The sequence below is a fragment of the Typopeltis vanoorti genome, chromosome 14 (assembly GCF_054136105.1).
Source record: "Typopeltis vanoorti isolate ZY-2024b chromosome 14, IOZ_Tvanoo_1.0, whole genome shotgun sequence".
In the NCBI taxonomy this organism is placed as follows: Eukaryota; Metazoa; Arthropoda; class Arachnida; order Uropygi; family Thelyphonidae; genus Typopeltis; species Typopeltis vanoorti.
The window spans coordinates 8,773,542-8,845,630 of record NC_143562.1 but is presented as its reverse complement, the minus strand read 5'-3'; the positions used below and the strand labels follow the sequence as shown (position 1 = coordinate 8,845,630).

The 72,089-nt window shown below is 35.5% G+C and overlaps 2 protein-coding genes across 3 annotated transcripts; one reads left to right on the top strand and one right to left on the bottom strand.

Annotated features, from left to right (window-relative positions):
• Positions 1-17,821: 17,821 nt before the first annotated feature.
• Positions 17,822-29,611, top strand: LOC150099176 (uncharacterized). Of its 2 annotated transcripts, none has more exons than XM_090403895.1 (2): positions 17,822-18,288; positions 26,694-29,611. In XM_090403895.1, exon 2 carries the CDS (start codon positions 26,779-26,781, stop codon positions 27,982-27,984), a length of 1,206 nt encoding a protein of 401 aa, XP_090260021.1. In that variant the 5' UTR covers positions 17,822-18,288; positions 26,694-26,778; the 3' UTR covers positions 27,985-29,611. The 2 variants fall into 2 exon arrangements, with proteins under 2 accessions (XP_090260021.1, XP_090260020.1); XM_090403894.1 differs by having other exon boundaries at positions 26,691-29,611.
• Positions 29,612-57,485: 27,874 nt separating this feature from the next.
• Positions 57,486-71,455, bottom strand: LOC150099175 (uncharacterized). The gene is made up of 2 exons (XM_090404196.1): positions 71,344-71,455; positions 57,486-59,212 (listed from the first exon to the last, which is right to left on the bottom strand). The coding sequence occupies exon 2, from the start codon at positions 59,079-59,081 to the stop codon at positions 57,612-57,614; it is 1,470 nt and encodes a 489-aa protein (XP_090260322.1). The 5' UTR covers positions 59,082-59,212; positions 71,344-71,455; the 3' UTR covers positions 57,486-57,611.
• Between the last annotated feature and the right edge of the window lie 634 nt (positions 71,456-72,089).

Here is a 72,089-nt window from a genome sequence, read left to right as displayed (position 1 = left end):
CAACTTATTTAAAACTTCAAAACTAACGTGCCACTCTCTCTCTATTTATATATATAAATGGAACAATTTTAAGCTATTCTGCTAAATATATCAATTCGAAATTATAATTCATATATTTGAGGGTAGCAATTATGTACTGTTCGTGAGTACTGGAAGGAAAAATTTAGTGAAAGAAAACCCACAAACTCTCACATGAAATAAAAGAGAGTCGGGGATTAGAAACAAGAAATAACTGGGAGATAAACGAATGGATTATAAACGATTTAAAATCAAAGATAACAGATAAAGCAAGATGAAAGCTGATACTAGTAAAGAGGAAAGCTGGAAATAGGTGTGTAGCTTGTTGCTATAGTCTAGGTAGCTGCATGGATGATCTGGAAGATATTCATCCAAATTAGTCCAGGGAGTACAGGTTGAGAGATTATTATGGGAGACTTCAACTATGTAGATTAGACTGGAACGAAGAAATATCACATGGCAAGAAGCAATTGGAATTTATACACCTACCAAGAGATGATTACTTGAGGCAGCATGTGATGGAGAGGAATAGGGCTGGAAGAATATCAGACCTGGTCATAGAATCAGAAGAGCTATCCACAACTAAGGTGGCCATATCGCCTCCGATTGACAAACGTTACCACACTATCTTGACTTGGGAGATTGTAAAACATGAGAAATATTCATTCAAGAAGGATGGATATGTGGAGCAAGAAGGCAGGCGATTTTGACAATCTTAGGAAGAAGCTTTAATCTGCCATTTCATAAAACACTGCAGGTAAGGATGTTAGTAGTGCATGGGAGATGATTAAGATTCTAGAGGAAGCAGTATTAAATTGTATACCTAAGGTAAGGATGGTTAATCAGGTATAACTTAGATGAGTGATATCATTATGCACGAGCTGCAAAAGAAGAAAATGCTATGGAGGTATATAAAGAAAGTTGTCCAGCATGGAAAAGGAAGGCAAACAGATTAGGAGAAGAATCCCACTTTTGTTCTTTCATTATGTGGCAAGTAAGAGGAAAAATGTCTAAGGAAGATTATCCTTAATCAATGATGATGGTCAGGAGGTGACTGAAGCAGTAAAATAGTCATACTGAATGACAATTTTGCAAAGGTGTATCATATTAGTGCGTCTATTGCTTAACATGTGCAAGAGATACTAATGCGGAAACACAAGGAGATGAATTGTAGGTTCTTAGGATATTGCAGAATCTTCATGTAAATACAGTTGAGGGATAAGATGGGATATCAGCAAGAGTTTTGTATGTGCAAGGGAACTGCAATGTCTTTCACTTGGTTCTTTAACTTAAATCTCAAATCTATTCGAGTTCCATTGGAGTAAAAATAGGTCAAAATAATTCCCTTTTGTAAGAGTTGTTCAAATACTGCAGTAGCAAATTATAGACCAATCAGTATCTCAGGCGTGCTGGTAAAAATACTAGAGAATTGGTCAAAAGAGAATTCAAGAATGGGTAGATAAAAAAATATGGTACTGTAATGTCACCAAGCCTCAGACAAAGCCATTTGGTCGGAAAGTGCCGGATTCGCTTCTTGTCGGAGACCACGAGGAACCTTTATCTGGTCTTTTTCGACGAAAGGTCATTAGCCGGTCTCATCTGGAGGTAGGTTTTTTTTTTTTTTTGTCACCCAAGAATGCAAACCAGCCCTGTGAACACACGGAATACGGTAAAGAATGCAGCAGAAAAGTGACAAACCTGCAAAAATAATTAGTCATAAGACGTTTGTTAGATGGGAACTCAACCCATCCCAAAGGATGGATGAATTTGTAACAAGCCTCTAGGCCTATACGAAAAAAGGAAGATTACAGTCAACATGGCTTTGTGAAAGGTTGCTCATGCCTTAGTAATTTACTAGCTTCTTTATAATAGACTAACAGCTGAGTTAGTAGATAAAGTATAATTATTTTGCAAAAGCATTTGACAGAATATGGCATGGAACTTACAGAAATTAGAACAAGCGTGGATGGATAAGACTGGATAAGAGGATGGCTGCTGGTTAAATGTCAAAAATGGTATATGGGGGGGAAGAATTCAGGTGAAATGGTGTGCCACAAGGTTCACTGCTGGGACCATTGCTGTTTATTTTGTGCATAAATGATATTGGGAATACCCGAAAGGAAATATTCAGTTTGCTGATTATGCAAAATTAGGTACATTAATAATTGATCAAGGTGGTGTGAGGAGCTTGCAAGATGATTTGAGTAGGATGTCATTATGGGCAAAAAATAATTGGTGTCTGTTCAGTGTGGAGAAACGTAAAATTATGCATTTTGGAATAAACATTACAAGCTGTGTATCTTATTGAGGACAATACTTCACGAAGTAGAAGAGGTCAGTGATTTAGGAGTGGTGGTGAAGAAAGAGTTAAAATTTAGATGATATATTCTAAGTTAGTCCATAAGATTTCGTGGCTATTGAAGAACACACAAGTAGAGATATGGAAGTTGTTATTCCTCTTTAAGGATTTGATATGTCCACATCTGGATTTCTGTGCTCAAGGCTGATGTCCTGGTTTTTTTTTTTTTTTGGGCATGTGAAAGTGGTGATTCATTCAGGGGTGAGAGACCAAAATGGTGAGTGGTTTGAAGTTAGATGTCGGGTGTGTGGATTGCAGAAGTTATTTGATAGGAGAAAAAGAGGAAATGTGATGGACACCTTTAAATTGCTTAAAGGGTTTTATTGAATTGATGCAGGGGAAATGTTTCAGCACTTGCTTAGAAAGGCCAGAACAAGGTGTCACTCTTGGATGTTGAATAAACGTGTGGTCAGTAGGGATGTGAAGACGTGATTTTTTGCTTGGACAGTTGTGAATAAGTGGAATGGGTTGCCAAATCTAGTTGTGTGTGCTTTGTTAATGGGATTCAAGGAGACATGTTATAGATTGTGTGGATAGTTTAGTCTTCAGGGTTGATGGAGTCCTTCAGGGATGTATTTATGCACAGGCACACAAGGCTCTAGTTAGGCATCCCAAAAAATTAGAGGCAATTTAAGGGCCCAAACGATAGAGTGACCCTGGAGCATTAGACCCTCGGGAACAGTGTAAGTATTGCCCTGGAGGTGCCTGTGCAATAATAATTTTAATAATAACCTGACACCTTTTATTTCGTTATAGGGAGTAGCAAAGGCATTTTCACCCTGTCTGGCTTTTGGAGAGTGAATGGAAAGATCACTCTCCACCAGTAGCAATCAAAGATAGCTGGCCCATTATTATCACTAATTACAGGTGGCCACAGATGAAGAGATGGACAAACAAGTGCTGCCATACCGTGGTATCTGAACCTAACAGGAAGTGTTATTGTCTGATATGATGTGGGTTCTTCATTCGACTTCATTGAGTTTCCGGGACATACAACCCAAGTTTCTAGGACTAGGGTGCTCATACTTAGAAGACAGATGCAAGCCCCTTAAAATGGATTAGATTTAGTCCTAATATACCGTGCAAACAAAATGGCAAGATAACCACAGATATTATGTTAGAATGCTGAGCACCTTGCTTCTTATTCGTGAGCTGTTTAACACACCCAAGAGTTGAATTCCTCTGAAAGAACAAAGTTTATGTAGTGTACTTACCACAAAATTGTACATTCCTTATCCAAGAATAATGGAATGTTGTGTTCTCTAACGGTTACGAAAAGTGATTTTCATAACCAACAGTCTTTATATTTACTTTCAATGCCATTCAGTGTCAGTGCTGGCAAAATACCAGGCTCAGTACAAATGGAGCTGCTTGAACTCCAAAACAAGTCTTCTTTGAGTGAAAAATTATTCAATGTGCCTTTGCTTACATTTAACAAAGACTATATTTCTGAGGACGCATTCCCTAATCTTCGCCGGAATGCTTTGAAGATGTGCGCTTTGTTAGGAAGCACATTCTTATGCAAGCAGTTCTCCAGAATGAAGTCCAAGACAAAAACTCAGATTACGGACCAGCATCTTGAGAATACTCTGCGCATAGCGACTTCCTACATTGATGCCAATGTCTCAAGCTAGTCAAGGTAAATTGCCAAGTTGCCCGTTGATATTGTAAAAAATGAATGTTTTTTTTTCATTAAATTATCTTTTTCAAGTATTGATTGCATTTACTTATCATGAACCTGACTCCTACCTACTCTCTTAAAGCTGAGTTTGTTTATTTGTATAGGATTTTATATAAAGGTATCAAATGCACAGCGTTCCTTGTGAATCTGGAAAGCATCTTACAATTCTAAATACCGCAGTATAGCTTAGCGGCCCTGCGGACTTCATTGAAATTTTTAATGCGGCCTGCACTGTGTGAAAGGTTGATGACCCCTGATTTATACTAATCACCAGCAAATAAAACTTACAACCAGATCCATTTCACACAACATGTATATTGTGTCAAAGACCACAAGATGATGGCGCTTGTCAGTTGTCGCCTCATCAGTTGCTGTTTATTCCTGAGTTCTGTTGGCTAGTGGTGCAGAATGAACAACCCTGTAAGTCTTCGAAAAGTTAGATAAGGCTAAAATGGCCTGCTTGCTCCCTATACAGGAATAAAAGGCAGCTAATTTTTTTTTTTTTTTAGTTTTGATTTTTTCATTTATATTAATGCATATCATGCAATCACTCAAATCACGTTTAAATTATTTTAAAGTTTCTAGGTCAGTGTTGCCCATAGTATTGTACGTGTACCCTCAGGAGTACGCATATAATACTGAGGCTGTACCATTATTCCAGCTGATTATTTGAACACTCTTCAGAAAATTCTCTAATCTATGTGAAGCATTTTGTTTCTTGCCTAATACTTGATTTTTGATTTCAGTTTTCTGTGCTGCAAGTCCTAATGTATTTTATTCGGTTCTTGACAGAACGGAAGAAAACACCAATTGATGTGTTTAGAGTGGCGAAACGACCTGCCTGTCTATCCTGTACAGTGCACACCGCAGCTACTGCTGATCTCGTAGACACCTGGTAGTTTAAGTGAAGGAGAGGATTCAGGAAATTCATTATCTTGCTGATGGGGCAGAATTTAACGTTTATATTCCCTTGACACAATGTCCTTGCAATTTTATCTGTGAGGGATTGTATGTGGGGGATAATCAACGTCTTCTAAAGTTTAGACATACATGAAAACCAAGTTTTCATGTTCGTCTAGCAGCGTTAGAGTCAACATAGAATTTTGACTAATGTTCTTTTGTAATCATTTTAATATCTTTACTTTTTTAATTTTATATTAGTGGAAATTCTGAGCTCTACTATATACAGAACGAATAATGCTATTTTCTGAGCCTCGGTAGCTCAGTCAGTATAGGTGGCCAGTATAGCCCTTCGGTCGAAAAGCCCTGGGTTAGATTCCTGTCTAAGCAGTAAGGAACCTTTATCTGGTTTCTTTCGACTAAAGTGGATTTTGCTCATACGAAGATAGCAGGGTTTCTTCACCTGGAAACTCGGATTTTTTCATTGAAGCAATCTGTACCATGAAAATTCCCGTTGAAAAGAAATGTAAACAAACTTTGAGTTGATCTGAGAAACATAGAGCGTCTTAAGGAAGTACGGGGGAAAATAATAGCATGAAAAACAAACTCATAACTAGATATTATTTGGTAAAGAAAACAGTTATTCAAGTTACTGAGTAACTAAAGCAAAGAATTATTGTGACTGCATAAAAAATTAAACTATACGAAGGAAGAATCGACCAATATGTACAAAATACTCAATGGCGGTCGAACTAACTCCAGTTCTTACAATCTCTGTAGGGAAATACAAATGCAAACGATCATTCGCTGGAAAAAGGAAGAAACTTGAATTTTGGCCGTGAAGCTGGGATAATCCTATGGAACATAATAAAAAACCACATAGATTCCTCTTATTATTATTCCCTCCTTCCATCATCTTTTACTTTGCAATGTGGAGGATTTCTATTCACTTAACCTGTAAGGTATCGAGGATAGGGTGGTTAACCCTATGCCTCATGGTGTGTCCTATGTCTGTAGATGAGTGTGTTCAGGGGCCGGTTTGCCTGTTCCGGCGTACAAAAAAACTAGCGTTTCCGACTGAAAACTCTCCACATCCGTATAACATCGGCTAACTCACATTTAGTCGAAAGAGAGATAAAGGTTCCTCATATTTTGGACAGGAATCGAACCCAGGTCTTTCCGACCAAACGACTTCGTCTATCCTGCCGGAGCTCTGGAGGTGCACACATAGATTCAGAAATGAAACAAAAACAAATGCAAAACATAATTATCACTAAAGAAATAGTCAGTTCACAAGCTAGAAAATTGAAAAACTGAACGAACTACATGGAATTTGCATGGGTAAATCGTGCAACCAATCTACATGATCGAATGGCAGAAGAATTTAATTATTTGTTGCAGTCAGACTCAGTGGAAGTCCGGATGATAGCTGGGCGTGCATTTCTCTTTATGGGCTAATAACTACAGTTAAGATGTTCACTGCAATCATAGCAAATTCCGTATAGCAGTACTTATAAGATAATCCTATTTATCCGATTGAACAAAAAGGCAATTTTCAAAAATCCAGAGGAACAAAACACCAGATCCTTATTGATAATATGATCCTCAGAAATTCAAAAATGAAAATTAAAGATTATATAGATAGACTGCCAGATAGCATTTGGTTCCTTCCCACACTCCTGGATACTGAAATCACTAGAAATATTTGAAATCTGCAAAAACTTATGTTTACTAATTCCAAATAGTCATGGGTGCTGCTATGAAATCAGAGAAAACAACTTTAATAGTGAATAATGAACGATTCGAAGATATCAGCATTAAACATGGAATTTTTGAAGGAGATTCCTTGTCACCCTTACACTTCAACATTTCTTTCATACCTCTTTCTATGATTTTGAAGAAAACAAAACGTGGATATGAAATTCATAATTATAATATTCAAATTCCTTTCTGTTTTATAAGGATGACTTGAAATTAAATGGAAAATAGCATAGTAAATAGATTCATAACAAAATCTAATCTAATCATGTGGCCTCCTCGTTTGCAAGAGTTGTAGCTGATGAACATCCATTGTCTTCCATTCTTCTCTATCTCTTGCTTCTATAAGACTTTTGCCCGTCCAGTCTTTGATGTTGTCTTTTCATTACAATCAGGATCGTCCTCTTCCTTTCCTTCCCTCCACCGTTCCCTGCAATACTATTTTTGGTGCTCTCCAAAAGAATCCCTCATCAAACGTCATGCAAATGCTATTTTTCTTCTTTTAATACTAGCCATATTATCTCTTTTACCTTGAATTTTTTAAGAACCTCTTCATTACTCACTATTTCAGTCCAACTGATACAATCCATTTTTATCAAGCACCACATTTCAAACGCATTGAATCGGTTAGTCATCTTCTCCTTATTGATCGTCCAGGACTCTCATCCATATGTTCCCAAGCTCCAGATCATTGTCATGAGGATTCTTACTTTTAACTTTTTGTTCAGATTTCCGTTGCCTAATATGTGGTATATTTGGAAAAATGTTACTTTTGCTCTTTTAATTCTGTTCTTAATTTCATAGATATATTGTCATCTGTTATCCAGCTCGCAAGATATTCAAATACGGTTCCTATTTTCAGAACATCAAACTGGAATTTCACATGGACTAAATGTGAAATTTTATTTATTCAAAGAGGAGTAATTAATGATGCTAGCAATTTTAATATTGATCAGTAGAAATATATCGAAGTGATTTCATTTCAGCTAACGAACTCTATAAATACCTAGGAATATTTGAAGCCAGTGAGATTCTGCATTCGAAAGTTGAACAACAGGCAGCAGCAGAACACATCAAGTGTTATAGATATTCTAAAAACAAAAATGAATGGATTAAACACAATCAGACCCATGAACTCTTGGGCTATACCACCGATCTAATACTACAGGTTCTCTTATAATAGACTGAACAAAAGAAGTCCTTTAGAATTTGGACCGCAAAACTCGAAATTTAATAATTATGCATCACGCATGTCATCCACCAAGTGATATTGACCAGATGTATCTACCGAGAAGAAAAGATAGACAAGATCTACTGCAAGTGAGACAGGGTCTAGAAGAAGAAGAAAAATTTAGTTTGAAAAATTACATCCACCATAGCACTGAGCAAATTCTTCGAGCCATATCACAAGAATACTTTTAAAAAGCAATGTAAAATAAATCTGATTACAAAAAGGGTACAACAAAATAACCGATATTTGCGCTGGAAAAATAAACCCTTGCAAGGTAAGTTTCTATTTCTTCGAGATACTGAGGGAAAAATTGCCATGAACGAGACATAGTAATGACTACAATATGGATATATTACAAAAGATACACAAGGATTTATTCCAGCTTCAAGAACAGGTATTACAAAACTAATGGAATCAAAGCAAAAATTGTGAACGTCAGTCATAATATGCATTTGCTATTATGAAAGATGAGACTGTTAAACATATGATCAGATGTCCCACATCAGATAGCCCAACTGATTAAATTCCGCTATGATCAAGTTGCCAAAATAATTCATTGCATGTCTGAAAAAAATATAGCTTTCCTACTTCTGATAATTGATGGTAGCATAAAATAGAGACAGTACTTGAAAACGAAACAGCAAAAATTCTCTGGAACTATAGAATACAAACTGATCGGCCTTTGGGACATCACATTTGTTGAGCATCGACAAGTTTGGAGTATTCACATCGCAGGACCCACTGATAACAACATCAATAAGAAAGAACTGGAAAAAATTTCTAACACCGAAGTCATCACAGTCGTTCTGAGTGCACTTGGTATAATTTCAAAGAAGCTATCCAACTATTTACAAGAATTAAACATCAAGGAAGTGACCACATATGAACAAAAAATATGGCACTACTCGGAATAATTCATGTTTTACTATGCTACTATTCTTAGATTCTTGGGCAGAATCCGAATTGATTTCTATCAATGATCAAATTGTTGTGAGGTCTGTGTAGTTCGCTGGAAGTGGCTCTTGTTACTCTTTGCTGGGCTGCCCGAAGGTAGATTTAAGCTCAAGTTTAGTCCACAACTGGAGGAAAACCTTTTTCTAAGCCTATCGTCGACTGATTTCCGAGTTAGTCGATTTCTGTTATAGGCAAGCGGGTGTTTTCTCCTGGGTTCAAATCGACCATTAAACCCACTTTATTTCAAGCGGTTACATATCCTGGTTAGGATTAGTTACGAAGTGATAGAAGAACTTGTTCGTCTGTCATTTCATCGGTTGTAGCTTATAATTAGTGATAGACATGGGCCAGCTATCGGTGGAGAATGAACTGCTCACTCAATCTCTGAAACCCAGATAGGGTTTTAGGCCTCTCCTACTCCCTTTCAGGAAATAAAAGGTGTTAGTTGGTTATTATTTTTTATTATTACCAAATTGTTCGAATGATATCTTGTTCTGGCTGTGTAATAAAAGTTTTATTACTCGCTTTATTCATTCTATTCTTGATTACATATCGGGAGAAAGATGCTTGTTACTGATCCACGCAATAACTTGAAAGAATATTTTGCTATTCTTTTTATCTATTTTTATAGATAAAACAGGTCGGTAAAAGTGCTCTGGAAATGGCGTTTGTGGGCATAATGCTAGTTTCATAATGCAAACTGAACATTACACCATGAAACTGAGATTTTTAATCCTTAAAAATCATGACTGACTGGATAACTGCATTTGACTGGATAACTTACTATTTCAGACAAATAATACCTTACGTTACGGTTAAATACCAGGAAATGGCGACATTGTATGTTCTATTTAATTCCCTAGGTGCAATTCAAAGAGTAGTATTCTTGTGCAAGATATTCTCTGATAGACTAAGATGGCTTGGACTAAATAGCCACGAATACATCCTGTCAGAATTTACGGTGTTAGATTTTTTTAATTTATTTATTTTTTCGTTCTTCTATTTGAGATAATAATTTAGAGCCAGGAGTTACTGCTGCATGGATATACCAGCAAAATATATTTACTCAATAATAAATTTAGTTTTATTCTTTATCCAAGTGTAAGCAAACAAAGTTTGCACCTGAAAAGATCTTCAGGACTGAGATAAGGTGGTACATCCCTTGGCAACTCGTAGCAAAGGTGGACCAAGGGCTCATCATTCCTTGTCTCAGTATCTCCAATAATGCAAAGCACATCTCCTTGCAGACATGTATACTGCTATGCATTAAGGGAATGCATAGCAGTATATGCATTACGAGTTGCCAAGGGATGTACCACCTTACCTCAGTCCTGAAGATATTTTCAGGCGCAAACTTTGTTTTCTTACACTTGGATAAAGGATTAAACTAAATTTATTATATTCTAACCAAGTGCAAAATGAACTTCCAACATCTTTCTCTAAATCCAGAGTAATTTAATAATAAGGTGTTACACCGGTTGGCAACTCGTATAGGTAAATATGACCTCTCCGTTGCTTCTGCCTTAGTATCACCACTCTGGGTCTGCCTCCCACTGACGAGCCCTCAATAAAGGTCGAAACCGGTCTTGGTAGTGGCCCTTCCTTTAATGCATAGCAGTATATATGTCCGCAAGGAGATGTGCTTTGCATTATGGGAGATACTGAGACAAAGTGTGATGAGAGCTTGTTCCAACTTTGCTACGAGTTGCCAAGGGATGTACCACCTTACCTCAGTCTTGAAGATATTTTCAGGCACACTTTGTTTGCTTACACTTGGATAAAGGATTAAACTAAATTTATTATACTCTAACCAAGTGCAAAATAAACTTCCGATATTTACTCAATTTTTATAGATTAAAATGTGTATATCATTGATATCAACTGTGAGATGACATTGACTAAATGTAGGCTACAGCAACTGAGTGATACACAGAGGAGTGGTGACATGATACATACATAAGCCGATGAGGTTTTACAGAACAGATACGAGAGAAATTTGTCAAAATAACCTAGTAAGAAAAAGAACAATAGATCATTTATGCAAGTCACAGGAGAGTTCCGTGAACAGCTTTTTCTCATACAGAGTTGTTCAAGACTGGAATATGCTGCCAAACGGGTGATGAATTCAAAACTAGTGAATCAGTTTATTGAGTTCTATGACTGACATTGTGTGAGTGTGATTGGAACCCAATGAAAGCTTTTTTTGTTGTTTCAGATGTTAATTGTAAATATGGTCTATATTAATAGCTGGTATGTGTCGAGTGTATAGGCACCTTTAGTCTTGGATCTCATGAATGGTGCAGTATGAAGTTTCATTCTTTCTTTAAATTTTTGTAAACGAATTAAGTAATAATAATTAGGTAAGTTAATATAAAGGCCGGAACAGGCCATACTGAGCCTAAATCCTTGATATGCATGATGATGAATATAATTGCTGCAAATTTACAGTTAGAAAAAGTTACAGTTACAAATTTACAAAAAATTCTTGTAAATTATTTTCACATGATTATGACAAAAATATTAATAAATAAATAAATTGCCATTTGTTTGGGGGTGCCAATTTCAGCTTTGCAGGCGGGCGACGTCTAGCCTAGCGCGGGCACTGATTATAATTATTATATGTGTATCTCAGTGAAGTCGGAAGACTCATTCAGCGACAATGAATTATCAAACACACTAGTCGTTATTCCCATAGTAACTTTCACACCCCTTCTTGAGCTCAATCATTGACGAATTACTCACAGCCACCGCTGAACGCCACTTCACGACCCTCCAAACAAAAAATGTAATCCAAACACCCTCTTCATTTCCATCTATATAGCACACAATTTGTGATATATTCTTCCCAAACTGCATCACGCCATTTGGCCATGTTAAACTGGCAACAGTTTAGTATGGCCATTTACGTTTGCCCCTACTCCCAGTCTGTTTACTTCATCCTGCAGGATCTTAAATCAATTTTGTTTACTATCTTTCCTTCAAGTTTTGCATCATCAGCAAACACTAAATAATTCCTGTTAAATCATTTCCTATATCATTCATATACAAATTAAACAGAAGACCAAGTACTAAGTTTGTGACATATCTCTAGTCACCTCCCGTTTTCTAGATTGAGCTTCTCTATAAACTACTTTTTGATATCTATTCAACAGCCACTCTCTTGCCTTTTGCTTCAATTTATGTAAGAAAATACTACTGTATGTGGAATCTTGGCAAATGCTTTGACAAAGTCCAGCAGTAACACTAAGTAGCTATTTCCTTTGCCAATTCCAATGTTAATTCATTGTAAAAAACAATGTTGTTCTTTTTAGAGATTTCCTGTAACTGTGTTGACAATGGCTTTGAAATTTACCCGAAAATTTTACAAATAAAAATAGTAACCTAAGTGATTCTGGCGATAATATTTTATGATGAATTTTTCCATTTACATCTCGATGTTTAGAGAACCGTTGTAAAACAACGGCTATAAATTGATGGTAGCTTCTCGGAAATAGTATTATTAGATTAAAGTACATCGAATGGTGGATGATAATGAGTGTTCAGCTTTGTGCAGGCATGTATTGGAAACCATAGTCCTTTTGGGATGGTCTTATGCAACAAAAACGTAGAATTGTATGAAAAATTGTATTCTCTGTGTAGCCGAGTTATTATATTAAAAAAAATTTGAATTATTTTCAATTAAAAATAATTGAAAAATTATTTTAAAATGGGAGGAACCTTCTGTATCACTTTATTTTTATCTCAACTCATTCACAATTTATCCTTGCTCTAGTACAACAATCATAATCCGTTCTCCCCAATAATCATGTTTTTAAAAGTGCTTCCTAGAAAAATTAACTATAGAATCTGCACTAGTACGTACAACTAACTAAATAAGAACAGAGATTAGCAAGTTTTCCAAGAAATCGCATGAGAAGAGTGAAAATGAATTTATTGAGGTGTTGTTAGGCAACTTTATCAAGCAGTAAGTGACAGAAGGAACTCGTGGTCAAAAAGCGTTAGGTATCAGATTATTATGGCACAGGAGGTTTTAGTTAAAGATGTAATTATTCTGACTCCGGTTACAGGACAGTAATCAAGCGATAGTCACTTGGGAAATGGCTAAGCTTACGAATCTTCCATTCATATTTATATGCTGAATTATAAAGCAGGAAATTATCACCACCTGAGGAGGTATGCTGGGATTCTGTACCGTGGTATCAGTTATTGAATGGGAAGGATGTTGACAATGCATGAGAAGCGCTTAAAAATACTTAAATGATGCGATATCAGAATGTGACCCTAGAGTTCGAAGAATAAATAGAATGGGAATGAAATGTATGTGTAATATCATTAAGCAAGAGATTCGTAAGTATAAGATGTGTAAGATGAATATCGTGTGCGTAAGGATGATGTCATGTCGATGTGATAGATTATATCCTGGCAGTAATCCTCTTGATAAGTCTTTCAATATATTTGTTCTAATTTGGCTGCTATTTTTCCCCTATATACGAGGGTGGTGTGAACAGTTCTCAGCATCGAACACAGATGGCAACCCTATCGGCAGTTTTTTTTTTTTAAGTTGGTACATCTGTCATAAGCAATCATGTAAAATTGCAAGTCACTATATCAGGTAGTTTGTTTCATACAGCTGTCTGAATTAAAAATGTTGTCTGTATCCCTTGAAATGGATGAAATTGAGAATCGTAAAATTATAAAATTCTTTGTAAAAGAAGATTTTATGCCAAAAGAAAGACACTTGAAGTTCATAAACGTTTATGAGTGCTCTTCTAATTCGTTTTTGACAATTGAGAAATGGGCTGCCGACTTTAAACTTGGCTGTACCAGCCTTGAAGGTGATCCACGTGAAGGACGTCCAAAAAGTGTAACAAAACCAGAAATCATTGATCAAGTGCACGATATGGTATTAGATGACCGGTGATTCAAAGTGCGTGAAATTGCTGAGACTATAGGCATTTCAAAAGCACGTGCAGGATACATTTTGCATGAAGAATTGCATATGAAAAGGGTTTGCACAAAATGGGTGCAGCGCTTAGTCACAGCAGATCAAAAACACACTCGCATGAAAATCTCTGAACAGTCCTTGCAGTATTTTAACAAGAATAAAATTGATTTTGTGGGTCGATTTATTGTTATGGATAAGACTTCGATTTACCATTACACACCAGAATCCAAACAGAAATCAAAACAGTGGACAGAGCCGGTTGTTCACCACCAAAGAAGACAAAGTTGTTCCATCAGCAGGAAAGATCGTGGCATTGGTGTTTGGTAGACAAAATGTCTTTTAAACTAAAGGCATTTTGTTTATTACTTATCTTGAAAAGGGTAAAAAATTAACCGGGGAATATTTTTCTGATTTTAAGCAGACCAGACGAAAAAATTCGTAAGAAAAGCCTCGGTTTGCAGAAGAAAAAAGCATCTTGCATCAGGACAATGCACCCAGAGGCGTAGCTAGGGAGGGGCGGAGGAGGAAGTCCGCCCTGGGCGACACTTTGAACCTTTTTGAACTTTTGTAGTTAATTCTAAAATACAGTCTCAAGAACTCATTCCCAAGTATTGTAATACTTCTGCGAAGTTTCCTTACAATTGCTGTAAGTGTTGCTAGTTATGAGAGGAGTTTCTCTAAATAAAATTGATTAAGAATTACCTATATTACTATGAACAGACTTCGCCAATGTAATCGACGATTTTTGTAACAGAAAAGCAAGAAAAATAACATTTTAGAATGTTGAAATTAAAGTTTTACTTCAAAAATAAACATAGTGTTTTAATTTATTTCCATATATGTCGTTTTGACTTTTTGTAGTGTTTTTGGTGTGTGTGGAGAGGGGCGACAAACTCAGGAACCGCTCCGGGAGACAAAAGCCCTAGCTACACCACTGAATGCACCTGTCCACAAAAGTGTTTTCGCAATGGAAAAATTAAGGGATCTGCACTAAGAATTGTTGGAACATCCACCGTATTCTGTAGATTTGCCTCCCTTTGACTTCTGTCTCTTCGCAAAACTAAAACTCTTCCTCGCTGGTCAGCGTTTTTCTTCGAATCAAGAGGTGATTGCAACTGTAGAGGGGTATTTTGCAGATCTTACTGAAAACCACTACAGGGACGGGATAATGGCGTTGGAGCATCGCTGGAATAAATATATTAGTCTTAAGGGAGATTATTTTGAAAAATAAAAATAATTTTGAAATTATAAATTCGAATTTTCATTGATAAGCCGAAGACATTTTAAACTACCCTCGTATGTATCTTGAGTAGATTTTAATTGCTGGCGTTGTTTAATTAAATGGGTTAATATTTTAGAGACCATTTGTCTATTAATTTTCTCATAATCAAGCAAGGTTACCTGTATTTCTTTAGAAATTCTCTTCTTTTTTTTTCGATATTAGAATAAAAATTGAAGCTATGCAATATCGACCTTCAGAAATTCATTTTGTTGTTCTAGTTTTTTGCACTCTACAATACAGTTTAGTTTCCCTTTTAATATTTCAGAATATATTTTGCACTGTATTTAGCCGACTAATTCCCCAAGTTCTAGTTTTTTACACTCTACAGTACGGTTGAGTTTCTCTTTTAATATTTCAGAAAATATTTTGTACCTGCATTTAGCAGACGAATTCGCCAATAGTTATTGCACTAATTTTTATTTCCATATTTTTACAAATTGGAATTACCAGTGCTTTTTTCCGAGACTTTCTGGTTTTTTTCTTAAATCACGACCATCTAAATGTTTTTGTAGTTCCATGTTTATATTGTTTTTTTCCTATTTTTCATATTATTATAAATGACAACTTCTCAGTTTGTGTCCAGTTAGATTAGTATATCATTAACAAATCTACCTATATTTGTTTCTGTATTTCCCAGTTCCTTTTTAAAAGAAAAAAAAATTCCTATTTTTGACATTTAAATTTCTGCTAGTTGTAAAAAATCTGTTTTCTTTGATTTATCTCTGACTTTTTTGTGGTTCTTTTATCAACATAACATTTTTTGATATTTTTAAAACATTCATGAGTATTTAATCTGTGATTACCGAATAAGAGTTTTTCATGGAATATAACTGAGTGAAATTTATGTTACAAATTCAGTAGTGAAATTACTTGGGTAGTCACTGTTTGACAGAATCGATAATGTCTGAGGACGAATTTAGTGTTAGTTAGATTGTAGAATGCGTGGAAAATCAAAAGTCGTGAGAAGGGAAAAAATAATTATATGATGATTATTTACACGTGAACAGAAGGTAAAGGTAAAAATTTATTATAAGCCCATATGAAAATTACAGATTCTGAAAATTGAGAAAATATGAGCGTGGTTCAACGAATATTTTTAATACTTTGGTCTATCTAAAGAGAAATCGAATTTATTTTATTAGGTAAAACATGGATCACGTATGCGTTTTATACTGCAGATAAGTCCTGCAAGGATTTCGAATTCGATACATTACGTAAAAATTTAAAAATAACTTTAATAAAGTTGTTTTTAGGTAATCTAATTATTAATGCTTTGCAAAGGAAGTTGGTCCAACAGATGGATGCCTGTTGGATGATTATCAAATAGGCATAAATATGATAATAAGCAATAAAAGCTGAATATATCAGAGCTCGGTTCATCAATAAATCAGATTTTGAAATGAAAAATAAAACTTTCATATATCAACTGCTGATATTTTTCAGGTTTCTTTCTTTTTTCTAATAATAATAAAGACAAACATATGAGCATTTAGACAGAAGTCCTCTAAATATTTATTTTATTAACGGACAAATGCAACTCGATTTCAGTTTAATGATGTGAAAGATACAGAAGTTAGTTGGCTAAACAAAAGAACCATTTGTATCCAATGTCTTCTGGCGATCTTACATGTCTTGTTATCATCTGGATAAGTCATCGTGAATATTATAAATAAACTTTAATGATGAAGTTTACGTAAATAACTTTAGACAGTAATAGGAAAGTCATGTTGCCCAAGGCGATAAGTATTCTGATTGCTATAGAGATTTTCTAACAGTAACGACAGTGTATGCAGTGATGTGAAACTTCGAAATGCAGTATTATAAGACTCCTGATCTTGAGGTATATATGAATTCAGGGCCACCCCGTTGGGGTTGCAGTTGTACTCGTAAAAGGCGCCTGATCAGGAGGGGTGCCATTTGATGATGATAAATAATAGTATATTTTTATACAATGCTTTTATTATTATTATTATTATTATGAAAGGTGCCTCCATGGAGTCAAAAGACTCATCGCGGAAGACCCAACATTGATATACTAACCGTTATTCACACAATACCTGTCATTTCCCCCCTAAACTCATTCACAGATGAAGCATTCATCTGTGAATGAGTTTAAGGGGTAGTATGACAGGTATTGTATCATACCTCTGGCAACGCATTCCACCCATTTGCAATCTTCCAAGCAAAAAATCTAGTTCTCACACCCTCGTTAACCACCCTTGTACACAATCTCCAAGGATGACCCCTCGTTCTCTCTCTTCCTTCACTGGTCTTTAAAATGTTATCAGTATCAATCCTATAAAACCCTTTTAATAATTTATATGCCTTTATCATATCTCCTCTCATACATCTATCAACTAGTTTTTGAAGCCCACAGACGTTAACACTTTCATTGCTAAGCTGGAAATTGGAATTTCGTGTGGTGGCCAAATTTTTTTTATTTTTTTATTTAGTTATCGACGTCCACGCGATAACGCGTGATCGGCCGTTTGGTGAGAACTGGCATCGCGTGATTGGCAATGAACGTGTTAAACTCAACAACCGATTAGCCGCTTTGTTTTGACGTACGTGCAGCTTCATGAGTGGTGCGCCAAAGCAGGTTTGAATTGTGTTTCGATTTTTTTATTTTGTGATAATTGAAAACACATTTTTTTTTAGATGCTCTAATTTTTATGTTCACGTACGCATATATTGTATTTATTTACTAAATAAATAAAAATTACTCGAAAATAATTTCATTTTAATTTACAATTTCTCTGTTATGGGGGCGCTGAAATATAATTTTGAACAGAAACGCATCTTAGTGACGGCTTTGCTCTGTTTGAAGTGATAATAATCACCATATCAATGAAGCCTTTTGGCTCTCTATTTTAAGATATAATAATAAATATTTAGTTTCATCATTCTGACGATCCAGATAATGAATGTTAATTTTCGTGGTGAACTGAATTTACTAAAGTAACGTATGTGTGTATTGATGCAGAGATTGCCAGTGGACTGCAGAAACTAGATTCCCAATTAACTTTTTATTTATATTTTAGCAGACGAAGGTTCCTGTCTTCCAAAGTCCATCCTTTCTGTAATAAATGCATGATTATGAAAAGATTACAGGTCGCGTGACATTTTGCAAAAGGATCAGTATGCACTTGAGAGCAAATAGGTAAGGATTGTAAGTGGTTGTGGTGGGCAGTAGATGGCATTGGTGTAGATGATGAGGTTCACTCTAGTTGGTGGAGACAGAGAGATATAGAGTAGGTGGCCTCCCTTGATGAGTCTTTGGACTCCCTGGAGGTGTCGCATAATAATATCATACCACCCAAATAGTGAAATCACCATCGTAATCATGATTATTAAGAGAGACCTTCAGGATGTTAGGGACTCATTGAGAGAGGCCACATACTACATGAACCAGTTGTCATAATTATTCTTGAATTCATTCACACTGCTTGCACTCACAACATCCAATGGCAGTCCATTCCAACTACACACCACCCTGTGACAGAAATCTAGCCCTCACAGCATTCTCAGTGGTATTCATATTCAGCTTCCAAGGATGGCCACTTGTCCTTTCCCCACTCTCCATAAATTGAAAAATTCCATCAATAGAAATATATGACCTCTCAGAAGTTTGTAATTCTCAATCATATCAACCCTTGTAATTCTGTTTGCTACTGTCTGCAGTCTACAGATTTTCAGTTTGTCTTCATAATCAGTATTCCACAATGCCAATGTCATTTTTGACACACTCCTTTGCATCCAATATATCAGAATCACGATAGAGACCAGACCATGTGCAGTATTCTAAGTGAGGTCTCATCAAGGCCTTGTAAAGAGTCAAAATGACATTCTTATCTTTATATATGAACGTTCATTTCAGAATTGCAATCATCTTTTGAGTTGTATTTGCAGTCTATGCTACATGGTCCTTGAACTTCAACTTGCTATGAGCTGACACTCCGAGATCCCTAGTCTCATCAGTTTTTAGCATAATCCCACAATATAATACGACATCGGATATCTAATCATGCTGATGTGAATGACTTTACATTTACTGACATTGAAATGACTTTCATTTTTCCATGCCCACAATTCCAGTCTATTCAAATCATTCAAAAAATAGGAGGTAATCAGAAATGCATACTAACAGCATTTCTGATTACCTCCTATTTTTGCATCATCAGCAAACAATTGTATGTCACTTGTCAAATCCTTCCCCTATATCATTAATGTAACAGGCTGAATGACAGTGGACAGTACACCACTGGTTACCTTAAATCTTGCATATTCCTGTCCTCTGTACACAACTTTTTGATATTCATCAGGCTGCCCTCCTCTTATCCAGTCTAATTTATTATCATTGTTATTATTGTACTGGTACCTCCATTAAGCCAAAAACTCTCAAAACTGTTCACTACTTATTTGTTGTAACCCCTCCTTGAACACTGCCAGCCCTTTCTATTCATTCACCACTCTACAAGTGAAAAATGTAACTCTCGCATGTAATTCTGCCCCATCTAGCCAAGTGCTGAAACATTTCCCCTGCATCAGTTCTACAAAACTCTTTTAAATAATTTAAAGAGCATTCCACAGGCCACTTGCCTCTGAATCCATTCCACTACTCTTTCATCTCAAAGAAACCCAGTTAACCAGACTTGAGCACAGTGATTTGATGTATCGAGACCTTATAACAATGAATAATAAATTATTTTCTCTGTTTGTTAGTGTGCCCTTGAATAACCATGTAAGCCTTATAAGCTGCCTTGTCAACCTTAGCAATATGTTCTCTATACTTCCACTCTCTCTCTCTCTCTCTTACCAACATCATATCCCTAGGTTTGTTGATTTCCTGGAGTACAGTTCCATCAATGTGGTACAAAGTTTGTAATCTATTTCTCCCAAAATACATAACTTTACATTTACATACATAGCTTTACATTTTTCCACATTTAACTGACACCCATTACCTGCCCATACCAACAAGCTATTTAAATCATCTTGCAATCTTTACACATGGTATGAATTAACTATCGTACCCCTATCTAAATTTGCATAATCAGCAAACAACTGAGTATTTACTGTAAGATTATTTCTAATATCGTTTGTATGATTTGATTTGATTATATGATTTGAACAGTAGTGGTTCATAAAGAGAGCTTTTCAGCACACCACTAATCATCTGCTTTCTCACTGATTCTGTTCTGCTCTTACTCCTGCATGTGCTACTTTTTGGTATCACTTCTGTCAAACATCTTTGCAAAATCGAGTAGTATCATCATTTAGGCATTCCCTTTTGTCCAATTTAGCTGTCACTGTATTATTAAACATTAGTAACCTACTAAAGCATGAGCAACCCTTGATAAAGCCATGCTATCTCTCATAGAGTACCATATTTTTATCCACTTGCAAAATGCACACTCTTTAACCAACTTCTCCAGTACTTTTTAGTTATTCATGAGATACCTGGTCTGTAATTTGCTACTGCAGTCTTAGAGCCTTCTTTATATATAGGAATTATTTGTCCATCTTTCCACTTTGTCAGGTTTCACCAGAGGGGTAACTTACTTTAAGCAATCTAGTAAAGGCATTGCCAATTCCCATGCATATTCTCGTAAAACATGAACTTATATCCCATCTAATTCATTGCGGTATTTACATTATGAGTCTTCAGTCTTATAAATACTTTCAGTTCCTCAACATCTGCTTTCACACCAGTCTCTGTCACATCTATAACCTCACTTTGATGATGTACCACTTGCAAAGTGGTTGGTTACCTAGCAACTAAACCATTTTGAAGTACTGGGTTTAGCTTGATTATTTAGTTCCTGCTTAATAATATTACTCATCCATTGAACTCCTACTTGATTAATCATCTTTACCTTAGATATAATGTCATGTTGCTTTTTCCAGACACACCTTGATCAATATTCATGCACTGCTGACATTCTCTCCTTCGAGGTTTTTGTCATGGCACTGCTTTAAGCTTCCTCCTAAGCTTGTTATATTCACCTCTCTTGTAGTTTTTGCTATACCCCTTCATAACTGAAATTCCTAGGTTTTGCAATCTCCGAAGTCAAGAAATGATCGGTATCCACAATCAGAGGGAATGTGGTCACTCTAGTTATGAATAGCTTTTTAAGATCCTGTGATCAGATCCAACACTCTCATATCCCAAGTGCTCTTCCATCTTATGCTGCCTCAGGTAATTATCTCTCAGTAGTTATACAAATTCCATTTCCTGCTTGATATGTGATCTTTCCAGTCAGACTTTATAACTTGTTCCTTGGTAACTAAGTTTCCACAGCTCCCAACTGGCTTTTCTTTTTCTCACAGTTCCACTAAACAAAAGATAAAATTAAGTTCCACTCGATTATTGTATCCCTTCAGTTCTTCAAGATTTACCAGAGATCACTTTTTAGTAACTTGGAACATAAATTTGAGCTCAGTGGAAAATAATGGAAAAAAAAAAAAAAAAAAACTACTCCTCATTTCATTTTGCATTACAATGATGCTAGGCATCCAAGTGCTTCTGTACTTTTCCATGGTTGGAATACCATGTCAGCTCCTGGAATCATATGTGGACTTTGGTTTTCCAACAAATCTGGAAATAAGCCTGAGAAAAAAATTAAGAAAATTAAGCATATCACAAATGGTTTCCACACTAAGACTGCAATTTCGTTCTCAGCGTGCAACAAATTGCACAAACCATCAAATCTAAATGTGGCCTTGAAAGAGCTAAATGCAGAAAACTTGCCTCTTGAAGAAATGACAGTTAGATAATACAGAGGCATTACTGACTGTGATGGTGCAAATTCCCTTAGATGTACCTATCTGTATTTATCTCATTGCAGTCAGATATTCCACTGCATAAACCCTAAAGTTAAAACTGAACAGCAATCATTCTTGCTCCCCAACTGCTGCATCCATGGAAATTGGGCAAAAGTGTGGTTAGTAAAGGTGTTAGAGCTGGATTCTTTACTTTTAGAGTGGTGAATGAGTGGAATGGGCTGCCAGAGTCTGTGGTGGATGCCGTGACAGTGAATGAGTTTAAGGCGATGTATGATAGATACTGTATGAATGCCAAATAGTTGTGATGAATATGATTCGGGGCCTCCCTCGATGAGTCTAATGACTCCCTGGAGTTGCCCGTAATAATAATAGACAAATTAACACTCCTGCCATTAGCAGTAATAGACCACAAATCTCATGTAAACTTTGTTCTCTAGAACTAATACCAGTGATATATGTCATAATGGCTTCTTTAGAGATCTGAAGAATATAGAGACCTATGATAGTAGACTGTTGGGAAATGTAGTTTAACCTATCATTTTCCTTCATAAATGCTTTTCTCATTTACAGATCTTTTCATTGGCTTCTTCCTGATAGTACAACCCATTCCTTGTCTTCATTTACCAAACTTTTTATTTTTGCAGATCAGGTGTTAAAAGAATAGTTGTGGAAGGAACCGTTATGTGAAGACCTATAGATATTATTTTAACCACTGATCTTCTTGCCTGGCCCACTTGAAGATAATATCCATATATCTAGGCAAAATCAGAATTTGCTTCTCAGATTGCTTTTTTTCTCTCTATTGTTCAATATTACTTTTCTTCACACAGTTCCTTTCTTAATAAGCATTCTACTTTCCATCATGTTTTTTTTTTTAATTTATTTTTATGAGCACTGTTTTTCTGTTGAATTGGCCACAATCATTCCTTGACTCTCTCTCTCTTTTAAGTCTATAATAATGCAAACAGCATTATTATAGACTTAAAATAGACTGCTTATTATAGACTACTTATTATATTTATTATAGACTGCTAGTAAATATCTGTTCACAATTCAGCTGAAAACCTGTCAAAAATAAAATAAAAATAAATGATTCATTCAAAATTTAATACCCATGTGGCATCAACTCCACAGCATGGAGGAAAGCCTGTTTTCAGCCTCATTCCAAGAAAAGGAAATAAAAGTTGATCAAAACTATTGCTTGCTCTCACTTTAGTCTTTGCAAACATAATAAAAGTTATTATTTTCTTCACTTATTGGAGGCCCTGAGTTAATTGGTGATCACCATAAATATTATGAACACTGTAGATCTATAGCAGATATCATAACCAACATTATCCACTTGCAGACTTTTTTTCCTAAGAAATGTATGAAGAAACTTGTGCTATTAGTTTTGACAAGAAATTTGATCTAGTCTGGCATAGTGGGTTGGTACCAAGAGTGTGCTGGTAAATTTTTAACAACTGACTCACTATAAAAGTAAATTAATTAATTAAAGAAATAATCCCACGAAGTCTTATTTGTGAGAATTACATCTCCCCCTCTGAAAAAAGTATAAACAAATCTCTTTATGAGCAGAGATCAACTTAATTTTGTCTGATCACTTCTTGATGTCTTATTAGGTTCACAACATTTTTAGAAATGTGAAATCTTTGAGAAATGTTGAACATGAGCATGTCATTACCAAAAGAAAAAGTTGCCTAGGTAAAATTAAGTAGATGAAAATTAATATTTGTGTACAATCTGATAGACTTGTGTTTCCTAGGAAGGACCTCCTGCGATGAGTCTTTTGACTCCATGGAGGCCTGAATAATAATAATAATAATTTGTACATGAATATTAATATGCAGCAGACGTGTACAATCTGTACAAAGCTGCTGCATACGGTGGGGAAGGAAGCACAAAGGGTGACAAAATTCACTCCCCATCCCTGGCTCTATCTTCAGGGCTATCAAATACAATTTATTCTCCAAATGCCACTAGCCATTGTGGATTGAAGTGTTTGTCACTCTGAAGTTTATAGCCATTGTCAGTTTGCTCACATGAGGTGGGCTCAGGCACATCACTGGCTAGTACTATCCTTTCATCTTTTTAATTGGCTAGCCAGCTTTTTTCTCTTGTCATTCATTGCATATCATGTGGGTGGCTTTCTGTCGTTAGCATTCTCTATCAATACTGGATTGCACAAGGACTGTTGGAGCATTCTTGCATTGGTTGAGTTTAATGTACTGTTCCATTGTATGCATCCTTCTTTTCTGAGTAGCAGACCATGCCTGTGGTATTTACTATTATTATAATACAGGCACCTCCATGGAGTCAGAAGACTCCACATGATACCCAATGCATCCACAAAATCCATGATACCTGTCCTTTAACCCATTAACAGATAAAGCATTCACAATGCCTCATAAAGAGAAATTAATCAGAATTTTTGCTGAAAATATGCCATGTTTATTGGTTGTTTTGGATTTATGCCTAAAGCAACAAAGACTATAAGGTAATGTGTTTACTTACAGGTGGTTTTGTCCATTTTTTTGGAATGAAAAAGAACTGAGTTTCATGAGCAAAAATTAGATCACCTCTGTAACACTGGCTAACTCATCTTCAATTGAAAAGCCCTTATGAAAATTCTTTATTTTAGACAGGATTCGAACCCAGATCTCTCCAAATATCCTATGTGTTCCGTTGTATACTTTTCCTTATGAATTAGTTCTTTTTTTAACATGGAAAATTTTCAGTTTTAATACATTTTCAATTGAGTTTCTTGTAATAAAATTTTATTATTACTGGAAGCCCAAAACAAATTCCATTTAATGTTTCATTGCTTGGATGTTTAGCATAATTTCTATTCATAAATAATGCAGATCGACAGAATAGTACAATAAATAGGAATATAGAAAAAAATATATGCTTCATATTCATATCAATTTTTTCTATAATATCCAAAGATTATATTGACTTCAATGGATCCATGTAATTATAGACATATATAAATGTCCTGGCCGATACAGTTCTTATTAAAGTTTATATTTTACTCAATCTATGTGGAATTGTAATGCAGCTGATCATAATAAATTGAGAAGTTTATTTCTGAAAATTCAGCATGTATGGAAAGTAGTCATAGGGTACCTGAGAGAAGGTGTATGGAGAATAATTTGTATGGGAGTTAAATGAATGAATAAATCTAAGCCAGAGATTAATAATAGGAAATTTATCTCTATCCATTAATATGAAAAGAGTGATGGCTACACTCATGAGAAGTATAAAAAAAAAAAAAAAGTAGGCATATAAAGTGACAGCTATGAACGTGAAATAGTAAGTAAAAAGGAAGAACAACTAAGAAAGACTAACCTTAGTGAAATTTGGATGGTAGGAAAGGATTGGATGCACTAGGAATGGATGAGTTTCTAGTGCATCACTCATGGGAATGATGCACTAGAAACTGCAGTAGAAATTGAGTGATCACTCTCATGTAATGTGCATTTTAGCTAGACATTATTTCTCTGGGGATGTTAATAGAAGCAGAGTGAATGAAAACATGCATGTGGATGAGTTAGGTATTAATACTATTTGATGTCTCAGCATAGAAGTGATGTTCTAGGTGTAATGCCCCTAATGCTGTTTCAACTTGAGCACAGCCTGAGCAAGATGATTCTAATATATAGGAATGAAGATATTGCTAAATCAATTAATTATAGACTAATTATTAGAGCAATCATTAAGGACTTAAAGAGAATGATTAGGACCTGCAGAAATAGTAGATGGTACTGTGATCTGCTGTAGAGATAGTATGACTCTCTTTAAAGTATGTCTTGCATTAAAAATCTGTATAATGGAGTAGCTTGATTTGGATATACTACAGTACTTAAGGATTTTAATATTGGAATTGCTTCCAATCCTGTATGGAGTCTCAAAACTCATTCCAGCATTTTGCCAAAGGTATTTACCAGAATTCCACATGAGTTTGTTAAAGTCAGAGAAATTGGAATGCAAAATAGGCTTGTGTCATGGATAGTAGAATGGTTCACCTACAGGTATCATGATACTGAACTAAGATATGAGGTTAACCTGATATGCTACCATAAAATTCTGTCATTTATTTGTCAGAAGAATTCAAGAGGAATTCATATAATAAATGTTATTCAGCATAAAATATTTAACTTCTGTTTAGTTTGCAAATATAGCTGCTGTGAACCTGTTGTATTGTCATCCAAAAATTAGACAGCCTTGTTCTAAAGTAATTTTCAATTTATATAGATTTTTGAAAGTGCACTTGGCATTGAAATAACCAGGCTAGTTAAAAAGAAAACATGCTACATAATCTCTATTCTGTCCTTAACATCCATTTTTAATATTACTGCATATTGTAGATTAACTGTCTTTGGTCTAATTCATATCTTCTGTCATGTGCTTATATTATTATTTGTATAAAAGTAATGTTATTATGTGGCACATAAAAAAGATTTTCATAGAGAAATAAAATATAAAAAAATTACATCTAGAAATAAAATTACTTTTCTGGTTACAGTGCCTTGAAATTAGTTTGCTTCCATGTTATAGTGTAATTTTTATTATGTAAATGAAATCATTTTTCATTTTTTTTTCTGATATATGTCATATTTCCATATTATTATTATTATTATATTTATTCTATTTCTCTATTATTATATTCTATAATAATACAGCATCACTAAATATATTCACTGTGAGCATTGTTCCTTCTAATTGTAATGTGCATGTGTAAATATTAAAGTGTGTATTTTTTTTTATTTTCAGCAGACTGGACTTTGTTCATATAAGCAAGAATTTCCAACTGGTTCTCTCTCTCTAATTTCTGGATATCTAAACATGATGGAAAAGTAGCATGGAGGAATCTTTTGTGAGAGGTTTAATTGAAAATTCAGTTTCCAACCATGAGGGAAAAAAACAGTTGGGAATATTTCATGATAATAATGAACAATTTACACTTGAAGCATCAGCAAATACACTTGAATGCTTGGATGCAGTGGAGCAACCAGATGTATTTTCCACTCTTAGAAAAGTTATAATCTGTGAAATATGTGGGAAATCATTTTCACATTCTGGTGCTTTTAATGTGCACACAATCATCCATACTAAAGAAAAATCTTTTTCATGTGAAACATGTGGTGAATCATTTACACAAGCAAATAGTCTTGAAGCACATATGACCTTTCACACCAATGAGAAACCATTTATTTGTGAAATGTGTGGGGAAACATTTTTGCAGTCTGGTGCATTTAATATTCATGCAAGAATTCACACTAAAGAAAAATGTTTCACTTGTGAAACTTGTGGTAAATCTTTTACAAGAAATTCCATTCTTAAAAAACACCAAAGAATACATAACAATGAAAAACCTTTTAAGTGTAAAACTTGTGGCAAGTCATTTACAGAGCATTATAGTCTGAAAATACATAAAAGAATACATACAAATGAAAAACCCTTTAAGTGTGAATTTTGTGATAAATCATTTAAACAATCAGGTCATCTTAAAATACATATAACATATCACACCAATGAAAAACCATTTATGTGTGACACTTGTGGTAAATCATTTTCGCATCATTCTATTCTTAAAGCACATCTAAAATTTCACAATAATGAGAAACCATTTATGTGTGAAACTTGTGGTACAACATTTTTCAGTATGTCCAGTCTCAACACACATACACGGGTTCACACACGTGAAAAACCTTTTAAATGTAAAACTTGTAATAAGTCATTTTCAAAATCCAGTTCACTAAAAACACATACTAGAATTCACACCAACGAGAGACCATTTCTTTGTGAAACTTGTGGCATCTCATTTTCTGATTTATCTGCTCTTCGAAAACATGTACTAGTTCATACTTTGGAGAAACCATTCACTTGTGAGATTTGTGGTAAATCATTTTCACGTTCTTTTGATCTTAAAAGACACTCAGTTCTTCACTCTACCATAATACCAAGACCTTTTTCTTGTGAAACTTGTGGTAAATCATTTTTACGTTCTTCTGATCTTAAAAGACACTCAGTTCTTCACTCTAACACAAGACCATTTTGCTTGTGAAACTTCTGGTAAATCATTTAACCAGAATGAACATCTTAAACGACATCAAAGAATTCACATGAATGAGAAACCTTTTACCTGTGAAACATGTGGTGAATCATTTTCATCAATTTCACATCTTGAAAGACATCTAATGCTTCATATGAATGAGTGACATTTTGTTTATTAAAATTGTTAATGAGATTTCTCGAGTTCAGTATCTTAGAAAAGTACAGAAGAAATTCTCTTCATTAAAACTCTTTTTACCCTGTGATATTTGTGATAAAATTATACCCTAACATCTCTTAAAATTCATGCAGGAGTTTGAGAGAATTTTTTGATTGTTTGTGCAAATAAGAATTCTTTCTAGGGATATATACCTTTAAAATATTTATAATAATATGAAACTATTTTTTAAGAATACTTAAGGAAGCATTAATGCATGTCACATTTATCACTGTGTCTTTTTTTATGGAACATTGGGGATAGTCATAATATGAATGATATCTCTCACACTTAAAAATTTAAATTGAAATAACTTTATTTAGAAATAACTGTTCATAATCAACCTTAGAACTTGTTTAAAAAAGATTGCTTTATGAAATTGAACTTTTTTTGAAAGTTAAATAAGTTTTAACTTTTTTGTTTAAATGTTGTCAGTGTAAATGAAAATTGATTATGTTCACACTAATGATGAATGATTTTTATTGTAAACTTCATGTGCATTGTACTCAAAGAAAGTGTGCTTTAAAGTCTGCCAACTTGAAAGTCATTATCTAATATGATGTATGCTTGAATCACTTATAATTGTCATACTCTTTCTCTCTCTTTGAGACAAATTTGTATATATCAGCTCAGAAATGGAGGAATCTATATAATAAAAGATGAAATGAAGTCCTAAATCAAGTATTGGGAAGACTGATTTATGTAATTCAGAAGGAACTTAATTGATTATAGTATCTTTGTACTGTACCAAAAGAGAGAGAAATGTTTAATGTCTTCTAAACCAGAAGCGATTTTAAAGGATGAAATTCATGAAGTATAATAACAGTACAAGTGCAATTGAAGTAGCACAAAATGAAAGTAAATTAAATGGAAGGTGTTAAATGAATTTGGGTATGTTAAGACACTTTTATGAGAATGTGGGATGAGGTTAAAAATCATTCAGGAAATGTTGGCTTTTAGAAGTTGAGCAAGTACAGATAATAGAAAGCAGTGGAAGTTGACATTTATTAAAGAAAGGAGTTAAGTGTTAAAATATTTTTTTCATGATTTAACTTCCTTCTTTGTAAATTAATGTTAGTCCTTGGAAATTATTCATTAAATATTGTCTTTTTAATCGAATTAATATTTCAAAAAACAAGTTTAAAATTATGTAGTTATAAAAAAATATTGAAATTCACATGAGTAAAGAATGATCTACTACACTGCATGAATTTTTCTTGAAGATATATAGTTGATTACACTTGTTTAAAATTGTTATAAATATTTACATAGTTTCAGACTTTGATAATAGAGCATGGCAAGTTTCATAAAATCAGATCCTCTCAGTTTTGGTGAGGATTGTTTGTGTGGAATATTTGGATGAACTAAACCCAATTTCATTCAATAGTGTATTTAAAGGCAGAACTAAAAGCAAAAACCGAGATTAAATACTGATGGTTGTGAGGTTAGATGTTATGCAATTTCCTCTATAAGCGAAAATTTTTTTTATACCGCATCTTCTTTTTTTTATACTATAAGTTTGGGTCTCATACTCTAAGTAACATTGTATTTTTACATATTGTACTATGCTATGATTTTACATTTTTTTAATTTTTTTATTAACTATTATTTAAGAAGATAATATACCATTTATATCTGTTATTTTAATGATGATTTCATGATGGCATCAATATATGTATCTAAGCGTAAGGCTAAAATACCGTAATTTTTTTTTTTTTTCTTTCAGAGTTCAGGTGTGCTGGATATAAGTAATATACAGCATATACTATTAGGATTATTTAAATAAGAAAATTACAGTAACAAATTTTAGTTGAGGATTTACAGAATAACACAATTCTCTGAACATTCCCATGGCTGATGTAGAAAAAATAAATAACCTGATTAGTATTGAATATATATATATATATGTTAAAGATACCAAGCTATTTTAAACCTGGTTTTACTCCATTTCCCAAGTAAGCAAACAGACAAACAAGTTAAGTTTGTGCCTGCAAGTGTTGCAAGTCTAGCTGACCCTGCACATAGTGCAAGATCAAGGCAACTCATGGTAAAAGTAGAATAAGCTCTGATCACTAATCTTAATATTTACCCTTAATGCAAAGCATATCTGCTGGAGGAGGTGTATGATGCTTTGTATTAAAGACAAAGGGCCACTACCCAGACCGGTTTCGACCTTTATTGAGGTCTCATCAGTGGGAGCCAGGCTAGAAATACCAATACCAAGATTTTAGTAATACAGAGCTTAAAAGTATTTTACCAGAACAAGTTACCATAAGGTGTTTTAACCTGATTAAATAAAAATCTCAGGAGGAGATATAAATGTAGAAAGTGTTTTACCTTGGGTATAATAAATAAATGTTGAGAGCCTGTGTAGCTCAGTGGATGTGGCGTTTGCACACCACCGCGCTAGGCCGCACGAAGGAAGTCTTGGTTTCGAGTCTAGTCGGCGACTAGAGGAAATTTTTCTAAGCCTTTTTTCGACCGGTTCCCGAGTTAGTCGATCTCTGGCACGGGCAAGCAGGTTTTTCGTCCTGTAAACTCAAGAAAATCGACCGTAGAACCCACATTATTTCAGACATTAAATATATTGTGTTAGGGTTAGAGACCACGAGATGGCGGCACATTTGAGCCGTCTCTCTTCACTGCGTACCGCTTAATTAGTGATAGCCTTGGGCCATCTGTCTCTGATTGGGTACCAGTGGAGATTTAACTGCCCACTCAGTCTCCAAAAGTTAGATAGGGCTAAATGGCCTCGCCTACTCCCGTATACGGGAATAAAAAGGCGTTAGCTGATTTTTTTTTTTTTTTTTTTTTTTTTTAATAAATGTTAAAAGATACCAAGCTATTTTAAACCTGGTTTTAATCCATTTCCCAAGTAAGCAAACAGACAAACAAGTCAAGTTTGTGCCTGCAAGTGTTGCAAGTCTAGCTGACCCTGCACGTAGTGCAAGACCAAGGCAACTCATGGTAAAAGTAGAATAAGCTCTTATCACTAATCTTAATATTTACCCTTAATGGAAAGCACATCTCCTGGAGGAGATGTATGATGCTTTGTATTAAAGGCAAGGGGCCACTACCCAGACCGGTAGTGGCCTCTTGCCTTTTTTATATATTTATATAAAGGAGAGGTTAATAAAAAAAAAAAAAAAAAAAAAAATTATTACTATTTACAAACAGAACTTCAGGCCACGAGGAACCCATTATCTTCTGTATTAGCAAATGTATATTTATAAACCTTTAAAGATAAACACCAATCATTTCCTTCCCATTAAAGTCAAGATTATGGGGAAAGGTATATTGATGATGGTTTCTTAATTTGGAGTCATGGAACTGGTTCCTTAAAAGTGTTCCCGACCCATCTTAATAATCAGTGCCCAAGAATATAATTTACCTCTAAATTGCAAGTTAATGTTTCTATCCATTAACTCATTCGTAAGTCTGAATGAGTTTGATATTCAGAACTCATGAAAACTCCAATGAAACCATTAGTCATTAGAGTGGTCATTTATTTTATATTTTATTTTATAATTCTTATAACAAGGGAATTATAAGAATAAATTGCACGAGTTCTCTGGACAAGTTTTTTTTATAATGCCTATCATCTGTAATTCTAATGGAGGCTTATACATTGCTTGCTCATAACTTTATTTTTTTCAGAAATAATAATGTATACTAAAATATTAATTATAAAAACTGTATCTAATATTTTCCAGTATTTCAGCAATAATGTTACAATGCCATCATCAGGGGATCACAAAAAAAAAATTATATGTGCATGCAGACACTAACACTGGGCAAATTAGGTTGAAGAAAGTTAATCACCATCAGGACTAGAGTTATAAATGGCAAATCCATAGTGGGCTAAATTGGACAGTTTTCATTCTTGGGGTGAAGAAGGCAGAATTAATGCTAACAAAATTTGTGGCACTCTCGTGCACCCAAATTTGTTGAAGTTTGGAAAGTTTTTCAGGACTAAGGTAGATTCGAGGAAAAGCCTTTCATATTTGTATTTGCTGCAAGATTGTCCTGACTTATTCTGTAGTGTCTCCAAAGCATGGTCAGCAATTCCTGAATGGCTTTATTGGTGGAACTGGATGTAGCCCTTGTGATCAGAAATTCTGATATTGGCAGTCCTGCCTTGTTGTTGTAGGCTTGATGGCTGTTGTAGGACAGTTTGAAACTGCAAGAAAACTGGATAGGTCTTGGCAACGTGGCAGGTTATCCACTCCACCAAAGACCAGCCACATTCCCTTGACCTAGCAGGTCCCTTGCAGTTGCAAACTTTCCTACTGTGGCCAAACAGGCAGAACTGCCAAAATCAGAATTTCTGAACACAAGAACTACATCTGCTTCCCCCAATACAGCCACTCATGACTTACTGACCATTCTTTGGACACCCATCACATGATACACTAGAAGAAAACCACTTTATTACACTGTAGCAAATACAAGTATGAAAATATCTGTTCCTCGAAGGCTTTAGCTCTGAAAAACTTTCCAAACCTCATTAAATTTGGGTGCATATGACTGCTCCAAATTTGGAAAGCATTAATTCTCCTTTCTTCAGCCCAATGGCCAAGGCTACCCAGTTTAGCACACTATGATGTTCCATTTAGTAGTCTAGGCTGACTTTTGTTGCCTTTCTTCAAAGTTATTTGCTCAGTGTTAATGCCTGCATGCTCATATCATTATTTTGTTATCCATGATGATGGCAATGTAACATTGCCAAAATATAGAAAAGTTAGTTAATGCTTTTATAATTAATATTTTGATATACCATTGTCCTCCCTTATTCATCATCATGCATATCAAGGATTTATGCCTAGCGTGGCCTGTTCCAGCCTAGTCATCGTTTAAGAGGACGTCCTGGTTTTCTTTTTCCTAATGGCTTGTACGTTAAGGCTCATTTTGGTAATCTTTCTATTTTCATTCTTTGAATGTGTTCCATTCATTTATGTTTATATTTTTTAATTTTTTTCTATTACTGATTCGTGGTTTAATTCTTTCATAATTTCTTCATTTCTTTTTTGATCAAATAGAGTATACTTTGCAGTTTTTCTCATAAACTTCATTTCTGCTGTTATTGATCTTCGTTTGTCTTTTTGTTTTATTGTCCAGATTTCACTTCCATACAATAAGACTGGTAGTGCTAATGTATTGTATACTTTTAGTCTGGTTTGTTTTTGAACTAGGTTTGGTTTAAATATAGAGTTAATTACACCTGTTATTTTTAAATATTTTGCAATTTTTAGGTTTATATCTTTTTCATTTTCATATGTGATCATACATCCTAGGTAGTTAAATGAATTCACCTGTTCTAAGATCTTGTTATCTATTACTATTTTAGTTCTTACTGGATTTTGTCCTTTAAAGATCATAGTTTTTGATTTTTCTGTTGATATTATTATACCATAATCTTTGGCTATCCCATTTAGATGTAAAATAGCTTTCTGTAAGTTATCTTCAGAATTTGTAATTATTATTTGGTCGTCGGCAAAAAGGAGAGTGTTCAAGTTCACAGTAGGAGAAAGATTAATACCTTGATGGAAATTTTTATTCCATTTTATTATTATTTCATTTAGGTAAATATTAAAAAGTTACTGAGAGGGAACATTCCTGTCGGATCCCTTGGTTTATCTCTCTCGTATATGATAGCTCATGATTTAATCTTATTTGTATTTGATTATTTTCGTATATACTTATGATAGCTTTTAGGATATTATTTGGTATTTGTCTTTCTTTTAATATGTTAAATAAAATGCTTCTTTTAACTTTGTCATATCCCTTATCCATGGTCAACCGCAGCCCGAAAATATTAAATGGAAATTTCAGAAATAAATTATTTATACTTATATAGGCAAAGTGGATGCGAGATCCAACATTATTTCAAAGCCGAATAAAACAATGAAGGTTTCGTAAGTTGACCTGAGAGCTTACAAGAATACAATACTTGCTATCCCCACCCAAGTTGCCTTAGCTTGTACTAGTTGACTTAACTAGCTAAAGTATCAGTGTTTCTTCATAATACTCAACAATAAAACTTGTTTTTATTATTAGTCAGTAGCAAACTAAAATTGAAATTACATCTGTGTAATACAGTAGTATCTCATTAATCCGAATTAATAAAAACCGTGCTCATTCGGATTAGCGAATTTTCTCCCGCTGATAGAAAAAAAAAGCTACGGTAATGTAAAACTTTAAAAAAAGAATACAGTACGCGCGTTTATTTTAGTAAAAAATTTAGTTTTGTATGTACCTATATTGTTGAGGATTCTGATTTAATAAAATTGCATTGTTCAGTGCATAACTTAATATGCGTAAAAAATATCACTTGTACACACACAAAAAAGTTTCTTTTTTATTTCTGTGTAAAAGTCACTGATTTTCTTTTGCTTCTTGAATGCTAAACTTTTTTCGAATGCTTCTTCTTGGAGCTGGAATGGCATATCATTCTGCTTAGCCCATTCTATACACATTAAAACTGTGAACTGCCTCTTCATGTTTTACTTTTTTTACTTCGAGTTCTTTATCATCATCATCGTCTTCTAATTCATTCTGTAACATCATATAATTTCAAATTCGGTGATTCACGCCGACAATACAGTACGTACTGTACACTATAAAAAAACAAACGTGAACACAATAAATCAAAATAGACCTACAATATAACCGTACAATCGACAGTATCAAAAAAATACTGTACGGTAATAATAATCAAATAATAATAGTTATAATAATTATTAAATAAAAATAATAGTGCGCAAAATAATATGTAATAAATAATTTTTTCTTTCAAGCCGCAGTTCGGATTACTGGAGGGTTCAGATTAAAGAGATTCGGATTGGCAAGATACCACTGTACTATACTATATTTACATACTGCATCTGTGTAATCCAGCCATTCATCCATCAACCAGTCTTGAACCTACAATAGAAAATCACTGTATATTGTAATTACATGCATATGAACAAATGCATATCAACCTTATAATTATTTACAATAAAGTTAGGTTAGAAATTTCTTGAAGTTGAATTTTCAAAGTTACTCAGTGTTCTTTAGGGGTGCTCAAAGCTGTATAACTGAGAAGGGACCTCCACATAGGCTTTAAAGAAATGCAGAGAACCGACCAGGGCTTCTGAACTAATATCCAATCCTCACCTCGTGGTGCACCCTGTTAGGTATCTGGATACTGAATGAACGAGGATGGGCTGGAAATTTGGGATTTAGCCGACTAGATTGTATTCTTATTACTTATTGGCTTAAACCAAAATACAAAATGGTATAAAACATGACAGAATTTCATGCCTGCTGGGGCGTTGCCCAGTTAAACAAGTCCGCCGTTGTTTTCGCCAGGGCAAACAGTGAAAAGTCAGACCCTAACTCAACATCACCAGAGTTAAAGATCAGTACTATCAACATAAGCCTGAATGGCAAAGAAATGGAGATAGCTGAGAAATTAGATAAGTACCAGATCAACATAATAGGGGTGACTGAAACAACAACAACAAAAAAAAAACTGGTGAGATCTTTCTGAGTAATAAATACAAAATGTTATACTCAGGCAATGAAAATCAAGAAAAAGGAGTAGCCATAGTATTCAACACTAAATACTAGGCTAATCTTGAATGGCAGGCAGTCTCAAGTAGAGTGATGTTAGCAAATATGAGAATGGGGAACTAGACAATGAGACTTATTTGTGCCTATGGTCCCTCAACTTTCTGTGGGACCTTAAAAGTTATGCCTATGGTCAAAAAACTCCTCCGCTTCTACTGTAGTAACGTAAAAGTGGAGGGATTTTTTGAGGCCTTAGAGAATCAACTGACAGTGAAAGAGGAAAACTTGGTCCTTGGGAATCTAAATAGCAAGTAGGAAATGATTGTGAGACATACAAAAATATTTTGGGAAAATTTGTAGTAAAGAGCAAAGCAAATAATGTCAAATACCTGTTGGATTTCTGCTCAGGACATGGACTAGTTATTACTAACACATTTTTATGTTCCAACATAAAAATGTACACAAATTCACATGGAGAGAAGAGGCAAGGCATAAGAAAAGTATCATTGACTGTTATTGTGAATAGTGATGTTTCTTCCTAGTGCAGGACACCAGAGAATTTGAAATTGGAAGTGATCACAATTTGGTCTTGAGCAGGATAAAATTGAATTTCATTTTGAAAAGAAGAACATGTAAGAAAGTTCTAAGCGAATAAAAGTTGAGCAGCTCTCAGATGTGAACTGTAGACTAAAATACACAAAGATTGGATATCCTCCACTAGAGGGCTACATGGTGTGTAGTGTTTGTGGATAGCTCCTGAACAGATAAGTGATATTTTGGGTAATAATTGGAGAATTTGCATAGTATTTACATAGAATTGTTTAGTTTTAGTATTTTAGCATGTGGTGATTTTTGTGTATTTTTTGAGTATTTTAATAGTAAAGTGATAGATACGATTATTTGTGCACATGGCTCCCATAAAGAGGAATACAAAGATAACGTCCAGGTCGCCATATTTGTCTAAAAATTTTATCTTAAAGGATTTGATTCAGTGTACCATTTGCGAAATGTATGCTCTAAGGAGAGCGGTTCAGGTCTGGATAAACAACGATAGTGGAGCGATTGTATGCAAAAAAGTGTAAAGAATATGAGGATTTAAAGAGTGTTTCAGGTCATGTGAGTGATATCGTTGTTGAAAGTGAGAATCTAGATAACAGTCATATGCGAGGTATGTGGTGATAATTGCGAGGTAGCAACTGATAGCTGTGAGAGTGGCGTTGAAAGTGAGAATGAAGGTAAACATACAGAATGATTGAATGAATCATCGGAGAATAAAAATGATGACACTGATGCAATGAGCGAGATCACTTTATTACGAGGAGCGATACATAGGGCAAATCAGCAGCTGGAGCCTTGGCAAAAATGTTTACCAAGCGTACCGACTAATAATTGGCAAAAGTATGATAGAAAAAATACGGGTATGATGGAGATTCCTCAGTACGAGGTGTGTTAGTTGAGAGTTTAACAAAATCGTACCAACCTGGTGCGAGTCAATTAGAATGCAAAAGCAGTGGGTGAAAGAATTGATAGTGGTAGCAGATACAAATGATTTGAAAGGAAACAAAATGGCTAAGAGGATGTGAAGGAATTGGTTGAGTTAGCAAAAGAGAAGAGTGAGAGAGTTAGGATGGTGAGTCTGTTTCTGCAGCATGAGAGTGAAGAGTATAGAAGGAGGGCCATAATTGCTAATGACTATGCGTGAGTGCTTGACCTAGTAATTGCATCTGAGAATTTGGTTGTAATGAATATGACTACGCCACCAATTGGTGAGAGTGTTCATAGGGTCTTGACTTGGGAGGTGGCTAAAGGTGTGCAATTTACAATTAAGACAGTAGGTGTGGAATTATCTGGCTGGTAAGTATGACAAGCTTTGGCGTTTGATTGGTTCAGTGCCATGGCATGTACAACTGCAAGGGCTAGAATTTCATAGTGCATGGGAGGCAGTTAAGAAATATTTGCATGAAGCAATGGCTGACTGTATAATTAGAGACCGAATAATAAATCAAGTACTGGGTTAAATGGATAAATAACACCATTAAGCTTCAGCTGCAAAAAAAGAAAAATATGGAGGGAATTTTAAGGAGAAAGGTGACTAGCAGGCACATGAACGATATAAAGCACACGCCAGAAGTGTAACGAGTGTGGTAAGAAAAGCAAAAAAGGATTATGAAAGAACATTGGCCATGCAGGCTAAAGAGAATCCCAAACAGTTTTTTAGATATATTGCAAGTAAAAGAAAAAATGTATATCGCAGAATGATTTTAAAGAATGCTGATGGTAGGGAGGTAACTGAATCAGTTGATATAGTTGAATTACTGAGCGAGCACTTTGCAAGAATATATCTTCCAGGTGGTGACATTGCAGAAATGAATGAAATGATAGATTATATGGGAAATGTGGTGAATGAAGTGGAGGTGAGTTGTCTATTGCAAAACCTCAATGTCAATACATCTGTGGGATTGGATGGTATACCAGGCTCGTGTCCTACATAAAGCGGCTAAAGAATTGTCAGGACCCTAGACTAGCGCTTCCCAAACTGTGGGCCGCGGCCCCCTTGGGGGCCATAGGTTTTGTTCAGGGGGGTCGTGAAATAATGAAAACAAATTTAAAATATTTTAAGACAGTAGATTTTTTTTTAAAGAAACGTATTTAACTTTTATTATCTATTATTTCTTTTTTGTTATTTTTTTATATTTTAATGCAAAAATTCACACATTGGTGTTGGTTCACAAACTTTGCTTCCTGCATATTTCGGCGCTTAATGAATATTAGTAAATATTGTTTATTCATATGTTTCATTTCAAAGCAGTGGTTAATTGTATTTACTTCGAATGTTCTCCAGGGAAGCTCCACATCTTCCTGTACCTTTCATCACGCGTTCGTAATCAGGGACTGTTGATATTGACTTTATATGCATATCAAAACTCGTTTTATATTATCACTGTCATCCGAGCTAGTTTTCTGTTACCAACAAAAGTTTCGCATATACTTCACACATGAAAAAAAGCTTAAACAAGTTCATTTGGGGAGACAGTAACTCGCTTCCAGTGGTAAACAGTACCCCTCCCTAACAGCCACTATACTGCAGAGGCAATAAAAACAAGTACTTTTATTATGCCAGTGAATAAGGTATGAGGAGTCTGTGTAATGTATTTCTCAACAAATAGTGCAATTACAGACAACTGGGATAAAAACACACTAATTAATCAATCACATTTCCCCTCATACAGAAACTACGCTGTATAGACTGAAACAAAACCATATGTTGCATGGGCAAACACAGTATCTAACTAAAAACTATTGTTATTAATTAGATGTGTGTGAGTTCGATTTCCTAAGGCAGCAATAAAATTCAACCGAACGTGTTAAAATTCCTAAGAGTGTTAAAACTAAGTAATATATATATATAATGAATGTTATGGCAGTTTCACACATGGAATTCGGTTGAAGAGAGTTAGCATTTCAATTGTCAGCTATGCTTTTATCTCTCGGTTGCGCGATGTTTTGTTAATACCGCACCAATCATATGCACGTTTTAATAACCTGCCTTTGCTGTCTGTTTCGCATTAGGCTTAATTACCGTAAAGGGAGAAAAGTCACAAAAGAGAAAACTGTTCCTGGTCCGGGGATTCCCTTATTCAGGTAATATTCACTACTTTCATGTTATCAGTCTGTGGTGTGCCAGTATTGGTAAGTGGTGATATTATTTGACCTATTCGAAGTTAAAAAATTTAACCCTGAGATGGAGAAGTGGCTGATAAAAAATAAAAAAACATTCCCGCGAACAATCCGAAGAAGCAGAAACAGACACAAAAAGAGGGACAGTATTTCATATTTTACCAGAACAGCCCACATCGTCTTCAGAACCAAACGGTAAGAGACAAAATATCTCTTTACTATTTTTTTTCGATTTATATTTTTTCCCAAACTTCTGACATCCAGAAGTTTGGGAAGCACTGCCATAGACCATTTTGTTTACTTTGAGTCTCGGGTCTGGGTTAGTCCCGAGGGAGTGGAAAGAGGGGAAAATAGTTCCACTGCATAAAGGTTCCAAGACTGCTGTTGTAAATTACCGACCGATTAGCATATCATAAATTATTGTCAAGGTGCTTAGAGAAATTAGTCAAGAGAAGAATACAGGATTGGATAGATGAAAATGGAAGACATGGTTTTGTGAAGGGTAGATCATGCCTCAGTAATTTGCTCACGTTTTATAACACAGTGACGGCTGAACTGGATAACGGTAACGGATTTACGGTGATTATACTGGACCTTGCCAAAGCCTTTGACAAGATACCACATGGAACTCTAATCAGTAAACTGGAGCAGATGGGGATGAATATAGGGTTGGTGAGATGTATAGGAGGGTGGTTGATGGAGAGATACCAGAGAGTGGTTTATTGAGGAGTTGGGTCCAAAGGACTGCTTGTGACTAGTGGTGTGCTGTAGGGTTCCCTTCTTGGACCACTACTTTTCAATTTGTTCATTAATGATACAGGAAAGGATCTGAGAGGAAGTGTTCACTTGTTTGCTGATGATGCAAAGTTAGGTAGAGGAATTGTGAGTGCACAGGATGTCAAAATTTTGCAAGATGATTTGGAAAGTTTGGAGGACTGGGTTAAGGAAAATCGATGTCAATTTAATGTGGCAAAGTGCAAGATTATGCATTTTGGGATGAAAAGATTAGCAGCAGTATATCACATTGGTGGAACCATACTCCAGGAGATTGATGAGGCCAGGGATTTTGGAGTGTTGGTGGATATGGGGTTGAAGTTTAGGGGGCACGTTGCAAAAGTGGCTAAATCAGCTCATCAAATCACTTGGCTTCTGAAAAATACTTTAATAAGCAGAGACAAACAAGTTATTGTTCCTCTGTATCGAGCCTTGATAAGAACCCATCTAGACTATTGTGCCCAGATATGGGCACCTGGGTTTCTTCTTGATGGGGAGGAGGTGGAGAGGATCCAGAGACGAGTGACAAAGATGATAGCAGGTATGTGGAATGAAACTTATGAGAACAGGTTGAAGATTTGTTGGTTGCAAAAATTGGTTGATGGGCAGAAAAGGGATGATATGATTGAGACATTCAAATTACTGAAGGGTGTCTATAAGATTAATCCAGAAGATATTTTTGAGAATAGGACTGGTGGTGGGAGGACTAGAGGCCACACATGGAAGCTGGGCAAGAATGTGGTTAGCAGTGATGTTAGAGCTAGGTTTTTTATTTGGAGAGTGGTGAATGAGTGGAATAAACTGCCAGAATCTTTTGTGGGTGCTATGACCATGAATGAATTAAAGGCGAGGTATGATTGATAATGTGAACGTCGAATAGTTGTTCTTGACATGATGCTAGGGCCTCCCTCGATGAGTCTATCAACTCCTTGGAGTTTCCCAAAATAATAATTATTATTTAAGAAAAAATAAGAGTTTGATAACATGAACCAAACCTTGGAGATTCAGTGCAACCCTTGGAGAAAACCCTGTTTGATTCAGCTGGAGAGGCATGTGGTGAGATGGTCTCCAAGGATAGAAAAATCAGTTTCCGGGATGAAAACCCCGAGTTTCCAGGGAAAAAACCTGCTTGCCAGTGCCAGAGATTGACTAACTCAGGAACTACTCAAAGAAAGGCTTAGAAAAAGTTTCTCCAGTAGGCGACTAGACTTGAAGACCAAGTCTATCTCCATTTGGCATAGCACAGAGGATGCAAGTGCCACTTCCAGTGCGTTATAAATAATTATCTAAAAATGAGTGTTGCACTGTATCATATAAGTTATTCTGTATCATCCTGTACCAAACTGAAATATATGATATATGAACAGTATTTAGAAAAAGAGTATGTATCCATAACAAAATTACTTTTTTTTTTCAGAATTGGTTATGTGGAAGCGAAAGTGAAATGTATATACTGTAAAAAATATTTAAGTGAACCTTTATCAAACTTTTCTGGGGGAAAAAATTAAAAAAATAAATAAACTGAAAGGTAATCGCGTTAACTACCCTATGAAACTCTGAACTAGAGCTGCAAACTAAATTATCCCGTAATTGTTTTTTTGTAATTTTCAAGAAAACCATAATTTGGTTTTCTTGTAAATTACAAATCTATAAAAATAATTTACTAATTATAACACATTTAGTTTAAAATACTCTTAAATATCAGTTATATATCATGTTAAGACCTCTCGAAACGTGTCTTAGCCATATTAGCATGTGGGGGGTATAAAAGCATGCTTATTGTGCGCACTTCCACAGTGCATAATTGTTAGTTCAATTGTAAACTTTTGTCTCCTACCGCCCATTATTTTGTTAAAAATGGCAGAGCAACATGATATCACAGACTCCCATGGCTTAGAGAGACTGGTCGATTGCGGCGTTTGAGATACATACGCCACGATTTTTCGCTTCAGTGCGTATGTATCACAAAGCGTAATTTCGCAACTTTGGAATCGCTTTCTTGAGACGGAAAATGTTTGCCGAAGACAAGGTCAAGGTCACTCATCAACAACAAGTACTCCAAGAGACTAGCAGTATTTGTCATTACTTGCCTGAAGAAATCGAACAATTAATGCAACACAACTTCGAAGCGAACTTGCCGCAGTAACAGGAAGGCTGGTATTGACACAGAGAGTACGAAATCGCCTTAGTGCCATAGGTGTATATGATTGAAGACCAATGGTTTGTATTTCATTTACGCAACTCACAAAAGGGCCCGAAGAATTTGGCACAAGAACACCGCAATTGGTCAAATGAGAATTCGGCTTGTGTACTTCTTAGTGACGAGTCCAGGTTCAGACTACAACCACATAACCGACTTGATATGTTGTGAAAGTGGAACAAGAAATAATCCAGTTTGTTCATAAAAGACCCCAACATCAACGTGGGAGTTAGATGGCATGGGCTAGAATAAGTATAGGTCGCCATCCTGATTTCTATTTTATAAGAAACGATTCCTTAACAAGCCAAAGTTATCGCGATGAGATTTACGAACCTATAGTTCGTCCGTATGCTGCTGCAATTAGCCAAGCATTCATTTTTATGGATGACAATGCTCGTCCACACCGTGTAAATTTGGTACAAAAGTGGTTTCAGGAAGAAGGTGTTGAACGAATGGACTAGCCTGCCTGTTCACCGGGTTGTAATCCAATCGAACATGATTGGAATGCTTTAGGTAGGCGAGTTTCTGCTCGACTGGTGCCACCACAATCGCTTCAAGAGTTCGAAATTCTTCTCACAGAAGAGTGAAGAAATATTATTATTATCATCATCATTACGGGAAGCTCCAAGGAGTCCTTAGACTCATCGAGGGAGGCCAAACATCATGTCAAGAACAACTATTCAACATTCACACAGTATCTGTCATACTTCACTTTGAACTCATTTACAGTCATTGCACCCACAACAGACTCTGGCAGCACATTTCACTCATTTACTCATTTTACTCCAAGTAAAAAAACCTAGCTCTAACACCATTGCTAACCACACTCTTACCAAGCTTCCATGGATGGACCCTAGTCCTCCCACTACCAGTCCTATTCTCAAATATATCTTCTGAATTAATCTTATAGAAACCCTTCAGTAATTTGAATATCTCAATCATAACACCCCTTTCCCACCTATCAACCAATTTCTGTGGCCCACAAATCTTCAACCTGTTCTCATAAGGTTCGTTCCATAGTCCTGCTATTATATTGGTTAACGATCTCTGGATCCTCTCAATCTCCTCCCCATCCAGAAGAAACCTAGGTGACCAGATCTGGGCACAGTAGTCGAGATGAGGTCTTATCATGGCTCGATACAGAGGAACAATAACCTCTTTGTCTCTGCTCGTTAAAGTGTTTTTCAGCAACCAACTGATTTGATGAGCTGATTTTGCCACTTTTTTGATGTGTCCCCTAAACTTTAACTCCCTATCTACCAACACTCCCAAATTCCTGGCCTCGTCAATCTCCTGGAGTAGAGTTCCACCAATGTGATATAGCTGCTAAAATCTTCTCACTCCAAAATGCAAAACCTTACATTTTTCCACATTAAATTGACAACCATTCTCCTTAGCCAAGTGCTCCAAAATATCCAAGTCATCCTACAAGATTTTAACATATTCTGCATTCACTATCGCCCTACCCAACTTTGCATCATGCACAAACAGATGCACAGTTGCTCTCAGATTCTATCTTATATCGTTAATGAACAAATTAAACAGTTGCGATCCAAGAACAGAACCCTGCGTCACAGCGCTAGTTACAGGCCATCTTTTAGACTCTACTACTGAATAAACCACCCTCCTATCCATCTCACCAACCCTAAATCCATTTTCATATGCTGCAGTTTACTGTTTAGAATTCCATGTGGTATCTTATCAAAGGCTTTAACAAGGTCCAGTAGAATCACTGTAAACCCGTTACCCTTATCCAGTTCAGCCGTCACTGTGTTATAAAACGTGAGGAAGTTACTGAGGCATGATCTATCCTTTACAAAACCATGCTGTCTACCATAGAGTTTCCCATTTTCATCTATCCAATCTTGTATTTTCCTTTGGGTTATTTTCTCCAAGACCGTGACAAACAATTCCTGATATGCTGATCGGCCGGTAATTTACAACAGCAGTCTTGGAACCTCCTTTAAGAGCTATTGTCCCCTCTTTCCCCCCCTCTTGGGACTAATCCAGACCCGAATTAAACAAAATGGTCAAAGGCACTGACAATTCTTTAGCCGCTTCTCGTACGACACGAGCTGGTATACTATTCAATCCCACAAATGAATTGACATTGAGGTTTTGTAATAGACTATTCACTACCACTTCATTCACCACAATTCCTATATAAGCTGTTGGTTCTTCCATTTCTGCAAAGTCAGCACCTGGATGATATACTCTTGCAAAGTGTTCACTCAGTAATCTAACTATGTCAACTGATTCGGTTACCTCCCTACCATCGGCATTCTTTAAAATCAATCTGCCATACATATACATTTTTTTCTTTTACTTGCAACATATCGAAAAAACTGTTTGGGATTCTCTTTAGCCTGAATGGCTAATGTTCTTTCACAATCCACTTTGGCTTTTCTTACGCCACTTGTTACCCTTCTGGCCTGGGCTTTATACCATTCATGTGCCTGCAGGTCACCTTTCTCCTTAAATTCTCTCCATAGTTGCTTTTTTTCCTGCTCCAGCTTAATGGTGTAATTCATCCATTTAATCCCTACTTGATTTATAATTCGTACTCTAGGTACACAGTCAGCCAATCCCTCCTCCAAAAACTTCTTACCCGTCTCTCATGCACTATCAACATCCAGCCCTTTCAGTTTTACATGCCATGGCATTGAACCAATCAAACTCCAAAGCTTGTCATACTTACCAGCCCGATAATTCCACATGTACTATCTTAATTGTAAATTCCACACTTTAGCCACCTCCCAAGTCAAGACCCTATGATCACTCTCACCAATTGGTGGCAATGTGGTCATATTCGTTACAGCCAAATCCTCACATGCAATTACTAGGTCAAGCACTCTCTAACCCCTAGTATTTTCAATTGCATGCTGTTGCAGATAGTTATCCTTTAATAACCGCATAAAATCCAATTCCTTCCTCCCACATGTCCTCCCCTTCCTCCAATCAATGCTACCATATTTGAAATCTCCAATAATAATTACCCTCCTTCCACTCATTTCTTCTATTTGCTTATGCATACTGTCTCCACCATCTTTTCCATCACCTGGTCTATATCAGCACCCAATTGTATATTTTATTCTGCTAGCCTCAGTCTCATGTCAAATGGCCTCAAATGTGCTCTTTTCTCTATCCTGCAAATCAACTTCTATTCTCCTTGGCTGCAGCTCATCAGCTATCATCAATAATACTCCTCTCCCCATTTTATTCTCCCTGTCATTCCTGAATACACTATACCCTTCACATTCAATCCCACTAACAATATCATCTTCAGTCAGCCATGTTTCACTAATGCCAATAATCTGTGGTCTGGAAGTGCCAACGAAGGACAAAAATTCTTCCTTCTTGTTCGTAATACTCTTAGCAGTAATTCTGCACATCCACTTCATTCAACAACACTTTTTCAAGTCTCCTTACACTGAATCCATTCAAATGCAAACCATCCATGTTATATAGATCCTATGGCAAATCGAACTCACTCCAACCCTCCACAAATTCCACACCACTCATCCTGCATAACCCACACATAAAGTCATTTGCAATTATGGCCCTCCGTCTAAATTCTTTACTGTCATACTGCAGTAAAAGATTAATCATCCTAACTCTCTCACTCTTCTCTTTTGCTACCTCAAAAACAATTCATTCACGTCCTCTATCATTTCCATTTTATCTCCTTTCAAATCATTCGTACCTGTCACCATTGCACCAGTTTGATATGATTTTGTAAAATTCTCTATCACACCTCGTACTAACGAATCTCCATACAGCACTCGCTCCTTCATTTTGTTTACATTCAAAATCATTCTCTTATTTTTCCTATCATACTTTTTTTATTGGTTGGTACACTTGGCAGACATTTGTGCATACGCTTCAGCTGCCGCTTTGCAATATGTATCGCTCCACTCAACAGCACGATCTCACTCATTGCATCTCTCTTGTTATCTGTTAAACCATTAATTTGCTCTGTATTAATACCTTCATTTACACTTTCTACATTCTCACCCTCACAGCTCTCTGGTACAACCTCGCAATTTCTTATCATATCGCTATTTTCTACATTCTGATATTTGACAAAAATATCACTCACGACCTGAAACACACTTTAATTCCTTATTTTCCTTACATTTTCTACACACATTCACTCCATTATCATCATCTAACCATACTTCAACCGCTCTCCGCAAAGCATACAATTTGCAGATAGTACATTGTATAATCTCCTTTATGTTACAGTTATTGAACAAAGATAGCGAACCATTATTATTAGCCGCCATTTTCCTTCTTATTGGAGCTATGTGCACGCTTCTATCGTATTTTATCAAATTAATAATTGAAATAATACCAAAAACACACAAACAGACACACTAAACTACGAAAATCAAACCAAAACTATGTAATATTTAAGCAAAATTGTCAATGATAACTTAGAGTAACACTTATCTTATCAGGAGTATCCTGATAAGATAATATCCCACAAGTACTCTTTGATCATCTTATCAGGTCCATGCAATCAAGATGTACCGCTGTTTTGGCTGTTAATGGAGAGCATACGCCCTATTACAAATTAACAAAAATGTTTTTGTCTATTCTTGTTAAAATTATTTCACGCTAAAATGCGTAATTTGTTAAATTTATAATAAATATCCATTATTTAAACAATATCTCATCAATTACACACTATCGATAAGTAAGAAATATTTATGCATGTATAAAGTATCAATAGTTATAATTATTTGCAAAAATTTATAATAATCGGACAAAAACTAAAATATTCCCTAATTGTTTTGGGCAGTGTAATATATACTGTATATTAATGAGAACATGTAACAAAAAGCAATTTGCAATTTAAGTTCAAACAGCTTTACATTTCATCTACCGATATTGGCGAATAATGAGATTATTAAGAGAAGCATTTTGAAAGTAATGCTTGATAGCACACTGTACTTGTAATGTTTGTAGCCTATGAAAGTGTGCATTTTGCATCTGGTTTTCCTCCCTCGTCGACAATTTTAGTATCTGTAACTAAACTTACGATCGATGTTGTATTTCTTGTTATCGCATTCACAAATAATGAGTCGTCTATATTTTTATCGTAGCTTAAAAAAAAAAAAAAATCGCCGTGTAATCGAGTTTTTAATGCTCTGAAATGTCCCCATGTTGATAGTGTGGAAATTAATAGCGGAAACCATGGCTCTCTAGTGAAGCAACTATCAAAAAGTGGATGATCAAAACTGGTGACCGCGATTTCAATAATCAGCAAGCTGAGAAGTTAATCGATTAAAATTTGCCAATGATTCAGAAATTTAATTAGTAGCTGGAGATATATATATAGAAGACTCATTATTAAGACTCAGAGCATTGGATTCATGGAAGCCAGTAATGATATGGGAATTCTACAATAAATGTATTAATACCAAAAACGAAGCCACGCCACATTAGTGTTGAACTTCTTCTTTAGCGCACTTTTTAATATCAAAACCACAAATCAAGAGATAAAAATACACAGGGCTCTGAGCAGTTAAGTAGCCCAATATTGGGATTTGAAATGATGAAACTTCCTCCACATACCTCCAAGTTGGATCTGTGATGTATGGTTTCTTAAATTGGAGATATATATATATATATAAGACGTCCGACTACAAGAGCAGATATGAGACAATGGTTCAGTACACAAACTAAGGAATTTCTTTACTAATAAGATGCTGGAAATATTCTTAAACAATGCAGAAAGGGTATCGAAAAGGAGGACAATATTGTTGAGCAATAGTGTGAAACTGAAGCAGTGACTCCAAATATTATTATTTTACTTTCACTGATATTTCTTTAAATCATTGGCCGCTATCAAAATGGATGCATTGCTTTCGTATGTGTATATTTCATATTTTGAACTAGTTAAAGTCATGTGTCAACTTTCTTCTGTAAGATAAGAAAACGAGCAGATATTGGTTAAAATACATTTAGCATCCCCAGTTTGAAATTAAGCAAACCAACCTTCTGCTTCTTCATCATTCCCTGTACTGCTTTTTTCTTTTTACAAGAGCCATCGTTATTTTCTCTCCTCTAAAGAATACCATCTTCTTCTATTCAAGCAAGAAACACGTGAGTAAATTTGTACTCTGTCCTCATCCTCTTGATATGCATAGCGCTCGTGTGCAGTTCATTTTAATTTTTTGTCATGTAGGTTTCATATTTTAGAAAAGGATGTCTTATGTTAAAGCAGTTCAGCAATCAGGAAGAGTTAAGACCTTGCTTTCAGTCTTGCTGCACTTAGAGTTTCGATAGTATATGGAAACTCTAAGAAACTTTAAAAACTAGAGGAACTTCTATGTCTCTTAACAAGTTATCCTAGCTTTAGTGCAGTAAACAGAATCCCTTCTCACCAATAATCTCAAATTTTTTACCTTGCTTTTTAGAAAAATTAAACTTAGAATTTGCACTAGTACATACAACTATTCGAATGTTAGGGTGTATGATAACAAGTGTTGAGTAGCCGTCTGTTATATTTCTTGCGTTCGTCCAGTTTGGATGTATCGAGCATGTGTAGATGTCTGCACATGCTCGATCTTCTCATAAGTAAGGAGCCGCATAAGAACAGAGATCTGCAAGTTTTCCAAATACAGTATGTCATGCAGAACACAGAGAAGTGTACAGAAAAGCGTAAGCAGGTAATTGATTATCTCTGTACATGCGGCAGTGAACTTGAAAACATCTTGTGTGAGATGGAATATAACAAGATTAAATACACACTGGGGTGTTGTTACAGACCTGGCGGATTGGCTCCAAGTGACGAAGAAATGCATAACCAAATAAATAGGATGGGCACAAAAAGAGGTTTCAATCAAAGGAGTAGCTATACTGCCTCCAGTTGAGGACAGTAATGAAACGGTACCCACTTCGGAAGTGGCTAAAATTATGAATGTTCCATTCAGATAAAGTTACATGCTTAACTACAAAGCAGGAAATTATGACCACCTGAGTTGTATGCTGGGGTTCTGTACCATGGTATGTTATTGAATGGGAAGGATGTCAACAATATACGTACGAAGTGTTTAAAAATACTTAAATGATCCGATAACAAAATATGTCCCAAGAATTCGACGTATATAGGGTAGGAGTGAAGTGTATGTGTAATATAATTAAGCAAGAGATTCGTAAGAAAAAGATGTGGGAGGAATATCATGTGCATATGAATGGTGTCAGTTATAATCATAAGCAGGAGGCCAGAGGTCACGTGTTGTACAAAAAGCAAAATCTGAGTGAAAAAAACTGGCTCAGCAAGTTAATGGCAACCCAAAAGAATTTTATCTTCATGCTACAAGTAAAAGAAAGAATGAATACGAAAGAAATCTACTGAAACAGATGGTATTATTACTGTTGTTAGGACGAGCTACTCCACAGCCCTTAGACTCACCGATGGAGGCCCTAAACATCATGTCAAGAACTATTCAACATGTGTGCTGTATCTAATCATACTGTGCTTAACTCATTCACACTCTTGGCAGAGAGTAGTTTATTCAGTAGTGGAGTCAAAAAGACGTCTTGTGACTAGTGGAGTGCCACAGGGCTCTGTTCTTGGACCAGTGCTTTTCAATTTGTTCATCAATGATATTGGAAAGGAATTGAGAGGAAGAGTTCACTTGTTTGCTGATGATGCAAAGTTGGATAGAGCAATTGTGAGTGCACAGGATGTCAAAATTTTACAGGATGATTTGGATAGTTTGGAGGACTCGGCTAGGAAAAATTTATTTTTCCTAGCCGATATACTGCTGCTATTCTTTTCACTTTGGGGTGAAAAGAATAGCAGCAGTATATCGCATTGGTGGAACCATACTCCAGGAGATTGATGAGGCCAGGGATTTGGGAGTGCTGGTGGATAGGGAGTTGAAGTTTAGGGGACACATTGCAAAAGTGACTAAAACAGCTCACCAAATCACTTGGCTTATGAAAAATACTTTAACGTGCAGAGACAAACAAGTTGTTGTTCCTCTGTATCGAGCCTTGATAAGACCCCATCTGTACTTCTGTGCCCAGTTATGGGCACCAGGGTTTCTTCGTGATGGGGAGGAAGTGGAGAGGGTCCAGAGACGAGTGACCAAGATGATAGCAGGTCTGTGGAATGAACCTTATGAGAATAGGTTGAGGATTTGTGGGTTGCAGAAATTGGACGTTGGCGAAGGAGGGGTGATATGATTGAGACATTCAAATTACTGAAGGGTTTTTCTAAGATTGATCCAGAAGATATTTTTGAAAATATGACTGGTGGTGGGAGGACTAGGGGGCATGCATGGAAGCTGGGAAAGAGCGTGGTTGACAAGGGTGTTAGAGCTAGGTTTTTTACTTGGAGTGGTGAATGATTGGAATAAGCTTCCAGAGTCTGTTGTGAGTGCTACGACCGTGAATGAGTTCAAGGCAAGATATGATAGATACTGTGTGAATGTTAAATAGATGTTCCAGACATGATGTTAGGGCCTCCCTCGATGAGTCTGTCGACTCCTTGGAGTTTCCCGGAACAATAATAATAATAATACCTCCTCCTCATCACCACAAAACTCTGGCACCCAGTAGACAGGATGGGTTTTTATCAGTGCTCGATAAAATGGAACAAAACCTGCTTGCCTCTACTCGCCAAAGTATTCTCCAGTAACCAAGTGATGAGCTGTGTTAGCCACTTTTGCAATGTTTCCCCTAAACCTTAACTCCCTATCCACTAACACTCGTCTCTGGTTTCATCAGTTTCCTGGAGTACATTTCCACCAATGTGTTATGCTGCAGATAATCTTTCCACCCCAAAATGCATAACCTTACATTTTCCCACATTATACTGACATCCATTCTCCTTAGCCCAGTTCGCCAATCTATCCAACTCAAGGGCCGCAAAGTGTTCGATAACGACCCCTTGGGGTTGAAAAATGTCTAGGAGGCAAATGGGGGTCAATAAACACCTAGTAAACATGCATCGCCAACAAGGGAGAAGTGCACTCTCTCCCTGATGAAGACATCTAGAACAGACAATTAGGGCTAGCATGCCTTTATCGCACATAGCCATCAGAATGGTGTTCAGTGATCTGATAACTTAATTTCCTGTGCAATTTTTTTAAAGTTATAGTGCCATAATCATGGCCCCTGCTAGTAAGAAGTGCCTACGGTATTCGCAAGAATATTTAAAATTTGAATTTATACCATCATTTACTAATGAAACAATGCTAGTGTGCATATTATGTGTAAACTTTCAGGAATGATGCCCTGAAGCCTGCAAAGATCAAAAACCATTTCGAAAGAGTTCACTCTGATAAGAAAAACAAAGATCTTAATTTCATTTTTTTTTAAGGCAATGAAAGAAAAGATCATAAAACGATCAAATTTAGACATTTTTGAAAGCACCTGCCAGTGGAGATTATGAAAGAGGACTGAAGGCATCATACAGTATCTCTCTTCATATAGCAATAATAAAAAAAAAACTACATACCATTGGTGAACCAGCATATTGATGGGAGGACCAATGATGTGGAGAAAACTTTGGGGTCAGAGCTTCAACGTTTAGTAGTTCAAATATCCTCATGGCCTATGTGAAGTATAATAGTCAAATCTTAAAGTTCATTATTCAAGAGTTTTTGTTTGCCAACTACCTTAAAGCTGAAGCAAAAGGTGAGACAGTTTTTCAATGCCTAGAGGATTATTTGAAGAAACTTAATGTTCCCCTAGAAAATGTTACCACAGTGGCTACTGATGGTGTACCAGCAATATGCTGGCTGTTAGAGGATTTGCATCCTTTCCAAGAAAAAGATTCCTGATGTGGATACTGTTCACTGTGTATTACATGAAAACTATTTTGTAGCCAAGAATCTAACTGCATACTGCCTTAAAAGTGCAGGTCGATGAGGGATCAAGGATTCCATGAAGGGGTCAATGGTCTAAAAAGATTGCCAAACCCTGACCCAAATCATCCTGCAAAATTTTGACATTATTTGTATTCACTATTGCTCTACCCAACTTTGCATTATCAGAAAATAACTGAACATCTCATCTCAGATCCTTTCGTATATCATTAATGAACAAATTAAACAGCAGTGGTCCAAGAACAGAACCCTGCAGCACAACACAAGTAAGCCTACTTTTGGACTCTACTCCTCAATAAACTACTCTCTGATATCTCTCCATTCATGATTACCCTCCCATCTATCTCACCAACCCTATATCCACCTGCATGTGCTGCAGTTTACTGATTAGAATTCAATGTGGTATCCTGTCTAAGATCTTTGCAGTCCAGCAGTATCACTCTAAACCATAGGTTCCCAAAGTGGGTGGTACTGCCCCCCGGTGAAGCTTTCTGGGTGGAGGGGGCTATAGTGGGATCAGAAGCATTTGGGGACGTTCAGGCGGTCTAGGGGTTGGTGGCACTTTATAGAAGAAATTAATTATATATATTTAAAAATTAATTATTTTTGTGATTTTGCGATAATCATTTAAAATTTAAATATTACATTTTAATTCATCTTATGCCCGTCTTACACGATCAATTTTTTTAATCAATTTTCTATTTCAATTATTTAATCACTTGAAAATTTACCATGTCAGACAGAAATAGATGTCAATTTTCTATGTCAATGAGAAAATAGGGCATGTATATATGTATGTTATAATAGGTTATGTTTACAGTAGCAAATATATTCATTATATTGCATAAGGGTGGTAACAGACTGGAAGTGTCTAATTATAGGCCAGTCTGTGTGTCATCAGTAGTTGTTAAGATCTTGGAGAAAGTAGTGAGGGACCATGTACAGCATTGGGCAGATGAGGGTAATGTTATCTGTGAGAATCAACATGGATTTGTGAAAGGACGCTCTTGTTTTAGCAATATGCTAGCCTTTTATAATAAAGTTACAAGAGCATTAGATGAGGGAAAGGCATATACTGCAATTTTCTTAGACTTGGCGAAGGCATTTGACAGGATGCCACATGATAAGCTGATATTTAAGTTGCAGCACATGGGTCTGGATGTCAGATTGGTCAACTGGATTCAGGATTGGCTGTCTGATAGGTATCAGAGAGTTGTGTATGGTGGAGCAGTTTCCAGGAGGCAGAGGGTTACAAGTGGGGTCCCACAGGGCTCAGTACTAGGACCTATATTGTTTAACCTTTATATCAATGACATAGCCAGTGGATTGCAGGGGGATATTCAGTTGTTTGCGGATGATGCGAAGCTTGGAAGGATTATTAGTAATAGTGCAGATGTGGTAGCCCTGCAAGAGGATTTAAATAAGCTAGATAGATGGGCAAATGAATGGGGGTGTCAGTTTAATGCAGCAAAATGCAAGGTCTTGAGGTTTGGGAAACATCGATGGGATGCTGCATACTCTATGGGAGGAGTTATACTGGAGGAAGTAGGGGAGACAAGAGATCTGGGGTTGATGATTGATAGAAACCTGAAGTTTAGGGGACATATTGCAAAGGTGGTGAAGGTAACACAGAGGATTGCTGCTATTATGAGAAGGACACTGACCTGCAGAGATAAGAGGGTTATCATTCCGTTGTATAAGTCTCTGATCAGACCACACTTGGACTATTGTTCTCAGATTTGGTCCCCAGGATTTGAAGGGGATAAATTAACCGTGGAAAGGATACAAAGACGGATGACAAAGATGGTTTCAGGACTGTACAAGGATAGTTATGAGGATCGGCTGAGAGAATGTGGACTGCAGAGTTTGGTGGATAGAAGAAGGAGAGGTGATATGATTGAGACTTTTAAACTGTTGAGAGGTGGTTACAGGGTTGACACTGGGGAGTTCTTTCGCTTGGTTGATCAGCGGGAAGGAGTGATGACAAGAGGCCATCCCTGGAAGTTACGAAAGGAAACTGTGAGCAAGAGGGTAAGGAGTGGTTTCTTTGTGTGGAGGGTGGTTGAGCCGTGGAATGCATTGCCTGATGGAGTGGTGGGAGCGAGAACGGTCAGTGGGTTTAAGGAGTGGTATGATAAACTTTGTGTTTCTCAGAGGGGGACTTCCCCTCGATGAGTCTTGACAGACTTTGTCTTAGAAAGGACCTCCCTCGATGAGTCTTTTGACTCCTTGGAGGCCTGAATAATAATAATAATAATAATAATTATATTTCATTTCAAAATATATATGAAATATATAAAACCACTTTTCTAATCGATTTGTACAAAAATAAACCCAATTTTATATAATTTATATAATGGGGGGGTGTTACAAAGTGGGCAGTGGCCCAAAGAAGTTTGTGAACCTATGCTTGCTCTAAACCCATTACCCTTATCCAATTCAGCCATCATTGTATTATAAAATGTGAGCAAGTTACTGAGTCATGATCTACCATCACAAAACCATGCTTCCCCCATGCAGTATCCCATTTCAGTCTATCCATTCCTGTATTTTGCTCTTGAACAACTTCTCCAATACCTTCATGACTCCTGATCGGTAAGTAATTTGCAACAACAGTCTTGAAGCCTCCTTTATGCAATGGAACTATTTTCTCCTATTTGCCACCCCTCAAAACTAGCCGAGAGCTGAGACAGAAAGAATCTGGTGAAGGGCACCGATAATTGTTTTGCCACCAAACATAAGACTCGAGCTGGTATGCCATACAATCCCACAGATATTCACCTGTAATATGCTACTCACCTCCATTTCTTTCATCTAAGTTCCCATATAAGCCATCGATTCCCTCATTTCTGCAACATTACTGCCTGGATGATATACTTTTGCAAAGTGTTCACTTAGTAATTCTACTATTTAGACCAATTCAGTTACCTTCCTACCATCGGCATTGCTTAAAAGTACTCTGCTGTATATTTATTTTTCTTTTACTTGCAGCATATCAAAAGAACTGTTTGGGATTCTCTTCAGCCTGCATTTCTAACTTCCTTTCATAATCTGCTTTTGTTTTTCTTACCACACTAGTTACTGTGTTGCCTGCGCCTTGTACTGTTCACGTACATGCGGGTCACTTTCTCCTTAAATTCCCTCCACAGTTGTTTGTTTTTCTGCAGCTCCAGCTTAACCACCTTACCAGCCATTATGGATCAAATACACATCCTCATGTGCTTCGTATCCATCATATATTTCAATGTAATATCAATGGTATTACAATTTTAATATGCACTTACTTCGCATCCATGATAACCTTCACGTCTGTAGACATCTTGACTGGTAGCATGGTTAATGGTGTTATTCATCCATTTAACTTCCACTTGATTTACTCTCCTGATTTTAGGAATGCAGTCTACCATTACTTCCATCAAACACTCATTTAGCACTTCCAATGCATTATCAATATTCAGCCATTGCAGTTTTACATGCCATAGTACTATCTGAAGCAATCTCCTAAGCTTGTCATACTTACCAGTCCGGTAATGCCACATTTACTGTGTTAACTGAAAATTCCACACATTTAGCCACCTCCCTGGTCAAGACCATATGATCAGTCTGAACAATTGGTGACAACATTATATTTGTTATGGACAAATTCTCAGATGCAATTACTAAATCAATCATTCTCGAACCACTAGTATATTCCATTACATCGTCTCAGGTAATTATCCCTTGGTAACTGCATAAAATCCATTTCCTTCCTCCGATATATCCTCTCCTCCTTCCAATCAATGTTACCATAGTTGAAACCCCCCATAATAATTACCTATCCTCCACTCATTCAGTCTATTTGCTGATGCATACTACTATCTCCATCATCTATTCCACTCCCTGGTCTGTAGCACCACCCAAATATATAGTTTGTTCTGCTAGCCTCAATCTCAAACCAGATAGCCTTAAATGTGCTATTTTCGCTGTCCTGAAGTCAAACTTCTATTCTCTTTGGTTGCAGTTCATCAGGTATCATCAAAAACACTCCTCCCTCTATTTTTTCTTTCTATCCTTCCTGAGCACACTATACCCTTTACATTCTAACCCACTAACTATATCAGCTACTGTTAGCCATGTCTCACTAATGCTAATAACCTTCAGCTAGGATGAGCCAACCAAGGCCCAAAATTCCAACTGCTCATTCCTAATGCTCCTGCCATTAGTGTACATAAAGTGCAAAAGCCTTCTAGGCCTACCCTTATCTTGAAGCCTTATACTAACTATTCCATTCTGGTTTGTTACCACCAGTACTAACTCAGGCATATTATACACATTCTTACACCCAACTGCCTCATTAGTATCTGCATATCCACTCAACAGGTCCCCCCCTTCCAAAAGCTCCACTTTCCCTGATTCAGCACATTCACTCTCACTTCATTCAATAATTTTTCCAGTCTCCAAACACCAAATCCATTCAAATGCAAACCATCCCTTCTTGTATAAGTCCTTTCACCTGTCAAACTCACTCCATACATCCATAAACTCCATACTAATCCTCCTGCATAACCTACATATAGAGTCATTCACTATTATGGCCCTTCTTTCCAACTTTATTCTGTCATACAGTGGCAAAAGACTCGCTATCTTAACTCTCTTGCTCTTTTCTTTTGCTACGTCCAGTAATTCTTTCAAGTCTTCTCTCATGCCATACTTTTCTCCTTTTAAATCATTTGTTCCAGCCACTACAATTCATTTCTTTCATCCTACACTTTTGTGTTCTAATAGTCTCACATCATTAATTTTCACAACAGAAAAGCAAGATATGCTTTCCTGGTCTTTGAGCCCAATGCACATGAAGTTTACAATAAAAATCATTCATCATTAGTGTGAAGTGAATATATTTTAATTTACACTGCCAACATTTAAAAGACATAACTTTTTTAAAAGTTCAATTTCATAAAGTTATCATTTTTAAACAAGTTTTGAGGATGATTTGAAATAATTATTACCGGTGATTTCAAACCAATCCAAATTCTTACAAGTGTCAGAATATCATTAATATTATAATGAGTATCCCCAATCTTCCAAATGAAAAGACACAATGATAAATGTCATATGCATTAATGATTTCCTTGAGTATTCTTTAAAAACAATTTCATATTATTGTAAATATTTTAAAGTATATATAAATTTCTAGAAATAATTCATATTTGCTCAATAAATCAAAAAATTCTCTCAAAATCCTATATGAATATCAAGACAAGAAGTTAGGGAATAATTTTATCACAAATAAAACAGGTAAAAAGAGTTTGTAATGTACAGAATTTATCCTGTACTTTGTTAAGACACTGATTCAACAAATCTTATTAACAATTTTAATAAACAAAAGGTCACTCGTTTATATGAAGCATTAGATGTCTTTCAAGATGGGAAAGTCCTGAAAATGATTCACCACATGTTTCACAGGTAAAAGGTTTCTCATTGGCATGAATTCTTTGGTGTCTTTTAAGGTGTGCATTCTGGTTAAATGCTTTACCACAAGCTTCACAAACAAAAGGTTTTACGTTAGAGTGAAGAACTGAGTGTCTTTTAAGATCAGAAGAATATACAAATGATTTACCACAAGTTTCACAAGTAAAAGGTTTGATGTTAGAGTGAAGAACTAAGTGTCTTTTAAGATCAGCAGAATATACAAATGATTTACCACAAGTTTCACATTCAAAAAGTCTTGGTCTTGTGTTAGAGTGAAGAACTGAGTGTCTTTTACAATCGGAAGAACGTGCAAATGATTTACCACAAGTTTCACAAGTGAATGGTTTCTCCGAAGTATGAACTCGTATGTGTTTTCGAAGAGTAGAGGATTCAGAAAATGAGTTACCACAAGTCTCACAAGTGAATGGTTTCTCCAAAGTATGAACTCGTATGTGTTTTCGAAGAGAAGAGGAATCAGAAAATGAGTTGCCACAAGTTTCACAAAGATACGGTTTCTCTTTAGTGTGAATTCTTGTATGTCTTGTAAGCGATCCGGACTTTGAAAATGATTTATCACAAGTTTTACATTTAAACGGTTTTTCACGCGTGTGAACTCGTCTATGTGTGTTGAGATGAGACATATTTGAACATGCTCTACCACATATTTCACATATAAATGGATTCTCATTATTATGAAATTTAAGATGTGCTTTAAGAACAAAATGATTAGAAAATGATTTACCACAATTGTCACACATAAATGGTTTCTCATTGGTGTGATATCTTACATGTATTTTAAGATGTCCTGATTGTTTAAATGATTTATCACAAAATTCACACTTAAAGGGTTTTTCATTTGTATGTATTCTTTTATGTGTTTTAAGCCTGGAATGCTGTGTAAATGACTTGTCACAAGTATTACAAGTAAAAGATTTTTCTTTAGTGTGAATTCTTGCATGATCATTAAGTGCACCAGAATGTAAAAATGTTTTCCCACACATTTCACAAATAAATGGTTTCTCATTGATGTGAAAGGTCATGTGCGCTTTAAGACTATTTGCTCGTGTAAATGATTGACCAGAAGTTTTACATTTAACAGGTTTTTCATTAGAGTGAATTCTCTGGTGCCTTTTAAGGTTCGAATTTTGCGAAAATGATTTACCACATGTTTGACATGAAAAAGGTTTTTCTTTAGTATGGATGATTGTGTGCACATTAAAAGCACCAGAATGTGAAAATGATTTCCCACACATTTCACAGATTATAACTTTTCTAAGAGTGGAAAATACATCAGGTTGCTTCACTGAATCCAAGCATTCAAGTGTATTTGGTGATGCTTGAAGTGTAAATTGTTCCTCATTATCATGAAATATTCCAAACTCTTTCATTTCCTCAGGGTTTGAAATTTAGTTTTCGATTAAACCGCTTGCCAAAGATTTCTTCATACTACATTTCCATCATGTTTAGATATCAATAAATTAGAACAAGAACCGGCTAGAATTTCTTTCTTATATGTCAGCTGAAAAGAAAGAAAAAAAATAATATACACTTTAATGTTTACACATGTTACAATTAGAAAAAACATGCTCACAGTGAATATATTTAGTTATACTTTATTGTGATGTTTTATAATAATAGTAATAATAGGGAAATATAATAAATAGAATCATTAAAATAAAGAGTCAAAAAACCTTCATTTCAGTGATACAAAAATTATAAAAATCAAGTTCCATATTATCGAAAGAGACTTTTTGCTCTCTTAAGGTTTCTGCCTGGTCTCTGAAGAGAACCAACTAGTTCAAAACAGCTGTCAGGCCAGTGAAACTTTATCAAAAAATGTACCAAATAAAAAGTGAATTCTTCCTGGATAGCATTCATGTTTTATAAAGTGGGCCATTTGTAATTGCTTCAGGTATGTTTCCGTAAGCTCTCTGGCCAACTTATTATTATGAAATTTTAATAGTTTCTACATCTGGCTTTGAAATAATGCTGGATCTATTATCCACTTAATTTTTATAATAATAATATCTCATAAAAAATTTTCATGTAGTACTATCATATCCTGTACACCCCTTGAGGGTACATGGCAGGAATTTGATAATGATGATATCTCTTGAATTCTTATGACAAATAAAAGACAGAATTTTATGGTAGCATTAAGTTAATTAACTGTTGTATAAGAGGTTATTCTGATTTTGTTAATTCAGTATCATGATACACATAAATTATGTGTATCATGATTTATGTGTATCTATTCTACTATTCATGAAACAAGCCTATTTTGCATTTCAATTCCTCTGAGTTTGTATAACAATGATTCATGTGGAATTCTAGCAAATATTTTGCTAAAATGCCAGACTGAGTCTTCCGATTCCACAGAAGTGTGGAAGTAATACTAATATTAAAATCCAGAAGTACAGTATATCTATACATGAACTCTTACTCCATTATAGAACATGAACAGATTGTTAAAGCAAGACCTACTTTAAAGAAAGCAACGCTATCTCTACAGCAGATCAGAGTGCCATCTACTACTTGTGGATACAGACCCTCATCAGTCTTAGTATCTTAATAATTACTTTAATAATTAGTCTATAATTAGTTGCATTAGCCCTACCTTCATTTCTATATAACAGAATTTCTTGGATTCCTTACAGAAAATAGAAATCTTGCTAATGTTAAGTGCAAGTTGAACAACACGATTAGGGGAATTAACCTAGATCATTACTTCTAAACTTAGACATCCAATTGCTTTAATATCTCTAACTCATCCACATAGCTCACTTTATTGGCCTACTTTCTTTTGTACTGCTTGAGTCTAGTTATCACCGTTATCCCATTAATAGATAGAGAAAAATTTCTTTTTATACAGCTCCTGCTTAGTTTTATTCATCCATTTAACTCCCGTGCAATTTATTCTTCATGTAACTACTGTCATATACTCTATGACAATTTTCCATGCATGCTGATTTTTTGGAAATGCATTTTCTCAGTTTATTATGATCACTTGCATTATAATTCCACATACACCAAATAAAATATAAATTTTATTAACCCGTGTACCACCCAGAACATGTATATACATTCATAACTACATGGATCAATTTAAGTCAATATAACCTTTGGATATAAAATTAATTCAGAAGATATTTTTGAGAACAGGGCTGGTTGTGGGAGGACTAGGGGACATCCATGGAAACTGGGCAAAAGTGTGGTTAGTAAAGGTGTTAGAGCTGGGTTCTTTACTTTTAGAGTAGTGAATGAGTGGAATGCGCTCCCTGAGTCTGTGGTGGATGCTGTGACAGTGAATGAGTTTAAGGCGAGGTATGATAGATACTGTATGAATGTCGAATAGTTGTGATGAAAATGATTTGGGGCCTCCCTCGATGAGTCTAATGACTCCCTGGAGTTGCCCGTAATAATAATAATAATAATAATATTATAGAAAAAAAATTATATGAATATGAAGTGTATATTTTTGATACATTTGATCCCTATGTCCAGTAGGGTGAAAACTGATTGCACCTCTTCAATTCACAGATGGCAACCTCCATCACTATTCATGGGCTAAATAAAATCATTTCAAAACCCACTTACTGATTATGCTGAAAACATTGCTTTTCTATTATAATTTTTAAAATGTTTTTTAATATTCCATTTATTGTACTGTTCTGTCCACACACATTATTAATGCATAGAAATCATGCTAAAATCCATCAATGAAATATTAAAAAGGTATATTTTTGGGGCTTCCAGCAGTAATAAAATTTTATTACAAGAATGTCAGTTGAAAATAAATTAAAACTGAAATTTTTCCATGTAAAAAAAGGGCTATTTCATAGGAAAAGATATGCAATTGAACACGTCATATTTGGAGAGACCCAAGGTCAAATCCTGCCAAAGATACAAGGAATCTTCATAAATGCTTTTAAACTGAAGATGAACTGGTGAGTGTTACAGAGATGGTGGGATTTTTCATCCCTGAAACACAATTTTTTTTTTTTCATTCCCCAAAAAAAAAAAAAACAGAATAAACCAACTATAAGTACCAATGCATGGCCTTATATTATGTATTGCATTGGACATAAATCCAAAACAACCAAACAAACATGCCATATATTCAGCAAAATTTCATTAAGTGTAGCAGATATGTTCTGCTACTCAGGAAAGACGGTTGATGCATACAATGGAACAGTACATTAAACTCTACCAATGCAAGAGTGCTCCAACAGTCCATGTGGAATCCAGTATTGATAGAGAAATCTAAAGAGAGAATGTCACCCACATGCAGTGAATGACAAGAGAAAAAAGGTGGCTAGCTAATTAAAAAGATAAAAGGATAGTACCAGCCAGTGGTGTGTCTGAGCCACCTCATGTAAGCAAACTGTTAAAATGACAATGGCTATAAACTTCAGAGTGGCAAACCCTTCAATCTACAATGGCTAGTGGCATTTGGGCAATAAGCTTGTATATGGTAACACTGAAGATAGAGCCAGGAATGGGAAGTGCATTTATTATTATTACAGGTATCTCCATGGTCAGTAGACTCATCATGGGACACCCAAACTATCAAAATAACATCTATCATATATCTTCTTGAATTCATTTACAGACAAAGAACTCATGGAAAAAAGCACCGATTATTGCAATTTGTAAAAACGTAAATAAAGATAATTGCAATAGCTATTGGGGAATTAGTCAGCTAAATGCAGGTACAAAGTATATTCTGAAATATTAAAAGAGAAACTAAACTTTATTGTAGAGTGCAAAAAACTAGAACAGCAAAATGAATTTCTGAAGGTCGATATTGCATAGCTTCAATTTTTATTCTAATATCGAAAAAAAGAAGAGAATTTCAAAAGAAATACAGATGACCTTAGTTGATTATGAGAAAATTAATACACAAAAAACAATATCTAAAATATTACCCATTTAATTAAACAATGCCAGCAGTTATTATTATTATTATAATATGGGAATCTCCATGGAGTCAGAAGACCCAAACTATCAAAAAATATCTATCATACCTATTCTTGAACTCATTTACTGACGAAGCACTCACAACTGAGTCAGGCAATGCATTCCACTCATTCATCACCCACCAGGTAAAAAATCTAGTTCTCACACCCTTGTTAACCACACTTTTCCTTAATTTCAAGGGATGACCTCTTGTTCTTCCATCACTATCACACAGCTGAAATATTTCCCCTGCATCAATCTTATAAAAATCTTTTAGTAATTTAAATGTTTCTATTATAATCGCTCTCTTCCACATATCAACCAAGCTCTGAATCTATCAATGTAGGGAGCATTTTTTACATCACCCACCAACTTAGTCACTCTCCTCTGAACCCTCTCCAAAACCTCCTCATCTTCAAGGAATCCAGGTGACCAGACTTCAGCACAGTAATCCAAATGTGGAAGTATCAACACCTTCTAAACAGGAATAATAACCTCTTTATCTGTGGATGTTACTGTGTTCTTCAATACCAAGTAATCCTATGTGCTATCTTGGACACCTCATCAATGTCTTGGATTACCATTCCATCAATGTGGTACACAACTGGTAATCTTTTAATCCCAAAATGCACAACTTTACACTTTCCCACATTGAACTCACATCCATTACTTTTGCCCATTTTCCCAGCTTATTTAAATCATACTGCAAACTCTGAACATCAGCGTGATTTTTTATTGCACTGCCCAACTTTGTATCATCAGCAAACAACTGAATATCTTCCTTCAAGTCCTTTCCTATATCATTTATATACAAATTAAACAATAATGGCCCAAGCACAGAGCCACACTACTAGTCACCTACCTCATCCTGGACTCTGCTCCACCATACACTATTTTCTGGTATCTCTCCATGCGCCATTCCCTTATCCAATTCGCAGGTTTAGTATCCATCCCCATCTGCTCTAATTTGTGTAACAGTATTCCATGGGGTATCCTGTGAAAAAGCCTTAGCAAAATCCAGAAGTATCACTGTGTAGCCATTCCCCTTGTCCAACTCAGATGTCATTCTATTATAAAAAGTTAATAAATTGTAAAGTAGGATTGACCTTTAACAAAACCATGTTGACCCCTATAGAGTATCATATTCTGATCCACCCATTCTTGAATTATGTCCTTAACCAACTTTTCCAATACTTTTACAACCACTTCCGAGAAGGTGATTGGTCTGTAATTAACTACCGCAGTCTTAGAGCCACCTTTATTCAAAGGAACCACTTTGCCTTCCTTCCACTCCATAGGGAGCAGAGTCCAAACTTCAGTTAAATAACCAAGTAAGGGGCGTTCAGAATTCCTTTGTACATTCATGCAACACCAGAGCTGATATTCCATCTAAACCGACAGCAGTGTTTGCATTTAAATTCGGCAATATACTGAGTACCTCTGACTTATTAACTTCAATTATCACATTAGTTATTGCAACAGGTAGAGAGATATCCTCACTTGGGTGATAGACTTTTGAAAAGGGATCACTCAGTAACTCTACTAGTACATCTGAACTGGTCACCTCAATACCATCAGCACCCACTAAGGTTATCCTTCCAGTCATTCTTCCTTTTATTTGCCACATAGTGGAAGAACTCTCTTGGATTACCCTCGATCTCCTTGGCTAGCAGCTGTGTACAGATTTTCTCTGCAAGCAATTTTACAGGAATATTAATTTTCAACAAACATCGCTTTCATTAATTTAATTTTTTAGTGAGCCAGTTGTTTAAAATCTCCTTGATCTCATAATCTGATTTGGCTTTTTTTTTTATTATGCTGGTGTTGGATCCTACTTTTTCTCAATCTATACCTTGGATCCGACATGATTACTATTACGATGTTCTTAACTAATTGATAAGTTGTAAGTTGATTTCTAATTCAAATATAAAGAAAATTTATATTTAAAGACTGCGCCACTTTATATCTGAATTAGTTCAAGAATTGAAGATAAACCAACTCTCAACTACCCTTCCTTTAAATGTTATTATTATATATACTGGCCGAGTATATTTAACTTACTTAATTTACCTGCTTTAGTTCGAATATTTTATGAACGGTGCAGTAAAAGAGATTCAGGCAAAATACAACCTTGATTAACAAAAACATTTAATTTTAGAATCACAAATTTTACACTCAAATTCAAATCAGTAATTAAGATATCACAAACATTTTAGCTTCTCTGATAAGTTCAATCATACAGACTCAGACAAAGATAAATCTGTTATCTCTATAATACAGTCTTCTCACAGTTCCTTAAATTCCAAAATACAATAAAAATTGCAGTAATACCTCTTCACAAACAAACATCTTTAATTTTACACTTCAGCTAATTCTCCGCAATAGTTACTGTTAGTATAGGGAAATTCTAGGATGAAACTCGCACACTTCTCTGTATAGGAATATTAATGGTTGGAATAATCTTACCGATAATCTTCTTTCTTCATCAACTTACACACAAATACTTTTTATAACCGTAAACATTTTAAACTGCATACAGTTATTAAAATAAATTTTCTTTATTATAATAAATCTTCTAAGAAGATTTATTATAATAAACTGAATTAATCATCAGTCGCAATACACATAAACAAACGTTCTTGCATGAAGCACTACTGATCACTCATGAATTAAGGTAAAACAATAATTCCTTAACTTGAAGTTTTATATGCACAGTTGTTCATTCCTCCGGCATTCAATTAATTCTTTAGGCACTATAATTCTAAACACAGCTAACGGTAAACTTCAACTTTACAGCCTCTACTATTCTCTAGTAACTTCGTACTTTGCTTCAAGGTTCCGTATGTCCTTGAAAGGTCGGCGCTGAAATTAAATCTCAACTCAAGTATCGCCGGTCTATTTAATAGTCTCTCAGCTGCTTTTCATAGCTATAATTGTTATTCTACAACTTATTAGCTAACTGCTTCTCGACTAGTAGACTTAAATTAGCTGCTTGAGTGACTTGCCGACTCTCTAATATCGCACTCTGATTCCCCGAATGCTGAATACTCCAATTCCAAAGGAACGCCAATTCTCTCTCTCTCTATGTTTCCTATCTATCTCCTTCTCTTTTACCTTCTCTCAATATTTTCAGCGTTCCTTGCTTATATATCCGTTCTTCCCACCTAAATTGTTCACGTGATCTCTTTAACTAAAACTCTTTTCAATAAACTTTCAACATTCTCCTCACGCACTGTTCCAAACTCTCACTCGCTCACTTACATACCCATGACAACAAAACAAAACATAATAAAATTGAGCTATTGCATAATGTTAAACTTCTACAAATAGGAATAAATAGATAATATTTACATTTTAATTAATGCGCAGTTAAATTATCAAATACAAGTTCTTATAATATTAATATAGTAATAAATAAAATAGCTTAATTAATAATATTTAATACAGTCTTTTCATTATTAATACATATATCTTTGATTAATTAATTAAATATTAGATAAAATTAAAGGTAGTTATATAAATATTAAATTGTAAAATAAGTTGTTTACATTAAATAATATTTACAAGTCTAGCCTTTGTGATGGAAGATCATGTTGGACTCTGAAGCAAATAATAATTACTTAAATCTCTATATTATCAGAATCCAACACTGGTAACCTTCCTAGCTTGAGCCTTGTACTGCTTGTGGGTGTACTAATCGCCTTTCTCCTTGTAAATTCTCCATAACATTTTCTTTTGTCACCCTTTGTGCTTCCTTCCCCAGGCTAGAAAAAAGATTTATTAACTGCGTAGATTTAGCTTACTGATATAGAAAGCATGAGCATGTAGCTTGGTTCTACATACAGTTGTATTCTTCTGATGATGACCTCGATATAGAGGTCGAAAAGTCAAGTTTATTTTATTTGTAATTAATAAAATAATCTGTTTAACACGTGTGTTTTTGAGTCCCTAAATCTACAAATATGAGAAATTACACAAATTTCTTCATACATGTCTTGGGAAAAAAGTCTGTAGGTGGATAATGTTGGTTATCTGTAGATCTACAGTGTTCATAATCTTTATGATGATCACTAATTAACTCAGTACTCCAACAAGTAAAGAAGCTAATAATCTTCATTATGTTTGCAAAGAACAAAGTGAGAGCATGCAATAATCTGATGGCAAACTTTTATCTTCTTTTCTTGGAATGAGCTGAAAATAGGCTTGCCTCCATGCTGTGGAGCTGACCAACTGGGTATTAAAAAGAGAGTCAAGGAATGATTGTCACCAGCTCAACAGAAGAACAATACTCATAAAAATACCTAAAAACAAATTTAAAAACATGATTAAAAAGAAGAATGCCTATTAGAAAGGAATAAAAGCAACTGTGTGAAGAAAAGTAATACTGAACAATAGAGAGAAAGAAAGCATTCTGAGAAACAAAATTGGATTTTGCCTAGAAATCTGGTTATTATCTGCATGTGCACCAGGCAAGAAGATCAGTGGCTAAAATAATGGCTTTGGAATAGTTCCTTCCCCAACTATTCTTTTAAACACTGATCTGCAAAAACAGCATGGCTCTTAAATGAAAACAAGGAATGGTGTGTACTATCAGCAACAAGCCAATGAAAAGATTTGTAAATCAGAGTAACATTTAAGAAGGAAAATAATGGGTTAAAGTACAATCCCCAGGATTGTACTTTAACCCATTATTTTCCCATAACCCATAACATACAAGTCTCCATTGAAGTCATGACCTATAGCACTGGTATTAGTTCTGGAGAACAAGGCTACAATCAAGTTGAACTTGATTATTATCTCTTGGTTAGTGGAACTGTATACAAAATATATGAAACTGGACACCTGCCAAAAGATTTTAAGCACTCAACATTCCTACCAATACCTAAAAAATCAAAGACAATCAAATGTGAAGAGTACAGAACAATTAGTCTGATCAGTCAGATAGCAAAAGTTATGCTACATATAATCCTAGAAAGAGATAAACATAAAATCAAAATGGAAATTAATGAAACACAATCTGGTTTTTGGGAAAATAAAGGAACTAGAGAAGGACTCTTCAACATCAGAACTATTATAGAAAGATATCTGGAGAAGCAGAAAGAAGTCTACTTATGATTCATTGACTACACAAAGGCCTTTGACAATATACAACACGAACAACTAATCAGAAATTTAGGAGTAGATGGTAAAGATACCAGAATACAGATAAATCTATATTGGGAGCAAACTGCCTGAATGAAAATATCAGGAGAAATCCCAGAGGAATTCCCAGTAAAGAAGGTATCAGACAAGGCTGTGTTCTTTCTCCTATATTGTTTAACCTCTATACTGAAAATATCTTCCAGCAATTAGAAGAATTTAAAGGAGTCAGCATAGGAGGCAGGAATATAAACAACTTAAGATATGCAGATGATACAGTACTGCTAGCTGAAAATAAAAAAAGATCTTCAAAACCTACTAAAAGAGACGCTGAAGCAAAGTGAAAAATATGGACTTAATTTCAACTTCAAAAAAACTAAAACCTTGCTGGTAACAAGAGAAAAAGGGAAAGTACTCAATATAAACATTAAGATCAGAGGAAATATTTTAGATCAAGTAGAGAGTTATATATATTTGGATCAACTAATTACAGAGAATGGAAAGTGTGATAAGGAAATATTAAGAAGAACAGAAATTGCTAGATCAACCTTCATTAGCATGAAAACATTCTGACTTCAAGGGAAATTCACACAAAAACAAGAATTAGGCACTCCAAATGCTATGTATGGTCAACACTGCTATATGGAGCAGAAACCTGAACAATATCAAAATACTGTGAAAATAAACTAAAAGCCTTTGAGATGTGGATCCTTAGAAGAATTCTTAGCGTCCCATGGACTGCCAAAAAACTAATTTAGAAATATTAGAGATGATTGGAGAAGATAGGAATCTGTTGAAAACCATTAAGAAAAGGAAAACCACCTACCTTGGTCACATACTAAGGCATGAATCCCTACAAAAAACACTTCTAGTGATGCAAGGAAAAAGAAGAAGAGTAAGACAAAGAACAGATTGGATGAGAAATATTAAGGACTGGACCTTTTTGTCCTATGAAGAATACAAAAGAGAAGCACAAAACTGTACATGGTGGAAACTAATGGTAGTCAACTTCCTGGAAGGAGATGACATCTGACAAGAACAAGTGGAACTGTGAGAAAAATAAATCCTGTCAGGAGCTGTGGATATTTAGTTATAATACAAGTTATAAAGACAGATTGGAAAGAGGAAAGATCACATGGCAGACAGGAAATGGTATTTGTATAAATACTGAGAGATAATTACATGAGTCTGCATGAGATGAAGAGTATTTGGAATATGAGAGTATTGGAACTCATCACAGGATCAGAAAAACTATTCATAACTAGAGTGACCCTCTGATTCTGGATACCGATCATTTCTTGACTTAGGAAATTGTAAAAGTTAGGATTTTCAGTCATGAAGGGGTATGTGTGGAACTATAGGAACTATAAGAGAGGTGATTATAACAGGCTTAGGAGGATGCTTGAAGCAGTGCCATGACACAAAAGCCTGCAAGGGGAAGATTTCAGCAGTGCACAAAATCTAGATCACAGTGTGTCTGGTAGATGCAATATTAGACTATCTCTAAATACAATGGATTTAATCAACTAGCAGTAAGATGGATGAGTAATATTATTAAGCAGGACTACATACCTGAGTTGTACATCAACTAAGTGAGATTACCGATGTGACAGAAACTAATGTGAAACTAGAGGTTCATGAATTGAAAGTATTTAGAAGACTGAGGAATCGTAATGTAAATACAGCAGTGAGATTATATGGGACATCAGTTTGCATGTTTCAGGAATATGCATGGGAACTGGCAATGCATGTAAGTCTTACCTCTGGTGAATCCCAAGGAAGTGGAAAGAAGGAGAAAAAAAAATCCTATACATAAAGGAGGCTCTGAGACTGCAGTAGCAAATTACAGACCAATTGGTATCTGAAGAATAAATAAAAGTTCTCTTGCAGTTGGTTAAAGAGAGAATTCTATATGTTGATAAAAACATGGCACTCTGTGACAGATAGCATCACTTTATGAAAGGTTGGTCATGCTTTAATAATTTACTAATGTTTCACACTACAGTGACAGTTAAGTTGGACAAAGGGAAGGCTGACATGCTGGATTTTGCAAAGATATCTGATAGAATACCACCTGTTTAATTTAAATAGCCTGTCAGAGTGGACAAGATAATAGAACAAATGGATATGAATCTGGAAAAATGAATATGAGGATGGCTGATGTGGGGATACCAAAAAGTAGCATATACACTAGTAAGAGCAGAATCCTAGATAGGGCAAGTCCCTAGTAGTGTGCTGCAAAACTGTCTTTGAACACTACTGTTCAAATTAGTGGCACACTCAGAATTTAATCTTGGGGTGGGGAGGAGCCGAGCACTCAAGATTTAATCTTAGGTGGGCCAAGTTGAGTAGACGATTTGAGAATACACACTATGCATTGCATACGACATATGACTGAGTATCTGCAGTGATCTCAGGCCTGGCTTGGGCAAACGAAGTAGAGCGTGGTCTACCCAAGCAACACTTCGCCTTCAGTTCACAGCAGCCCTGATTCCAAAGCGCTATAGGGTATTCCCACCTTATCTGACTGCTAATTCATAAGTAGTTTAGAAATAGACGACACGACACAACATAAATAAATTAAAAAAAAAAAAACTAATTTTAATTAGGAAAAGATTTTGGAAATTTTTCTAGTGTTTTTTTAACATTTTACTTTTGGGGCAGGGGACAAGGTCCCTTGGCCCACACCCTGGGTGTGTGACTGGTTCAACTTAATGAAATCATATAAGAAATAAGAAACAATTTTAAGGGAAATATCAGTTGTTTGCAGTTATGCAAAATTGGATAGGGTGAGAGTTGATTAATGCCAATTAAAACAGCTTGTAGGATGATTTAAATAGCCTATCAGTATGGACAAGATAATGAGTGTCAGTTTAATGTGGAAAAATGTAAAGTTATGCAAGCATTTTGAGAGAAATAGATTCCAAGCTTTGTACCACATTGAAGGAACTGTAGTCCAGGAAATCAACAAAGCCAGCGGTGTGAGGTTGGTAAGAGAAAGAGTTTAAGTATAGAAGACATATCTTTTTCACGCTTTGTCGGTAGCTAATAAGGCTTACATGGTTATTCAAGAACACACTAACGGGAAGAGATAAGAAAGTTATTATTCAGTGTTATAAGCAGGGGTGTAGTGCTAAAGAAATAGTGCCTCTACCTTGGAAACAAAAATCCACACACGAAGTGCGGCATTATTATTATTGTGACGGCCACGTGGTGGACGTCACAATAACAATAACGAGAGATCGTACGGTTAAGGCCCCGCTCAAGTGAGTGGGATAATCTGTCAGACTAACAGAGAATAAAAAAATAAATAAATAAATAACAGTGGGCAAAGGAATACCCTAAACACATGGTTAATCCCAGAACCCAGACAGTACCGTACATAAATAAAAATTATTATTATTATTATTATGCAAAATTACACCATGCCATTATGTAATTCTTTCATTGGAATAATTTTAATCATCCAACAGCCCGCATTGATGGTCATTTAGGTGTTACTTCAATTAAAATTAAAAGTATAAATAATACACTATTAACATTTAGGCCTACCTTGTCAAAATAATTTCCAAATTTCCGTGCTCTCGTCTTTCTTCTCTGCTACATGTCGCGATTGTCGATCTTCAGCTGAGCGGTATTTATTTATTCGTATGGCATGAATATCAAAACATGCAGTACAATACACTTTAATCACATATAAAATTAAAAGTCAAAAGTCATTTTAAAAACCAATAAAATTAAAAGGTTACATCCATATTGGTCAGATAGTTCATAGCTTCGGGTGTAGCACTTAAAAAGTCCAATTTGTCTCCTGAATATGCTCTGAGATAACACTGAGTCACAATATGGTTCACAGTTTGTCTCTGAGCTCCACAATCACAATGCGGGGATGGTCGTTTACCCCATTTAAAAAGCATGCCCGCACATACACCATGACCAATTCGTATTCTATTAAGCTGAGTCCAGGATTTTCGTGGGAGGTTTGAGCAAGCATCAAAACTTTCTTGTAATTAATTGAGAGAAAAATTTGTGATGTCATCTGTCTCTCTCTCCCACTGTTCTTGCCACTTTTGCTTCAAGTCAAAGTTAGAATGTAATAGTAGTTGGGCTAATTGTAGTGGTGGATGTCTTGATCTCAATCGTCGTACACTTAAGTCTGGGAGATCTAAATGTATTGGGAGGGCTGTGTTCTCCAAGATTTTCTTATACTCCTGTAAGAGAGCCTTAGTCCTGCGCAGATTCGGTGGAACAATGTTACTACGAGCTGGAAGCCAGTGTGTGGGCGTTGATTTAATTGT

Coding starts and splice junctions, on each gene's coding strand:
- LOC150099176 (XM_090403895.1), top strand. CDS start 26,779: ATGGAGGAATCTTTTGTGAGAGGTTTAATTGAAAATTCAGTTTCCAAC.
- LOC150099175 (XM_090404196.1), bottom strand. CDS start 59,081: ATGAAAGAGTTTGGAATATTTCATGATAATGAGGAACAATTTACACTT.